The following is a 66,788-nucleotide window of genomic DNA, read 5'->3' on the forward strand; positions in this document are numbered from 1 at the left end:
GCAATGGCGGAATTCTTTAATTTATAGTATGATTTATTAAAAATGACTCCATATTTTTTTAAAATGACCCATAAGCTTTGAATTTTTTAAAAATAGCCTCATAGTCCTTACATTTTAGTACAATTACATAAATGACTCCATTATCTTTCGAGTCTCGGCTCCACCCTGTGTAGTACAATCATATTTTTTTTTAATAATTTACATTTACATATTCCACTTTATTTTTTATGATCGGAACAACGTACGAAATGTCATTCATGTAAATAATATTCTTTTGAAAGTGGTATATAAAATAACATAGTACATAACTTAAAAAAAAATAGCATAATACATTAAGGCATTATTAGATCGACACATAACAAATCATTTCTATTAAATAAAAATTAGCACCTATCATACACTTCTCTTAGTTTTTCACTTTCTCTCCAAGACCCACTGCCAATGAGATACGGAATTTTTTTCAAAGATTATAGAATACTTCATTTTATTATGGTAAAGAGTACAGACTTTAGCAAACAAATATTTACGTCTTTTTGATCGTGACTTGCAATCAAAGAGAATGAGAGCATGTCAGTCTCGACTCTCTATGTAATTGCAAAACAAAGACAAATTTCAAGGATCTTCTCACATAACATTTTACAAATCGTATTTACATTACCTCTTTGTGATCACGACAGAAACCCCTCCTGTAGTTTCCAAATTGGCCCTCCCTAGCTTGTATCTTTTAGATTTTGCCATTTCCGTCCTCATCTTCCATCTCAATTCCCTGCACTCCTCATTTCAGAAACGTTTTTCTGCAATGCTGCTGCCTTTAGAATCCAGCTCTCTTCTCTTTATTTCTGAAGCAGGTCTCTAATGTAATGTCTTCACAATATATATTTTTTATTATTTTTTAATACAAGTTAAACTTTTATTTCATTAATAAAAGAAGAATAAAACAGATGATCTTCGACAAGTTTACATGAAGTTATGAGGAGGAATCCTCATTGTTGTAGATTAAAGGATGATCAACATACAAAAATCATGGACTATAACTTTTTTGTCCTCATTCGAAGACAAAAAACCATGGCTATACTCAACATCCACAAATTTATCGCAGATAATTATTATCCACATAGTTATATTGTCAGAGAAGACAATTCTTTAAACAAATAAGAGTCAGCACAAGAATAATTATAAACCAAAATTCAGGAAAAAATGAATTAATGAGAAAAACTAATATCAATCTTGATACTGTCACAGACGATCTCTAATGTCTTCATAATATAATTGAAACCACACTTCAATAGCACTTGATGATTTAATTAGCTTTGACTAGCTTTTGGAGTGCAGCTGCTTCTCGGCTGAATTCGATAACTCCCAGGATCAACTGAACAAGCTTTTTTTTTTTTTTTTTTGAAGTAACGAGAAATTTCATTTCAAATCTTTTTATATTTCTTTTGCTTTCAATAGTTGTGATTAGGCTTGCTGTTTTGAAATCAAAATCCCATATTTTTTTTTTCTTTTTAAAAATATAATTTTTGCCTTCTCAAAAAAATTAGGGTGTCGGTCTTACTAAGTCGAGCTCTCAACTTGAAACGTCATCAGATTGGCTACACATCACCCTTCCCAAAGAGTCTCTGATGGTTCTTTAAACTTTTTTTTAAGGATTAATTTTTTTAATCAACAAGAGACTAAAAGCAACAACGCCATTTAATGGCTCAAACACTTTAGAAAAAACCGTACACCACTAACACATTGTCCTCTACCATCCGCTGCTGCTGCATAGTCCAGCAAACGAAACGTTATATTAATATATACTCTCTCAGTATTACAAATACAAGAAATGATGTTTTACATTTTAATTTATTCATCTGAACATAATATTTAGTCATAATCTCACTAGATATATGTTCATTTAAGTGAACCTAAAAATACTTTTTATGATACATACAAAAGATAGTATAGTTATCCTTTACACTTTGCAAATAAAAATAAACACTATTTATTCAATTGATAAATAAATAAACAATATCCATCAAAACACGATAATGATAGAAACAATCTTATTCTATGCCATCCCTGTTATTTCCTTGGCATTAATGAATTAAAGAAATACTTCACTTGAATATTGGCTTAACAGTACTTGTTATATATAGTTCAAGGAGAAGCATAATCCATTGGACCATAGGCTTCAAACAGCTCCTTGAAAAATCCCTTCTTTCTCTTAGGATTCCAACCCATATCTTTGCACAACAAATCATTGTAGTAAATATGCAGCAGCATAAAGCAGGATCTTCGATAAAATTCACCAAATTGTCGTGTCATGAAATCCTCCAAGTTCGACATATTTTCGTTCATTTCTCCAATGCTAGGCAGCTTGAATGTTCCGTCAAGAAGTTCAGCGACCCACCGGCTTCTCAACTCTGTGGTGTATAGATTTCCTACACTCTCCGAGTATCCAACCAGGGCTAGTTGTGGGATTCGTGGATGGATGCATTCCTCTGTATAGGGGTGCTAAAGTTCTAGAAGTGCCACTCATGTAATTTCCAAAAGTTTCCGAAGAAAAGATGCCTTTAAGTTTTAGGTCCACCCTGAAACCTGTAGCCAATATCACCAAATCTGTTTCTACAGGTTTAGGATCAGATTCAAGGATTACACCTTCCGTGCCAAACCCGAAGCTTTTAGCTTTCTTCAATATTATGCTACCTTCTTCAACTCGGTCATAAAAGGTCTTTGGCATGGTTGCAATGGAGCAAGTAGCTAGCTCTTGAAGGAAAACTGTGTTTTGGTACCATTCCATACTTAGCCATGGGAAGTTTTCTCTTTATGTCACTTTCAAATCCATCTGGAAAAAGCCATTCTCTGTTGAATCATTTCCTATCGTTAGAAATATATATATATATATATATGTATGTATATTGAAACACTGGGGGTTAATTTTCTAACAACTAATTCTTGAAACAAGAAGGATAAAAAAGTTACCAAAGGAATGCAGAGAGTCGTAAAAAGACTTTTTAGATATCCTTCATCAGGCGTGTGGTAGAAAAGCTCCGCAAAGCGATTCAAAGTCAGGTTTGGAAGAGAAAATCCCCAGGCTTGGTGATCTGGGATATTCCAATGCTCGGTCTTATACAATAATGTACATGGATGTTCAGGTCCTACCAAAATCGCAAAGAATAATATCAATTGGTACCCACAATCTTAGAAAAATAGAGAAGGTCATGATATGACATAGTTAAAGAAAAGGAAGATTTTTTTTTTTACCATTTGCCGTAGAGCACTCCATTGCAATGTCAATTGCAGATTTATGGAATCCGACAACGACGGTCTTCTTTCCTTTAACAAATTTAGCGGCTGTTTCATTCTCCATGACGGAGTAATCTTTAGAGTGCAAACCTTACCTTGAAACTTAGAAGGATCTTTATCAGCTGGATATTCAGGGATGTTCGGCACATCGCTGAACATCCCCGTGCATAGGATCAAGAAGTCAACTTCATAACTCTGAGCTGAGAGAGTTATGGTGTCTTCAACTTCTATCCTCCATTTCCCTCTACCGCTAAAAGCCTCGCCGTTGCCTCCCCAATGGCTCCAAGCTAACATCTCTTCATGGGAAGGACCTTCATAGTTAACACTCACAACTTTGGTATTGAACTTTATGTACCTTAGCAAGTCGAAATGCTCAGCGTAAGAGTTTAAATATTCCACCACTTGTTGTTGGTGAGGATAATCGGTTGTGATAGAATCAGGCCATGGAAATTCTGAGAATTGAAAATATGTTTTTGGTGATTGAAGCTTTGTGGACTTTATCGTTTTTGCCCAAACTCCTCCCAGTTCACTTCGAGACTCTAAAACAATGGGTATGAAACCCTTTGCTAGGATGTGTTTGCAGGCAAGCATGCCTGAAATACAGCTCCAATAATGGCAACTTTCTTCTCCATAATCATATCTATGATCTGATGATAAGCTTTTAATAATTAATGTTAATTCTAGTCGATGGTTATGGAGGTGCTATCCGTTGCTTTAATACTGTTATTTTGAGTGAGAATTGACGAAAGGTTAATGAATCCGTGTGTATTTTTATAATAAACGTGCTATATGAACATCATATTTTATATTCATAGTCAACAATCAGTTGCTTAGATTTTTATTTTTTTTCAGCCCAGCTAGGGCTCAATTATGTAATCTCAGCGTATTAGTTAAATTAATGTATGGATAGTCCATTACAATGCGCTAACATTATTATATTATTATACATGTAATAAAATGATAAACATTTGTTGCGCATGCTTAACGAGATTAGTATCAAAATGCATGATTTTTCAATTTTAAATTAATTCAAATTGACATGTATATAATCAATAAATTTTCACTATATAATATATATAAATTTAGATGAACAAAAAATTGAAAAATATGAGGAAATTTTTTTTATATGATATGACCTAACACTAATTTCTCCTAATACGAAGAGAGTAATAATTTAGGCCATGTTTAAAATAAAAATTTATACATGCATCCTTTGGAAAACTTTTTATTATTGTTGGACTTTGTGGAACTCCAACATGAATTCACAATCAAGTTATTGATATCAGATTTTCTTCAGCATAAACTGTTGGTTTGGATAAATTTGTTGGCATCTTTTTCCCACTTGGAATTAAAAAACCTTTCCAAATTTTATCCTCAAATTAGCATGATTTTGGGGTTGATCTCAAACCAAGTCAAACATTTATAGCTGGTGACAAGCTAGCCAGCAGAAGGTCTATAATTTGTAGTTTATAAAACCTCAGATGGCTAATATATATTGGTGATTAAAAAATTAGAGTTCGAATTGGGGATTGATCGTCAATATTATATAATGCAATTCTTGCTGGAGAGAAAATAGAAAAAGAAACGACAAAGCAGATAATATCAAAATACTGTAGATGATGTTTATATTCTTAAATTCACTCAAATAGATATCTATTTAATAAAAATTATTAATTAAATAAAAATTCATATAAATAAATATAAAAATATTATTTATTTTGATATTGAAGTTAACGATTCCGCCGACAAAATATAGTTAAGTCATTCCTCAAAATATAGTTAAGCCATTCCATAATTAACGACTTGTGCGACACTTAAACGTCTCCTTTGTTAATGATATATATCTCTGTTAATTTTTTCCTTTTTCTTGATAATGTGGTAAGGCTATATTATTGAGAGAACAAAAGAAAATAGGAGGAAATAATCCCATGAAATCACTCATTGGTATGAAACCCTTCGCAGAAATAATTAAAAAGATCAATTCAAACCGAGAAAATCATTAGATTATTGCAGAATTTCTTTTTTCTCCTAGGATCCTTCTTTATTTTTAACAGTTTGCGCATAGGAATTTATATACATATAATGCAAATACTCATTTACTAAAAAAAAATACAAATAGCCAGGCTTAAAGTTCCAAGCCAAGCATCTTAATCACTCATATGTACTGTACATGATTTTTGACAGACTGTGATGAACTGATCTCCACAGTATAATAGAGACAATACAAACACAATTCAAGAACAGTTAGACTAGTTCTAATGTATTGCAGCTAAAGAAAACTCTATCAATAGAAAAGAAATTTGATGATCTTTGCTTCTAATGACTTAGATTTGATGATGAAATACTAAAATAGGGTTTCCTCACACGGTTCGAGGGTTGGAAATCCTAAAAAAACTAAGGTTGGGTTGATTTTGGTTGTTCCTAATAGTACCAATGCATAAAATAAACTTTAAAACTGTAAAAATGGTGATGAACTTAAATGTTTCTTCTCTGATTTTTCATTCACAGCTCATGAAGAGTAAAGTTTACAATTTAAAGACTTTATATATGAGTCCAACATAAACCTAGACGTCATAAAAATGGAATTATAATTTTCTGCAAAATGCAAAATTGAAAAAAGCAGAATTACTTTTGGGACCACAAGCTGATCTGCTGCCACATAGTTCAGGTTCGCTCGGTTTTACTTGACCACTACTCATCCTAAAGGCTTTTTAATCTTTCAGTAGAGTAGAATGGTAACTTGCAGCTGTAAAAGTTCTTCTTCTTCAAAATTTGCAGATCAATCTGCAAAATGTATAACTGAAAAAAGCAGAATTGCTTTTGGGACCACAAACTGATCTGCTGCCACATAGTTCAGGTTCACTCTATTTTACTTGATCACTACTCATCCTCAAGGCTTTTTAATCTTTCAGTAGAGTAGAACGGTAACTTGCAGCTGTAAAAGTTCTTCTTCTTCAAAATCTGCAGATCAATCTTCAAAATGCCTTAAAATGTTGACTTTGGAGTTGATTTCAGTCTCAAACATGATCGGTGATATCCACCATTGCAGAAAGCTTCTAAATACTCTAACAAACGATTTTATATCTTCACTTCTTCAATAACTTGACTGGATATAAAAACGACTATTGGACTTGTTGAACTATAAACAGAAATAGACTAAGGCAATGATCGATCTCTTCTTCTCATGCTGAAAACTTGCAGAAATCTCCTCTACAACTTCTAAATGCATAATGTAGCTTCACTGAATTGAAAGGAACAAGAAATCTATGCAGCATATAAAATTCCTAATTTCTAGCAGTAAACTCAAGAACACAGCTGCTCGAGCTTGCAGATTATTCATTACTAAGTAATTGATGAAATTGACTTAACCATTCGATTTGCAACATCTATTATAATGAATCTAGAGCTTTGAATCGATCGCTTTGATCAACTAAAGCAAGAGAACTACTAAAACCTAGTTTTTATTCTACGACAGACGAAAGGGAAAGTTCTAAGTTACTGTAGCATTGCCATAAACGGAAACCCTAACCTTCAACTTTGGGCGTTTCAATTTTGGAGAATTGCATATGAATAGCTCTTAGAGGTGTTGTAGCCGACGTCTTCATGAGCATTTTGGTATATCGCCTAAGCTCCGACTAGTCGTCAGTCGCTCTGCAGATCGTTAATTGTCTTCTCAGTCGACAAACTTTCACTAAAGCCGGCAAGGTCCCTGACTTTTGGTGCAGCTACACCAAGGTCCTCAGCTTTTTCACGATGTGCAAATGGGTCTAAACCTGCAATAGTGTTCTTCTTCTTCACTGCAATGCCTGAATCGATCCTGAGCCCATATCCGGCGGCCAATTTTCAGGCCGGTCTACCTGAACTTCATTTTAAACACCTCTAAGAATGTTTTTACAGCAATTCTTCGTAAGACGGCTCATTGATTCTCATTCTTTCTCCTTCCAAGCTTTACTTTCACTGCATTGTTTTTCTTCTTTTGCTCGATCTTAGCATTCACTAAGCTTTCTACCACATCTTGGATTGTTGGCCTCACGAAATAAGCCAACTCAACTGCTCCTCCTTTGTTGAGAGGGGGCAGCATTCCAATCATCTTCTTCAATGCTTCAAATCTCCACTTTGGCAAGGCTTTGGTGAATATGTCTGCAAGCTGAAAATCTATTCTGCAAAAACCATTTTAACTTCTCCCTTTTCCACAAGATCCCTGATGTAGTGGTATTTCACAAACATGTGTTTTGTTCTCAAGTGATCACCAAGATTTTCTACCATGGAAATTGCTGCACTAGAATCACAATAAATAGTGACTCTCTTCTGCTTTAGCTCAACAATGTCTATAAGTATTTTCTTAATCCACTCGGCTTGCTTTGCTGCCAAGTTGACTGCAACATATTCAGCCTCTACAGATGATTGAGCCACCACTATTTGATTCTTTGAACTCCAAAAAAAATGTCACTCCCAAAACTGCAGTAGTAACCACTCCTACTCCTGTATTTCTCTCCATTTGCATAACTAGTATCACTGAAGGTCATCAATTCATTGCTTTCTCCCCTTTCAAACAAAAATCCAAGCTCCAAACTGTACTTCACATATTTGAGAATTCTTCTTACATACACAACATGTTGCTCGGATGGATTGGCATTGTAACAGACATTATATTGACTGTACAAGCTAAGTCTGGTCTAGAAGTACAAAAGTACATTATGGAACCTATCATACTTCTGTAAGTAGTGCAATCAAATTCCTCACTTGCCTTAGTCTGTTCTAGCTTCAGCTGAGTCTCCATGGGTATTAAGATCTCTCTACAATCCTCCATTTTGAACTTCTTGATCATCTCTTCAGCATATTTCTTCTGATGAATGAACACTCCATCATCTGTCTGCTCTATCTCCAGGCCAAGAAAATACTTCATTTCATTAAGATCAGTCATTTTGAATTCTACCATCATCAATCTTGATTCATCTACAAGCTTTTTTGTGGTTCTAATGATCAAAATATCATTGACATATAGAGAATAGATCAACTTGTCATTTCCCTGAAGCTTGGTGTATAAGGTAGCTTCACTAGGACTTCTCTCAAAACTATTTTCCCCCAGATAGTTGTTGAACCTTGAATACCATGCCTTTGGAGCCTGTTTCAGTCCATACAAAGTATTGATTAACTTGTAAACCTTGTGCTCTTGTCCTGGAATAATAAACCCTTCGAGTTGTTTGATGTAAACTTCTTCTTCAAGCTTCCCATTCAAAAATGCTGATTTTACATCCATCTTGTGAATCTTCCATCTTTGTTAGCAACCAATGCAATCAGCAATCTTACAGTGTCAAGCCTAGCAATTGGGGCATAAGTTTCTTCATAGTCAATGCCATATTCCTGTTTGTATCCTCTCACCACCAATCTTGCTTTATATCTATTCACAGAACCATCTATATTAACTTGGTTCTGAAAACCCACTTAATGTCTATTACCTTGGATTTTTCAGTTGGTTTTTCACACAAAATCTAGGTGCCATTTTCTTCTATAGCCTGTATCTCCTCCTTCATTGCATTCTGCCATTCTGTATTTTTCTCTGCTTGCTTGAATGTCCTTGGTTCAGTGTAAACTATCATTACTTCCTCCATCTCTTTATCAGGGAAATCTTCTACAATACATATGAACTCAAGTGTATCTGGATCTGGTGCTGGCTGTGACTTCTCATAGATTGACTTCAGGCTCTTTCTACTCTTTGGCTGCATATCTTTTGCAGTAGTGGTGTCTATGTCAGTTGCTTGTGTTGTAGGTTCATCTATACTGCTTTCATTGCTCACAGGTGCTCCTCCTGAATTTGGAGATTCAGGAACTTCATCATTATTGATGTGATCTTCTTTTTCTCTTGGTACATTCAACATTGGTGTTGAAAATTCAATTTCTCCTCCTAAGAATGGTTCAGGACTAGATTGAGCACCTGTATCATCAAACAAGTTGTCAGAAGCATTTTGCCTAAGTGAGTTTCCATCATAAGATGAAAGCTCACTCAGGACTTCATCAATAATAATATCATACATTGGTATATCTATAAACACTCTTTTAGGTTCTCTCACAGTAGGTTCACTCCAAGGCCACTCAGTATTTTCATCAAATCTTGCACTTACAGCAATTATCATCTCATTCTTAACTGGATCAAATATCCTATAACCACTAGCATTAGAAATGTAGCCCATCATAACACCTTTTATTGTTTTTTCAAACATTTTCTTCCTCAACTTATCTAGTATGTGAGTGTATGCAACACAACCAAACACTTTAAGGTGACTGACTTTAGGCTTAACTCCAAACAACATCTCAAATGGAGTTTTTCCCTTCAAGGCTTTTGTTTGTAGTCTATTTTTGATGTAGGAAGCTGTATTACAAACTTCTGGCCAAAACTTTCTAGAGACATTCATGGCAAACATCATGGATTTTCCCATATCCACCAATATTCTATTCTTTCCTTTCAAAAACACCATTTTGTTAAGGTGTGTATGTAACTGAGAATTGTTGGAAGATCCATTCTCTTTCAAAGTATTCTTGAATGATCTTTCAAGTGTATTCTCCATCTTTATCACTTTTGAGACATCTTATCTTTGTTCCACACTTTGATTCAGCATCAACTCTCAATATTTTAAACATTTCAAACACCTGATCTTTAGTTTTGATGAAATACACCCAAGAGTATCTTGTGTAATCATCTATGAACTCTATATAGTATCTATTTCCACTGACTGAAGGGATCTCTATTAGTCCATGAACTATTTGTTTTTTGTTGATCTCTAGGAACTCAAAGGAAAGCTTCCAACATGGCTTTTAGCTTTCTCATAAGGCTCACAATTCTTCTGCTTCAGTCTGTTGCATGGTTTTGGAATTCCTCTAACCACTTCATTCTTCTACATTGAGACAATATTGTCCAGGTTTGCATGTCCTAACCTCTTGTGCCATAGCTGAGTTAACTCTGTCAATGTTCCAACAAAAAAGAAACCTTCTACCTCTTACATTTGTATCTTGAACATTCTGTTGACTTGAGAAACTCTATGCACCAGTTCTCTTTCAACATTGAATATTAGACATTCTTCATCTTTAAAGTATATAGCATACTTCTTTTCTAGCAATTGACCTACACTTATCAAGTTTTGGTTCGATTCTGGAATGAAATTCACATCATCTAGGACAGATTTCCCATTCTTGGTCTCTAGTTCAACATTTCATTTCCCTTCAACATGAGCCATTGCACCATTTCCAAACTTTACAGCTACATTCATTCCACCTATTTTCTCCATAAAAGCATCTTTCCTCCTAGACATGTGATTAGAACAACCACTGTCGATGATCCAGCTACTCCCTTTCTCATTTCTTCAAAATAGAACAAACCTCCACTATAAATGCACTTTCTTCATGTTCTGAACCTTCTCCACCACACCTTTGGACATTCTGAGAACTTCCAGGGCTTTGGTTTACAGTGTTTAAGACTTTTGGCGCTCCTACTGGTGTTTGTAGCATTTCAATGTTTGGTTGGGGGCTATTTTGTTGAGTATAACCTATCTAAGGATAATTTGGGGCTGGCAGACTGGTTTGAGGGTCTAGAAATGCTATATGGGGAGTTGCAAGTTGCCAATAAGTCATCTCAGGGCTGTTTGTGCCTATATCATAGTTTATAAAATACTGGTTAGGATTGTTTTGCACTGAGGATTAGCCTAATGACATAAAGTTTGGGTTGGTATTGGGATTTTGATACTGGTGACTCTGTCTTTGCATAGGATGAACTAGTGGATTCCTTCTATAGAACCTGCTATTGGGATCTTGTTGCTCATTTGCCCATTTATCATAGCAAACCTGTTATGCATGTTCCTTCTTCCTATAGTAGTTGCAGATAGCTAAACTATGCCAAAAACAAGTATTTTCAGAGTGATTTATACCTTTGCAATGCTTATATTCAGGAAATTGTTCCCAGGTTGATTGTCTAGGACCATTTTGACCAAACTGGCTTCTTCCAAAGCCTCTACCACCATTTGGCCTCCAGGAGTTGTAGTTCTGCTGCTGAAATGATTGATTCTGATAGTCTTGGTACCTTTGCTGGTAAGGTTGTTGGTTTTGATACTGTTGAAACTGCATTTGTTGTGGCTGGAATGATTGTTGTTGATTCTGATAGGCTGGCATTGGCTGAGGTTGACTTTGGTAGGTCTCTTTAACTTCATCAATAAGCAAACCATAGCTCGCAGAGCTCCTTCCCTGCTGCTTGAAGTCATTTATCAAGCTCAGATAGTCCCCTTCAAGAATTACACGCTCCACATTCATGCTTACAGCCCACAAGACTGCTTGATGTACAACAACAGTCTCTGCCTGCAGAGCATCTTCGGCAGGTCCCGATTTTGCAGAAACAGCATGTATAACCTTTCCGTTCGAATCCCTTGCAATGAATCCAAGCCTATTACTGGATGCACCATAGGCATAGGAAGCGTCGAAGTTGATTTTAATAACCCCATTCACAGGCGCCCGCCATTTCTCTGGCATTGTAGATACATTGGCAGGCCTGTTTTCACTGCAAATCATAGACAATAATCTATTCTCATTAAGCCAGAACCTGACAGCATTAGCAGTTAACACAACCCTTTCACACACTGCCTCAAAAATTGCTTTATTTCGATTACACCAGATCTTCCAGCATACCCCCACAAAGAGACATAGTTGCTCAGATGACAACTTTGAATACGTCATTTAACCAACAAAAAAGATTAGCAGCAACATTATTACAGACCAGTGCAAGGTTTAAATGAGTCTAAATCGATGCAGTCCAACAACAATCTCTAACAATATGCAAAATTGACTCCTCCATGTCAAGATGAATCTCACAGTGAGAAGGTAAAGTCATACCTCGATGATTCAAGTTGTCTCGAGTCCCCAGCAAACCGTTACACATCTTCCAAGCGAAAACCTAGGTGGCAGTTTCAAATTCCACAGTCTCCCAGTGCTTGAATCCTGAACTAGCTCTCTGCTGTCCACATTTTCTTGCATATCCCTAGCAATGTAATACCCCGATTTGACATAATACCGACCATCCTTTGTAGCACACCAAGTTAAACTATCTACATGCCCAATCTTGCCAACTGGAGTATTAGATATCGCCCTCACCACTGCATCAGGAAAACAACACACGAAGCTTCATCTGGTTCCACTTCCTAGTATGATAATCAAACAGACTATGCACCCTTAAATTCATATCTACCGGCTCACCATACGGAATCCAAAAGTCAGCAAGGTTCCTAACCCACCTGTCCTGGTAAACAAGCACATCTGCACCATTCCCGATCCTCCACCATCCACCAGCTAGCAGCACTTCCCTGGACTCAACTAAACCTCTCCAAATATCAGACGGTGCCGACCCAAGAGAGGCTTTCAAAAAATAATATCTCTTATGATATTTATCCTTTAGCACTTGTGCCACCAAGGAGTCTGGATTCTCCATTATTTGCCAGCCCTGTTTTGCTAACAGCGCCATGTTATATGCTTGAAGAGATCGAAATCCAATCCCTCCATCTTTTTGCTTCTCGCACAATTTCCCCCACGTAGCCCAGTGAATTTTCCTCTACCCATCATTTGTCCCCCAGAAAAACTTAGCACAATACATTTCTATGCTTTCATAGAACCCAACTGGCAACTTGAAGAGGCTCATGGAAAACGTAAGCACCGATTGGATTACTGATTTAATAAGGGTAGCTTTCCCTGCTTTTGTCAGCAGCTTCCCCTTCCAATTAGCTACCTTGTTCTTCACTCTGTCCCTCAAGTACTCAAAACTGATCTGCTTCTTTCTCCCGATGATGATTGGCAATCCTAAATAAGTACTCTCTCCCAATAATTTTGTGATTCCGAGTTTTGTTTTGAGGACCCCTTGCACTTCCTCTGAGACGTTCTTATTGAAAAACACACTTTACTTGTTGAAATTCACCGCCTGCCCAGCTGCCTTCTTATACATCTCCAAAACATCCAAAAAATTTCCATAGTTTGTGTCAGACACCTTCATAAAAGTAAGACTATCGTCAGCAAATAAAAGGTGCGAAACCTTTTCCCCAGTCTTTGAAGCAGCCATACCACTGATCATCCCATGCTCCACTTTATGATTCATCATAGCTGATAACCCTTCTATACACAGGACATACAATATTAGTGACAGTGGATCTCCTTGTCTGATTCCTCGTTCAGGTATGAAACCTTCAGAGCGAACCCCATTGATAAGGATCGAAAAGGACTGTAACGACCCAAAAATTCGAACTTAGATAATCGTGTATCGATAGCGACGTGCTAATATTTTAGTAATAAAATTTAATCGAGTGATATCGACGCGCGACTTTTTTCATTTAATCGATTTGATTTTTCTTCGCGTAGAAAATGAAATTTGATATTTTTCGAAAAATCGATTAGCGTTGTAATGTGAGTAAATTGTCAGGTAATGTTTTGACCTAATGCTACAATATCGCGACTGGAGATCGAATTGCGGAACAAATGATTAATTATTAAAGGACCCACCATTAACTTTTAATAATAAATTCTAATTAATGTGGTGGGACCCACAAGTATAATTATGTCTCCCACCACCGACACTCTTCTTCTATAACATTCTTCTTCTTCTTCATTTCTCTGTATATCACATTCTCTGCAGTCTCTATGTTTCTCTGCAAATAGTATACAACAATACCTCCGTCTCGCCATTTTTCTTACACAGACAAACAACACAGCAAGCACAGCAAAACAAATTTTCATTCAAACAAACCAATTCAATACAGTAAGTATGCAATCCGATTACAACCAAAACACAGTCCAAGTTATTATGTAACAAGCCTATGGAAGATTAACTGTCGAAAATATTACAACCGTCTAATTAAACCTGCTGCCAAATTCCGACAATTCCAGAATTTCACCAAATTGACATATGTTAAACTAGAGACGGAGAGAAACCTTTTTCGTAAAAGGAGTACGCTGATCGGACGAACAAAAGTCACCGAGTCACGACCCGAGTTGAGTGACGACCGTGACTGAGTCAACCGAGTCTTGACCTGGTTCGTGCTCAGAAAGCTTCCAGGGAACCCGACGACCTCAACCAAGCAAGAGCCGCCGTGAAACATGGTGGCCGGAATTGAGGTACAAAATTAAAAGCTTTCATACACAATATTTCGAATCCTTTTTAGCATAAAAACAATACCCATTAACAGTAGAACAACATAGTAGAAGATTATAGCTTAATTCGACGTTTAAAGATTTGAACCCGAAACCTAATTTTTCGAAATTAGGGACGGACGGAGTAAAATTAGAAGAAACTAACCTTGTATTCGCGATCCTTGTATCGAGACGAGTTGATTGGTATGTGGGTCGGGCTCTGACGTCGCCAGAATCGGCAAAGACGACGTCGGGCAGAGAGATGACGATAGAGAGAAAGTCGTCGTTCTCGATGAAGAAGAAGAGAGAAAAATGAATGAACCGGTTTGGTTCAATCATATTTAAAACAGAGAAGTAAAAATCGATTTTGTTGTTAAAAGACTATTCTGCCTTTCAATTTTAAAGTATTTACAAAACTGCTAAGGTAATTCTTTCGGTCAACTAAAAAGTCAAAGGTTAAAATTGTCTTTTCGCATAATTAAAATCGATTGTTTCGGTTTATTTCGGTTCAATTTGGTTTATTTCAATCTGATCAGATCGGTTTTGATTTTAATTATCCGCACCTGTACTAAAGGACGTTTATACCCTTCCTTGTTTTACAAAATTACAAAATTACCAACGCGTCAGTTTTAAGTCAAAGGTTATTTTGGTTATTTTACAAAACCCGAACCTATTTTATATTCCGAACCAAATAAAATTATTTTTACTGGTCCCGAACCTACCAAATTTTTACAGTAAGTTGAATATATTATTTTGAACATAATATCAAAGAGTTAGAATTTTTGGAGAACATATCTAGTTTATTTTGATTTCTGAGTTAATTAAGGTTATAAGAAATGATTTAAATATAATTAAATGATTTTCAAAATTATTTTAAGTAATGTCTCAGTTTATAAAATTATGTAAAATGACAGAATATTATTTAAACCATTTGGAGTATTATGTGAATTTTTAAATATTTTTTTTACTATATAATTATTTAATTAAATGAATTAAAGGAGTGATTTTAAAATAAATACTAAAATAGAATAAATTGGATTAATATTTAACTTTAGAATAAGAATTCATACGACGAGAGTGACGAGTAGGATTAATTCGAGTAATTTTACTTTAAGCGTTAGTACTTACAAAGCTAATAAATGATATTTCGATAGGTGGGTAAATAGCGACGTCAAAGTTAAGCGAAAGGAACGATTCGAGAAGCAAAGATACGGTGAGTGTTACTTTCTTTTTAATTACGAAGAATATGTTGATGCTTTATGAAATATATATATTACTATGCCATAGTTTCCATTTATCTCGCTGCTTTAAATTTTATTTAAATATATGGCATAGATACGTATTATACTTTTGATAACTGGAGAGAACTTTCAAAGACCCTAAAAGCAAAGTTTTATTTGCTTCTTAAACGACGAATTTAAAAGCAAGTTTTGCTTTATTATACATAATATATATAAATGTGAACCCAATATAAATGTTTTATTCGAGGGGATTCGGTCGACTTTGTGGCGACCAATCCAAAGAGAGTACTTGGTCCTTACGTGACCCCATGTTTACGGTCTGATCAGAGTGTACGGCTCCCTAGTTTATCTAGCTGGAGTTTTTTATTTGCGCCCATGTTTACGGGTGTGCCGAGGTTTAGGATGCTACAGTGGGTACCCCATAGTAGTTATCCTAATGTTTTTCACTGACGGGGTTCAAAGATTCCTAAAGATTTTTTATGATGAGTTCTAAAGACAAAGTAATTCAAATGTTTATCATTGAAAATGTTTCATAAAATATTGTCAATATAAAACCTCACTAAGCATTATAGCTTACAGTTTTCTACAAATAAAATATTTTCTCCAGATACAGGTTATGAGGCATGGCTAGGGCCCAGATTCCGCAGACGATAGAAGGTACCAACGGGTCCCATACTAGACCCACAGGAGGGGTCGAAATGCGGGCGCCACAAGGACACCGAATGAATACCCCGTATAATAAGGCCCACAAACTTTAGGATAAGCACAATCATCGTGTTATTAATGCCTCCTAGATCATCACCATGATTCAGCACTCCCAGTACCAGCTTGCAGACGCCATCGCCAACAATATCCTAGTGCTTTTGATAGAAACCCGATCCATACCCATCCGATCTTGGTGACCTGTTAGGATGGATGTCCTTCAAAGCCTTCCACACGTCATCCCTCGTGTAAGTCTTCAAAAGCTCCTGTTCACTTCAGCTGTAACCCGACTCTGAATCAGTGACGTAATAGGCTCCATATCATCTTCCTTCGGCCTGGCAGATACATATACATCATGAAAATGACTTTCAATGACAATCGCTATCTCCCCAGCAGCAGTAAGCCACTGGCCAACCTGCCCCATAATCCTGCTCACCAAATTATTTCACCGTCTCTGACTTGCAAAAGCATGGAAGTAGGCCGAATTCCTATCCCCATTTGCATGCCACTCAACTTTTGATCTCTGCCTCCATCTTGTCGCCTCAGCATCTAGAAGAAGGTTCAATCTGGCTTCCACCTCTCATATGGCCATACTGACCTGGCCCATATTCGGTGACCTCCACAATTGATTCAATTTTCTCTGAAGCATCACAATCTCCCCCTATAAGTCCCCAAACTCTTTGCTGCTCCATTCAATTAGTGCATCCTCAATATTTCCAGCATTGGCATGCCACGACGCTCCTGGATCCCAATTAGCCCGTATCGTCTCCATACACCCACCGTGAGATGCCTAAAATTTTTCAAATCTGAAGCTTTTCGATGCCCTTGGCCGAATAAATTCCTTTTTCCCACCACAACATAATAGGCATATGATCCGAAACAGGCGATACTAGCAACCACTCTGTCCAGCCTTTCATAGATAAGGACGTCATCATATGGCTTATTACACCAGGTAAAATCCGATCCAGCATACCGAATTTCCCTTAAATCATAAAGCTCCAAACAATCTCTAAAATTATCCATCTGTATACGTCGTCTAGGATTCCCTCCCCATTTCTCACAAGCATTCAGCAGTTCATTAAAATCTCCCCCAACAACCCATGGTAGATTAGAGACATACCTGTTAAGTCAAACTGCCGTGAGTGTACACAGGTTCCAGATTCACACCTGTTTTCATGCTTGTTTTAAAAGAGTTGGCTATTTTCGTGAAAACCAGTATACTGAAGATTTGATTCTTTCTTGCAGTACAAGTCTTCTTTGGAAAACTAGTAATTGAGAATCTCTTGTTATTAACCAGCCTTATTTGATTCTATATGGATTTCCTATTGTGAAAAAGATTCCTAAATTAATTCCTAAAAGAGAGGAAGTCAAGGATTCTCTTAGGATACAATTCCTATTCTAAAAGGGATTGTTTTTCCTATTCGGTGAAGAAGTCTTATTCTCCAAGGTTGTAGGTTTCTATATAAAAGGTTGAAGACTCTATAAACCCGACAGGTCTTACAAGTCTTCTGCGTGCTCTGCGATAAATTTTGCAGACTTGCTGTTGCATTCTTTGCTGTCGACATTGCCGAATTGTTTGGAGGAGAAGATATTCTTATCTACACCTTTGTTCACAATCGTTTGACCTTGTGTGTCCGTGAACGTTTTAGGGTGAGTATACTTAATCGAGCACTATTTCAACTACTTACAGAGTTATGTGTTAAAGTGCAAAACTTGGTAGCGCTTGTAATCTGTTAGGAGATTGCAAGAAAGTCCTTGTCCGTTTGATAAGGCAATCGGTCCTTGTAGTCTAGTTGAGAGATTGCAAGAGAGTCCTTGTCTGTTTTGATAAGGCAATTAGTATAGACGAAGAATCCACTTAGTGAGTTAGGAAGTAGATTATAGATTTGCGAATTATAATCCGTGTACTGTCCTATCGTTGCAAGAATAGTGGAATGTCGTTTATCGTTGGGCTAGGCCCCGCAGAGTAGGATCATCCACGTTGGGTGTTCCGAACTGCGTTATCATATTGTGTGTTATTTTCTTTCTGTGCTGTTTTTATTATACTGTGTTAACTTGCTACCGTTAGTACTGCTACGATAATCTATCGATAAGTGTCAGAATACAATCTCAATTGGTATCAGAGCGGGCTCAAGAAATCTTCTTGAGAAAAGATCTTACGTATTTTGACAATGGATGACAAGATCGAAGAAGGCGGTTCAACCACTCGTCCTCCTTTACTTACCGAGTCCAATTATGATTATTGGAAAACCGAATGAAGTGGTACCTGAAGATTCATGATGAAGCTATCTGGCGTGCTACACAGGTTATGTGGACACCTCCTACTACAACTGTTGATGGAGTTGAAGCCGTTAAGAGTGAAAATCAATGGACAGCAGCTGAAACAGCTACCTGCACAGCAAACAGCAAAGCAGTTAGCATCATTCAATGTGTCGTGCGTCCGAGTGTATTCAAGATTATTCAGAACTTTGAGACAGCCAAAGAATCTTGGGATGCTCTTCAACTCACATACGAAGGTACAAAATCAGTCAGACAATCAAAGCTGCACCTCATCTCCATCAGGTTTGAAACTCTAACCATGATAGATGATAAGACTATTGCTGATTTTGAAAAGAACCTTCGTTACATTGCTAATGAATCTGCTGCTCTTGGCGAGGTAATTCCGGAATCCAAATTGGTGAGGAAAGTGCCGATATCGCTGCCTGAGAAGTTTAGCTAAAAAATGGATGCTATTAGTGAACCTACTGTCTCGAGATCTTGCAGTTTGATGATCTAATGAGAAAGCTTAGAACCCATGAGATGACTTTGGCTATGAGAAACAGAGATAAGTCTAAATCCAAGTCCGTTGCCTTTAAAACTGGAATGGAAGATGTACCTACTAGCACAAGTGAGCAACTCTCAATCCATGAGCAGTTGGCACTGTTGACGAAAAACATGGGAAAGATGTATAAGAAGTTCAACAAGGCCAAGTATACTGATTATTCTGCAGCCAATCCTCAGAGGAATAATCGAAATTCCCAAAAGAAGAATGAGTCAGGTGGAGGTAGTCAAAGATTTAAAAAGGGAGAATCAAGTGAAGGAAGGACCAGGTTTAAAAAGGAAAAGATACAATGCCATGAATGTGAAGGTTTTGGTCACATTGTTGCAAGATGTGCCAATACTCTGGAAAAGCAGAAGAAATCCTTTATATCCACATGGAGTGATGAGGAGACATCCAAAGACCAATCTGAAACCAGTGATAGTGGAAGTGAAATTGAGTTTCCTGCTTATAATGCATTTGTTGCCCGTGTTTCTGTGCCCACAAGATCTACTAGCATAGGTTAAACAGAGGAGAACTCAAGTTCTGATGAGAGCTCAGAAAGTGATTTTGAAGACAAAGACATACACAGTGCTTTCGATGATCTAACTGGGAAAATGGCTGAATCTCTCAAAATCAATCACATACTCTCCGACGAAGTAAAGCAACTAATAGCTGAAAGGGAGGTTTTCGACAAGGTGATTGAAAAATATAAAACTGAAATTGCTCAGTTGAAATCTGAATTGTCAAAGACTGAGATGAAATTAGCTCAAGCCAACCGTGCAATGGAGAAGTTCAACAAAGGAAAGGGAAATCTCTATGAAATCCTAGAATAATTAGCTCCTAAGAACAATCTGTTTGGTATAGGCCACAAATCATCAAGAGGAACCAGTTCAAGAACTCAAAACAAAGTGACTAAAACCAAAATCCTATGTCACTATTATAATAAACATGGACATATAAGACCTAGATGTTTCATTAGACAGTATGACATTCGTAGATTTATTTCTTCAATTCCAAGAAAGCACCCAAAGAAGAAACTCGACATTGTTAATCACTCTCAGCAACGAATTTGGGTGAAGAAAGGAGAATTGAAGGGTCTGATGTGCAGATTCTCATCTAAAAGGGTAGCCGATTGGTACTTTGATAGTGGCTGCTCTCAGCATATGACAGGTGAAGAAGGAAATTTGAAGAACATTGTCTACAAGAACCATGGAACTGTAACTTACGGTGATGGTAATTCAAATGCTATAATTAGAGAAGGAAGCCTACCAGTTTCATCAAAATAAAAAATAAAGCATGTTCTATTGGTGAAAGGTCTTAAGCACAATCTGATCAGCATAGCACAAATGTGAGATGAAGATTGTGAAATCAGGTTCAACAAGCATGGTTGCAATGTGCTCAATATCGATGGAGCAATTGTCATGACAGGAACGAGACAAGCGGATAACACATACACTCTTGATGGAGATATAAAGTGTTTGAAGACTAGCACGGAAAATCTAAAATTATGGCACAAGAAACTTGGACATATTGGTTTTAAGAATCTAGCTGATCATTCAAAAACAGGGTCTGTAAAGGGTTTACCTCTTCTCAAATATGATCCTGATATCACTAATGGAGATTGTCAAATGGGGAAGCAAACAAAGGAAAAGCACTCTAAAGTACCCTATATCACTACTGAGAGACCTCTGCAACTCCTGCACATTGACTTAATGGGGCCAATGCAAACTCCAAGTCTGGGAGGTAAATCTTATGTATTTGTGTGTGTTGATGATTTTTCAAGGTACACGTGGGTAGATTTTCTTAAAGAAAATCTGAAGCTCCAGACGTCATTATAAAGCTGTGTACCAGACTGAACAATGAAAGAAGAAACACGACTGGAAAAATCATGAGAATCAGAAGTGATCATGGAAAAGAGTTTGAGAATTCTGTAGTCACAGAATTCTGTGAGCACAACGGAATTATGCTTGAATTTTCTGCACCCATTACTCCTCAACAAAATGGAGTGGTGGAAAGGAAAACAGAACCATTACAGAGATGGCACGTACCATGATCCATGCTAGGAAGCTAAGCTACAAGTTATGGGGTGAAGCTATGTCAACTGCATGCTACATCATAAATAGGGTGTATCTCAGACCACACACAAAGGAAACTCCTTATGAAATCTGGAAAAATAAGAAACCATCTGTGAAGTACTTTCATGAATTTGGGAGCCCCTGCTACATGTTGAAGGATAAATAACAGAGAAGAAAACTCAACTCCAAAAGTGAAAGGGGAGTATTTGTTGGCTATTCAGCTAATAGTGGAGCTTATAGGATATTTATCAAAAAATCTAAAACCGTTACTGAATCAATCAACGTTGTGTTTGATGACATGCAGGTGGAAGTGGACAATCAAGAGGACGGTGAACCTGAAATTGGTCAACTTCTAACTAATGACAACACACCTAGTGTGGGGGCATTAGGAGCAGAAAATGTTAGCAATAATGAAAACACACCTAGTGTGGAGGCATTTCCTATTAAATAGATTCTGGGAACACTCAAGAATCCACACCTGCGGTCACAAACTGGAATCTGTATCCATCAACACGAATTCAGAAGAACCATCCAACCGAGGATATTATTGGAGACATCGATGAAAGAAGAACAAGAGGGGTGCCTAGAAAGAACTACAGAGATATGATGAATTATGTTGCCTATACATCGAAAATTGAACCAAAGAAAGTTAATGAGGCTTTGACCGATGAATTTTGGATACGTGCTATGCATGAGGAACTACATCAATTTGAGAGAAACAGAGTATGGGAGTTGGTTCCTAGACCGTAGCATTGAAATATCATTGGTACAAAGTGGATATTCAAGAACAAAACTGATGAACAGGGAAATATCACGAGGAACAAAGCGAGACTTGTTGCACAAGGCTACACACAGGTTGAAGGAGTAGATTTCAATGAGACTTTTGCTCTTGTTGCTAGGCTTGAATCAATTAGATTATTGATAGCCGTGGCTGCATATGGAAACATTACCTTGTATCAAATGGATGTCAAGAGTGCCTTTCTCAATGGGTACTTAAATGAAGATGTATGTTGAGCAGCCAAAAGGATTATGTGATCCAGCATTTCCAAATCATGTATACAAGCTCACAAAAGCTCTATACGGTCTCAAGCAAGCTCCAAGGGCGTGGTATGAAAGACTATCGGTTTATCTGTGTCAACAGGGCTATAGAAGAGGTGGCGTTGATAAAACCTTGTTTCTCAAATCCACAGGGGGAGAATTAACCATAGCCCATATCTATGTTGACGACATCATATTTGGTTCAACAAGCGAAAAGGAAAGACAGAGATTTGTTGACAGCATGGCCAGTGAATTCGAAATGAGCATGGTAGGAGAATTAAGCTACTTCTTAGGCTTCCAGATCAAGAAGTACAAGGATGGGACATCTATCTCACAGGAAAAGTATGCCAAAAATCTAGTGAAGAAATTTGGGTTAGAAACTGCCAAACCCATGAGGACTCCGATGGGCACTAATGATCATTTATCCAAAGACATTGAAGGGAAGATGCTGATCCTACACTATATAGAAGCATGATTGGGAGTCTGTTATATCTATGTGCCAGTAGACCGGACTTAAGCTATAGTGTAAGAGTTTGTGCAAGATACCAAGCTGATCCAAAACAGTCACATATCAAGGCTGTGAAAAGAATTGTGCGCTATGTTTCTGGAACAACAAGTTTGGGACTTTGGTATACAAAAGACACAAATGGAGTACTAGCCGGATACAGTAATGCTGATATGGCAGGATGTGTAGATGACAGGAGAAGCACCTCTGGAGGCTGTTTCTATCTTGGAAGTAATCTTGTGTCATGGTTTAGTAAGAAGAAGAATTCAGTGTCATTATCCACTGCTGAAGCAGAATATATCTCAGCCAGCAGTTGTTGTGCCCAGTTACTTTGGATGAAACAAATGATGGAAGAATATGGCTTGGAACAAGGTGTGTTGACAATATACTGTGACAACACTAGTACTATAAGCATATCGAAAAATCCTATACAACACTCCAAAACGAAGCACATTCAAGTTCGTCACCACTTTATTAGAGAACTTGTTGAAGAGAAGAAGGCGGCCTTGGAATATATCTCAACCGAGAAGCAGTTAGCGGATATTCTTACGAAAAGTCTAGATGCAAGTCGTTTTAAGTTCTTGAGAGGAGCTCTTGGACTTTGCTCTACCACTTGAAGCTTGAGATAAGTGTCTTCATCATTGTATATACCATTTATTTTTATGTCTGTTTTATTTAAAAAATAAAATAAAATAAAAAAATGAATGAAAAAAAAAGAAGGCTGTCGTGTTCAAGAAGCAATGAGGATGGGCTGTGACAAGTTGAAGCCCAAGTAAGCAGGCCGAATATGCTGAGTGTTAGAGAATGGGCTTTGCAATCCAAATTGGCCCACTAAGAGGAGAAGCCTGTTTGATGGCTCAGCCTAATAAAAGTGAAGAAGAACTTCAATTTCCCACGAATTTTTAAATCAAACAAGAATTTGCAGAGTTGAAGCTTACACGAAGACGAAGAGAGCTACATTGTCTCCGTACAACACATTCTACAAACCCTAAATTGTCTCCGTACAACACATTATCTCTGACGGTCATCTAGAATAGCTTCACATGCTCGCACAATACCCTCATCTCCCTCATCTCCGATAACCATATCTTCTCCAGAATCGTCGTCGTCTCGTTCTACACAACCCAGACGACAGCCACGAAGACCTAGGGCCGTGGCAGAAGCTGAAACGACTAGGGTTGAGACAGCGGCCGAGCCAGAGCTCATAGTGGAGAATCCTGAAAGTGCGATATTTGTACACCGACTCTTTCCAGTAAGTAATTTCCCCTTGTTCTCAACTCTAGAGTCTGATTCGGTTGAAATCAGTAGAGGGAATTTTGTTGATTCTGCGGGAAGAAGTCAGAATGTCGAGTCCGACAACTGCCTTAGAAGTCAGAATGTCGAGTCCGACAACTGCCTTAGAAGTCAGGGAACAACTAGTTGTTTAGGAAAAGAAGCTGTTGATAGAACAGGTGTGAGTTCGCCTGTTGTTGCTATAGAACCTGCTAACACAGAGGAGCAGGCTACTTCTGTTAGCCCTCACACTGAGGGGGAGGCTTCAGTCGAGGGGGAGTCTTTAGATAGTGGTGCTCAAGCTGAGGGGGAGCATCAAAGTGTTTCTGAGTCAAAAGATGATACTGAAGGTGATGTGGTGCCAAGTGAGGAAAATGTGGCTGACGTGCCTGTTAGCACACCCATCTAGTATACTATTGGTCAATGTTCTAAGCAGAAGAGTGTAAAGAAAAAGAGAGTCGCTTCTGAGTCTGAGTCTGCTTCTGATTCACAGCCGAAAAGAAAAACAAAGCAGCCAGCTGTGATGGGTGCATTTGTGAATGTTGTTGCCAGGGTTTTTTGTCCATACGCCTCTAAGAAGATGATCATAGCTGAGAAAGTTCTTGAGAGAGATCAGGCAGAAGAATTCAATCTCAAAGATCTGCCGATTGAAGAACATCTCTGGGTAAGTGCAACTCGTAACACCCAGTATGTTGAGAAAATCGTGAGAGAATTCTACTGCAACATGCCTGCTGGTTTTGATGATCTTGAGTCGGAAAATTATCAACAAGTGTATGTACGAGGCAACTATTATGCAATCTCTCCTGAGCTGCTCTCTGAGGCCTTTGAGTGGTGGAATCTCGAAGAAAAGTGTGAAGCCAATTGCAATGATGTTGCGTCTGAGCTAACTGGTGTTGGAAAGACAACCTGGTATGGGGGTGGTTCAGCACTGAAACCAGCAAAGATGACTACGACCTATTCTGCACTTCACAAGATCGCTGTGTCGAACTGGATGCCATGCTGGCATACAAATAGCGTTAGTCAAAAGCTGAGAATTCTGCTCTTCAAGATAGGAACTATGATTGGTTTCAATCTCAGGGAGTTGGCCTATGATAAGATAGTTTCTTTTGCTGGTCAGTCAAGAAAATATGAGAGCTATGCATATCCAGCAACTATCTTCACTCTTTTGCTCAATCAAGGACTCACTGTTGATGAAAGTGATGATTTCACTCAGCCAGACCGAATTGCACTCACTTCTCGTCTTACTCATGGGGAACATCTCATGGACATCACTGAGGATGAAGATGACGAGCGGGCTGCTGATCCTGCCGAAGATGAAGATGATGTTCTAACCCCAGAAGCACTTGAACTGGCAAAGGAGATGGTGCAATTTCTAAAGAAGCAAGAGTACATGTTGAGGAAGAAAAGATTGCATCTGGAGGCTCGCATTGCCAGAAGTTAAACTCGCAGGGAGAGTTTTTGTCTTGTTGCTAAACATTCGATTTGTGCTTGCACATTCTGAATTTTTATTGGCTGTGTAATAACTTTTATTTGACCAGCTATGCATTTCTGACAAATTTGCTAGTTTATTTCTCTCCTACATGGTGCTTTGGCGTTTTATTGACAAAAAGGGGGAGATCATAACGTAAGGGGGAGATACCCTTTCTGAATGAAAGAGAATCATTCAAATCTAGCGGTCAGACTTGTGCAAATTTCAACTGTGTTAACTTGAGTCTGTTTTCACAGTTCTGGAAATGTTTGCACTTTACTAGTTTCCATTAACAATATTTTGAAGACTTGGTGTTTCAAAAGTTTTAACGTCGATTTGAAGATTTTTCTGAAGGTTTTGTCAAAAAAATCAAAGGGGGGGATTGTTAAGTCAAATTGCCGTGAGTGTACACAGATTCCAGATTCACACCTGTTTTCATGCTTGTTTTAAAAGAGTTGGCTATTTTCGTCAAAACCAGTATACTGAAGATTTGATTCTTTCTTGCGGTACAAGTCTTTTTTGGAAAACTAGTAATTGAGAATCTCTTGTTATTAACCGGCCTTATTTGATTCTATATGGATTTCCTATTGTGAAAAGGATTCCTAAATTAATTCCTAAAAGAGAGGAAGTCAAGGATTCTCTTAGGATACAATTCCTATTCTAAAAGGGATTGTTTTTCCTATTCGGTGAAGAAGTCTTATTCTCCAAGGTTGTAAGTTTCTATATAAAAGGTTGACGACTCTATAAACCCGACAGGTCTTACAAGTCTTCTACGTGCTCTGCGATAAATTCTGCCGACTTGCTGTTGCATTCTTTGCTGTCGACATTGCCGACTTGTTTGGAGGAGAAGACATTCTTATCTACACCGTTGTTCACGATCGTTTGACCTTGTGTGTCCGTGAACGTTTTAGGGTGAGTATACTTAATCGAGCACTATTTCAACTACTTACAGAGTTATGTGTTAAAGTGCAAAACTTGGTAGCGCTTGTAATCTGTTAGGAGATTGCAAGAAAGTCCTTGTCCGTTTGATAAGGCAATCGGTCCTTGTAGTCTAGTTGAGAGATTGCAAGAGAGTCCTTGTCCGTTTTGATAAGGCAATTAGTATAGACGAAGAATCCACTTAGTGAGTTAGGAAGTAGATTATAGATTTGCGAATTATAATCCGTGTACTGTCCTATCGTTGCAAGAATAGTGGAATGTCGTTTATCGTTGGGCTAGGCCCCGCAGAGTAGGATCATCCACGTTGGGTGTTCCGAACTGCGTTATCATATTGTGTGTTATTTGCTTTCTGTGCTGTTTTTATTATACTGTGTTAACTTGCTACCGTTAGCACTGCTACGATAATCTATCGATAAGTGTCAGAATACAATCTCAATACCTGAGGGAGCAAAGCAGATCCCAGGTCTCATGCCTCAATTCGGCTTTCGGATGCCCATAGATACCCGTCCAATGCCACTTCCCATCAATAACGGCGTCAATATGCCAAATTAACGACGATAAAATCGACACCTTAGTTTCATCATCATTCCACAAGAGCGCTAAACCACCGTTTCTACCAACACTACCAACCGCATAGCATTGCCGATAGCCCAATCTACTCTTCATTCTACACATATCACTACTCGATTTCTTTGTTTCCGATAAAAACACTACAAAGGGCTTTTCCCGGCGCAAAACATACTTCTAAAAACATAGAAGTCATTATTTTGATAATTAAACATTTCCTTAATATTCACAACGCGTGATTAAGATCGAAGAGAGTAAATAGTAGGATAAGCTATGACTTACAAGTCAACTTAATTTAATGCCAAGATGCATGATTAAGTGTATAAGTTGATCAGTAGGACCACGCAAATAATTCATCATATTTATAAGGCACCGAGACTTTGACTCCGAATATCAAAGAAAAAGTCTTTTGTTGCCATTTAGAAGATGTCAAACACTTAATTACTTGTAGTTAGTAGTTGGATAGATTATTATTACCCATATTTTTATAAAGTGAATGTTAGTCGATTAAATGGCAAAGCAACAGAATTAAATAGGATATACCAAATTGGGCTCGCCCTCGTAATGGTAAGATCTTTCGTTCCATATATCATCCGTTCCTAGGAACTAAAACGTGTATTACGAATCATAAAGATTTAAAGAAGAAAAGAAAAACAGAATTCTTGGAAAATAAGAACCATTTTGATGATGAAATTATCTGTACATGGAAACTATAAGTACAAAAAGAATGCAAAAGGAAGCAATATGCCCTAGAAGAAAAACCATGTTATTGTCATATTAATTATTTCCACTTTGATTGGCACGTACCACCCCCAATATATATATAAACATGAGTTTTTAAAAAGGACGAGCTTCCTCTAGTTCGATGCCGATAACGACGACGACAATGGGCTCTCCCGTTCCAACCTAGCAGTTATTTGACCTATGAACAATCTCCAAAGCCTATGGTTATTCACATTCCGTGTACTTCAAGAAAGATGGAATGAGCGTTGTCCTTCAGTTATGCCGTACAAGAGCTTCTCTTTCATCACCTCCTGCAAAGCATTCATTTGTCAATACATAAATTTTGCACAAAGGTCGTCAATGATGGGTAAATAGTCGATTTACCCAAACCTCAGATAGTTTTTATCGTGGAAATAGAGTTCAAACCTTAATATGGAAGAGTAAGGAGGCAACTTCAGATAGTTAGCACAAGTCATTACAATTGGCAAGTCTAAATCTAAAACAGCTACATTGATTTCCGAGTTGCCGAGTTGTAGGCTTGTTGATCTCGTTCCGAGTTGTAGACTCGTGGAGAGCATACTAGCCCGAGTTGGTCCCTAGCTGAGAGTTTAAATTCCGAGTTGCAGGTTTGTTGAGACTGGTCCGAGTTGTAGGCATGTTGAGACTTTACTATTCCGAGTTGTAGAGTTGTTGATATTTTTCCGAGTTGTAGGCTTGTTAAGAGTCTTCATTCCGAGTTGTAGGATTGTTAAGAGTTTTTATTCAGAGTTAAGAGGCTTGTTAAGAATTTTCCGAGCTGTAGGCTTGTTAAAGATTAGCATTCCGAAATGTAAGCTTGTTGACTGTTCTGAGTTGTAGGCTTGTTGAGAATTTTCTGAGTTGTAGACTTGTTGACAGTTTATCGTTAAGAGTTCTAGGCTTGTTGAGACTGATCCTAGTTTTAGGGTTCTTAAGAGGTTACAATTCTGAGTTGTAGGCTTGTTGATACTTTTCTGAGTTGTAGGCTTGATCAAAATTTTCCAAGCTGTAGGCTTGTTGAGAGCTTACTTTTCCAAGTTGTAGTCTTGTTGATATCGTTCCTAGTTGTAAGCTTGCTGGACCCATTCCAAATTGTAGAAGAGTTGGACTTGAAGAGCTTTATTTATTTATTTTTTTCTCGTGCCAAGAAAATTCAAATTTATGTGATATTAAATAAATATTGTCACTTATTAAATACAACATTTATAAATCGGAATGGTAAACTCTCAAAAAACCTCACTATAGCTAGCATTTGGGGTGTGATTAAGCAATTCGCTATCCTCGCTCATCATGTGGTCGTCATTATGGATACTTGTTTATGGAAATATATGCACACCGTATTTTTTTCTTTTAGTTCAGTTCTACTCCAACAACCCCTAATTAAACCTGCTCTATGATATATATGAGGTAATTTCATTGTATGTTTCCGATGAAATTCGAACATTCCATCTCTTACGCGGTGCTTTAACCATGCATTACACTACTGTCATAGTTGACTATATGAGATAATTTTTGTCATTAGGATAATGACAAATTAAATGAAATTTCCATTTCACACAGTAATGAAACAACTTTTTGACATCAGGAGAGCAGATTCTGGCTAACATTCACTAATCACACACATTTTGAATCAATTTAAACCAAATGGAAAAATAGCTTTATCATCTTCAAGGGGAAAAAAAAAACTCTTCAATGATGTCAAACTTTTATGTCATCTTTCAGCTTCTCCTCCGCATTATCCTTGATGGTCTTGAAACTTCAACATCTCTCAAATACTTGGCTCTCATTTTCTTCAACCTGTTAACAACAACTCCCATGTTCTTCCTCTCCTCAGGATGCTTTGAGCACATTCCAAGGCTAATTCAAAAATAAATAAAATACAATCCGTCTTTGACATTAAATTTTCTTCTTCGTTTGCTTCAAAAAATATTTTCCTGTCAACAACTTTAGAAACTTCATTAGGTAATGAGTGAGTCACCCATGATTTCAAGCTTATTTCTTCATTGAACATGTTGTCGGTTGGCATTTTTCCTGTAAAAACTTCGAGGAGCAAAATTCCATAACTGTACACATCAGTTCTTGTAGACACAGTCCCTTGTAATCCACACTCTACAAAAACAAAAAAAACAAAAAGTTAGAAAAAGAAAAAATGTTTTAATAAAACTGGCACATACTATTATAACTCTAAACTCGTCAAAGTGTCAAGTACTTTGGAAGAAGAACAATATTTATATTTACAAGTAAAATGAGGGGACCGAGTGTAGAATTACCTGGTGCCATGTATCCAATAGTAGCTAATGTAATTGTTTGTGTGACATAATCATGATCACTTCCACTTAAGAGTTTTGCTATCCCAAAAGCTGCCACGTGGGCAACCATATCTTCGTCTAATAATACATTATTAGGTTTCAAGTCGCAATGTACCACTGGCTGTGGAGAATCATTGTGAAGATAGTCCAAACCTGAGGCGACATCTATCATTATATCAATCCTTTGTTTCATATCAAGAAACTGATCTTCAGAATACAACCATTTTTCCAGACTTCCATTGGGCATAAACTGTAAAACTAGGGCGTTGAAGTCCATCCCATAGCAAGCAGTCAAGATTTGAACGAGATTTCGATGTCGGATATTCCTCATAACTTCGCACTCAACTTGGAAGCTTGTAAATGCCCTGTCTTGCAAGTGGAAAACTTTTATGGCAACGATCGTTCCGTCGGAAAGATTTCCTCTATACACCGATCCAAAGCTCCCAACTCCGAGTAACATGTCATTGTTGAATCCATTTGTTGCATTGAATAGTTCATGATATGAAACTATTCTCCATGTTACCGCTGACAATGAAATTTGACCGTTGTTCTCCAACGAGCTTCTTCTTTTCCATTTGAAATATCTTCTAATTATTATAATAATAACTAGAATTATCAAGATTGTTGCTGCTAATAATGGGAGAACAAGTTTTAGAACTTCTTTCTTGCTACGTACACCGACGGAACGGCAAGGCAGGAATTCCTTGTATATTGAACAACATAGTTCATGATTTCCCATATAGGATCGAACCGAGAAGTTTCCAAAAGGCCCCTTAGATGGAATTTTGCCTTCCAGAATATTGAAAGACACATTAAAACTCTTGAGGCTAGAGAGTTTCACAAAAGATTCTGGAATAACTCCTGAGAGGCTATTATTTGATAAATCTAAAGAGACAAGGCTTATCGAGCTACCAATTGAATCTGGTATAGTGCCTTGTAAGTTATTGTTACTGAGGTTGAGATCTTGTAGACTTTGGAGACCTCTTATCGTGGTAGGAATATTACCAGAGAATTGATTCTTAGATAAATCCAAAAAAGTCAAAGCTCGCAAACTCTGTATCTCTTCAGGAATTGACCCATTTAATGCATTTAATGACAAGCTCACTACCAAAATATATTTGAGGCTCTAAAGAGACGAGGGTAAAGTTGAAATAAATTTGTTGGAGTCCAACCAAAGATTTCTCAAGGAAGTAAGATTGGAAATGCAGGAGGGAATTGATCCAGAGAGCTGGTTTCCATATAAGTCCAATTCAAACAAGCTTTGTAAATTACAAAGGGCACATGGAATGGACCCTTGCAATTTATTGTCAGAAAGAAACAAACCTTGGAGTCTTTGAAGTCTTCCGATAGTACTAGGGACTGATCCGACAAGTTCATTTCTTGAAAGAGAGAACAATATCATGTAGCTGAAGTTGCTATTAAACAAGTCTGCTGGAATCTTTCCTTTAAGTTGGCAATCAGTTGCATGGAATTGCTCTAAAGAAGAAGAAAGGTTACTTCCTAGAGCAGTTTCAGGAAGGAAGCTATTCAGTGGATTGGATGATAGCACTAATATTTTCAAATTAGGCAATTTAAACAAAAAGCCCCGATGATCATCATCAATAGTCAACTTGTTATCCTCAAGATTTAGCCACTTGAGTTGTCTTAAATTACCGATTGTATTGGGAATATGCCCAGAGAAAGAGTTCCTATGAAGGTCGAGTTTCATAAGAGCAGAAGCATTGGAGATGGAACTAGAAATTCTCAATAAATTATAAATGTATAACTAAACTCTAAAACATAGACGAAATAATACATTTTTGAATGTCGGTAAACGGATATACTACTCCCGTATTCAACAAACACGGAGACAAGGTCATTAATTAAGAAAATATCATTAATTAAAAATGTTGTTTCATCTATTTATAAAAGTACTTTCAAGTTTTAACAAAATAATCCTTTTATTATGAATACTGTTTTACGTGACCAACTAATCGATTTAAGACAGAAAATACTAATAACCAAAGGCATGATAGAAATTTATGAAGACAATATACAACATTTTCAAGAATTAATAAGAGCACATCATAAAATGAAAATAATACATTACGCTAGTTATCTTATACATCAATATGAACATACTAGACAAAAATTAAAAAAGGAGAAAAAATATTTGAGAATTTTAGACACTTTAAAAGTACAATTAGAAACTACATGATGGCAATAACATCTAATATAGTAAAAATAAAAGAAGATTTAAAAGATATTAAAAATGAATTAAATGAAAAACTAAATAATCTAGAAAATATGATTATAGAAAATAAGAAAACTATTGAAGAATCGTTTTCTATAATAAATGAACATATAAATCAACATAAATCAAAAGACATATATCAGAAATTAATGATTCAAAAAATTGTCTTAAAAATATTAAAGATCTATTAGAAAATCAGAATGAAAATATTTTTCAGGAAGAGGGAGATATTATAGAAAAATTAAACGAAGAGTTATACAAATTTGAAAAACTAAATTCAGAAAAAGGAAAATCTATAATTCAATACCCAAATATTCAACAAGAAATTATTATTACAAAACCAAAAAGAATAATTACTTTAGAATTACCTCGTAGAATTGTATAATGGAACAAGAAAATATATCCGATCAAATATCAGAAGTTAGGCAACTTCTATCTCAACTAAAAATTATTGAAGAAGAAAAAGAAACTTATGAGCATAAAAATTATACCATAGATGATAATAAAAAAGAAGTAGTATATGGATATGAATCAGAAGATGATTTACCATTTAGAATGAAACTAGAAGAAATTCCAGAATCAACTTCAGGTCATAAAAGAAGAAGAGAGTTTTATCATAATGATTACATGAATGAAAAAGGTTATACTAGACAAAATGACAAATGGAAAAAATTTCCTGATGAATATACACCATCAATTAAAACTAATATAGATATCCTAAATCTAGATTGTGTTCAGAATAAAAAAGAAGTTTTAACTCTTTGGATGAATAATACAGGATTAATAATTCAACTAGAAAACATATTTCAAGATTTCAATCCTAATCTAGTTTGGACTTTTGTTACTTACAAAGTAACAGGATCCGTGAAAAAACTATTTACAAACTTTATCACAAGCACAAATAGATATTTTACTAGAGAAAAAACAACAAACTCAGAAGTTTTCTTCACATTAGTAGATACCATAAATAGAGAATTCCTAGAAAAAGATGATGTAGATAAGAAAAAAGCGACTGAAGCCGCTGAAGCAGAAAAAGCTTTATGGCATCTTAATAATATACAAATTTACAATATGTGTGATCTAGAATCTTATACATGTGAATTTCAAAAATACTATTATAAATTACCTGCAGAATCTAGAGAAGCACATAAAGAAACATATCTAAATAAATTACCATGGCCATTAAGTAAAACTATAAAAGATATATATATGGTAGAAGTATCAAACAATAGAATAGCTCATACATTAGGAGGAGCTATAGAAATAACTCAAAATTATATAGCTGAACAATGTTTACAACGATCTATAAAAAACCAACTTAAACATCCTATCGGACAATTATGTTGTAAAAATAATCCTAGAGTACCGGTAATTATGGATGTAGCAAAGAAAAAAGAAAAATCATAAAGAAATATAGATGGAGGAAATTCATGAGAAATAAATATAGGAAATACAACTATAAGAAAAATAACTTTAGAAAAAGAAAGTTTTTCAAAAGAAGATTACCATATAAAAAAGAAAAATATTGCCCTGAAAATAAGAAAACATGTAGATGCTGGCTATGTAATGAAGAAGGTCATTATGCAAATAAATGTCCTAATAAAAAGAAAACTAAAAAATAAAGAAAAATTAAAATATTAAATATAGCAATAGAAAATCATCTAGAACCAATAGAAGATTCAGATTCTGAAATAGAAGAAATATATGAACTAGTATCTAATAGTAGTCAATCTTATGATTCAGAAGAAGATTATTCATCTTCAAATGAATAAACCTAATCCTAATTGTACATTCATAGAAATAAAATATAAAGAAAAGTCTTATGATGCATATATAGATACAGGAGCAACTTTATGTTTTGCTTCAGCAAAATTTCCATTTCAGTGGAAAAAACTACAAAAACCGTTAGTAATATCAATAGCAGATGGTAGTAAACATCTTATATGGAAAGCATCATTTTTTTAATAAAATAAAAATAAGAAATTATATATTTATAGTACCATCGATATATCAACAAGAATCAGGATTATCCATAATAATAGGAAATAATTTTCTAAAATTATATCAACCATTTTGTCAATACTTGCATCATATAGAGCTAACTGTACCATCTTACAAAAATCAGAATAGTACAGTTATAAAAATACCAATATTAGTAAGGTTAAATAAATTACAATTACTCAAAAACTTAATGTTATAAATGAAAGATTAGGTATACCTATAGAATTACAAAAAGAAGTCGAAAATCTATTAGAAAATGTATGTAGTGATAATCCACTAAATCAAAATAAAAATAAAAATCAAGAACTAATAGAAATAAAATTAAGAGATCCTAATCAAGAAGTAAATATAGAAAATAAAATCCCATATTCAAAAATTGATGTAGAAGAATTTACAAAAAAATGTGCTGAACTTCTAGAAAAATGAATATTAGAAGAATCAACTAGTAGGCATGCTGCACCCGCATTTTATGTAGAAAATCATAATGAAATAAAACGAGGAAAAAGAAGAATGGTGATTAATTACACAAAAATGAATGAAGCAACAATAGGAGATGCTTACAAACTATCTAGAAAAGATTATATACTTCAGAAAATTAAAGGAAGTCATTGGTTTAGTACTTTAGATGCTAAATCAGGTTTTTGGCAGTTAAGATTGCATGATAATACTAAGCCATTAACAGCCTTTACTTGTCCTCCCCATAAACATTATCAATGGACAATATTGCCATTCGGGTTAAAACAAGCACCAGGAATTTATCAAAGATTTATGGATAAAAACTTAAAGGGATTAGAAGAATTTTGTCTAGTATATATAGATGATATACTAATCTATACAAATAATACGTTAGAAGATCATTACCGGAAATTAAAAATAGTCTTAGAAAGAGTCAAAGAAAGAGGATTAGTTCTAAGTAAAAAGAAAGCAGTAGTTGCCAAAAAGAAAATAAACTATTTAGGACTAACTATATCCGGAAATGGAGAATTAAAGTTACAAGATAATATAATAGAAAAATTAAATAGTTTTCCTTCAAAAATAGAAGATAGAAAACAATTACAAAGGTTTCTAGGATCCCTGAACTACATTTCAGATCAAGGATTTTTCAGATCCTTAGCTAAAGAAAGAAGGCTACTACAAAAGAAATTAAGTACAAAAGTCCTATGGACATGGAATATCAATGATTCAATACTTATCGACAAGCTGAGAAATGCTTGTAAGAATCTTCCAAAGTTATACAATCCACAAAGTGATGACTATCTGATTGTGGAAACAGACGCCTCTCAAGAAACTTGGGCTGGCTGTATGAAAGCAAAAATCAATATACAGACTGAAAAGTCAAATAATAATAAAGAAGTCGAAAGACTGTGCAAATATATATCGGGGACTTTCTCAGAAACTGAGCAAAGATATCCAATACATGAAAAGGAGACACTTGCTTGTCTCAAAATATTAAGAAAATGGAGAATCGAACTTCTTACTAAAGAATTCGAACTCCGTACTGACAGTAAATATCTTACAGGTTTTATCCATTACAAAATAAAGAGCAACTTTAATCAAGGAAGACTAATCAGGTGGCAGCTCGAATTGAGACAATTCCCAGCCATCACAAAATACATAAAATCAGAACAAAACGTCATTACCGATACATTAACAAGAGAATGGAAGCAATCATCAAAGGAATGATGGACCAGATCGAAATCAAAAGAAAAGAAATAGTTCAGAAGTAGACTGAAATACAACAACTTGAAGCAGCAATCACTCAGTTAGGAGGCCATATTCAAATATCAGAATCACTCAGCACAAGCGTGGTGGATCCATCCTTTTCCTCACCATCATCAAAAACAAAAAATACTGATTCATCACCATCAGCAATTACAACTACTTCATTAACAGTACACTATGATACTACCAAATCATCCCAAAAAAATTTCTATGCTATATTCAATGGACCAATGAAAGGAGTATATGATCACTGGCACAAGGTCTCTCCTTTTGTTACTGGTCAGTCTAACATCCAACACCAATCATTCACAACCAGAGAAGAAACCCAAAAGGCCTATGAAGAATACCAAATCCAACAAATTCAAACAGAAACTCCCTATTATAAATCCAAATTACTTTCTTCACCATCATCCTCATCCAGGCATTCAGGAAAAATGACCTCAATAGGTAAAATTCCCAACTCTAGCATCTTCAATATTCCTACTAGAGAAGAAAAGCACAAAGCCAAACAACCATCACTTTCATCATTTAATGAGTGTTATTCAATGCTCAGTTATTATTCAGAAAAAGAAATGAGCCAACATTTTTACCCAACTGTCAAAATAGATTCTAGCCCAAAAGCAGTATTTCTCCTTGATACAAATCCTTTAACACTATATAAATTCTTTATTCATGGCCTAATAGACACTATCTACCTAAAAGGCACCAATTTGCTCTCAAAGTTTCCTTTAGGACCAGCCAGTGCCATAAGAAACTAGATGATCCGTATTGGAAAAGATAGAGAAGGAAAGGATAGGGAAATATTTATAAAAATATATAGTTCTCTTCCGGTTTTCAACAAGGATAAAATACTAGTTCCAAGTTATGCGGTCATGGCTCTAGGAATATCAAACAAGAACTACCCACCAAGAGATGGACCAACTAGTCGATTACTAACAGAAGATGAGATTGAAGAACTTAATGCCAAATACTTTGCTGGAATATTAAGAAACACTGGAAAAATCGATACCTATGGAAAATATTTCATAAACTATAGAAGTGAAAATATTCTAATCCATTCAAGGTACAGTCAAGAAATAAGTGATGAAGGATTAAGAGCAGTTCAGATATTCGAAGGACCATTTTCAGATTTCTCTGGACCATTAGCACATCTTCCTCAAAGGACAAAAGAAATGATATGCATTCTCTTACATAGCAATAGAGATAGTAATTCTTCAGACTCTATCTCTATAATAATGGAAGAAGACAAAAAAGAAAAAAGAAGATAAGGAAGAAAAACCATCCACCCAAAAGGAATCCAAAGATGAAATAATGACAACCACTATCTGAAGCAGAAAAAAAGATGTCCATCCACTCAGCCCAAAGAATTCAAAGAAAAATAGTAACATTCACTAGTTAAAGTAAGATGTAGACATTTGTGTCTTCTTGTAAAAAACGTAAGCCCTGATGTAAATTTCTAAGGGCATCAATAATACAGCAATAATGTAATATCTAGGGGTGTTAAGTGGAATATAGTCCACTCAGTTTATGTATAAATATGTATTCTCTGGTTCATTCAGAACTCAGAGTTTATTGAGTGAAATAAAATTCTCCTTTGTTTGTTTGATAACAAACCAACGCTTTGATTTCCCGTTTATAGGAAATCTGTTTTACTATCAAATACTCAAACATCATATAAAAATACTACAATCAGACACCCAAGCATTAAAGCAATCTATCATCAAGGAATCCAAAGATCTTCAGCAAAAATATTAGCAAAGCAGAAGGATTCAGGTATGGATTCACCAACGAATACACTTGATTTACATTTAAAAGATTCACCAACTGATACACTTGATTTATCTTTAATTGAAAGTTCTAATACTGCACAACTATTTGCTTTACAAAATGAAACTAATCAAAAAATAACTCAACTAGAAGAAATAATTTCCGATTGCAAACAGAAAGTAGATATAGAAAAAATTAAAGAAATAGAAATATCATTCAGAAGAATATTACCTTCTGACCTAGCAAAAGAAATAGCAACTAGATATAAGACATATCTATTTTCATTAATCGATAACTCATATAAGAAGATAGAAGAAAATATGGATATATTAACTCATATTGAAATACAATTAGAATATCTATACGAAACTAATATGTATTACGATACTAGAGAATTAGAAGCAAATTGGTCAGACCAATCTATTTAGATTATATTAAACGTCTGTATTCCTATCTTATTAATAATAATCTATTTATTTTCTTTCAATTAGTCAATTATTCAATTTTTAATCCGCGTTCTAGAATTTGGTATCAGAGCTAGCAAAGAAAATTATGGATTATATTGGAAATATAACACAAGAAATATATCTTATGCGCTTAAGAAAAAATAGCACAGATCTAATTAGTCTAATAAATCATTGCGAAGATAAAAATAGCCGAATGTCATAATGATCTCATAATCATCAGAAATTTAGATCCAAGAAATATCGGAATCCTAGATGATATGCGTCGAGAGATATCAAATAAAATTGATCTTTACTGCATCATTCTAGAACAACTTAGATTTTACAATAGATAAAAATGGAAAAAGAAATAGCTTCGACATCATCATCAATTAATACTATAGACTATTTAGATCTACAAGAAGAGAAATGAACCTTCAAAAGAGATATCTTAGTTAGCAAAAATATAATCAAAAAAATTAAAAAAGAATAATTAAATCTAAAAGAAGGACAAGATATAAAAAATTCATTAAGAAATCTTCTAAGTAAGAAAAATATTCTTTACTTTGGAAAAATTACTGCAGAATATCCAATAGAAATTTCAACTACGACTGGAGAAACTAGTATACCTATTATAAGTGGTAGTGAAATTAAAGAAAAAATTAATAAGTTAAAAATAAAACAAGCAGAAAAAGATAAAATAGGTTATATTCACATATCAACTATTTAGATCTTAATAAAATCAACATTCATGGAAGGAATAGATTCGCCAATAAGATTAGCAATCCGTGATGATAGAATTCAAGATCCACGAGATAGAATAATAGAAATAGTAAATGGTAATTTAGCATATACGAAATTAAAATTTAATGTATCACTTCAACTAGGAATATCTTTGTGTACAGAAAATCTAGATAGGTCTTTAATAATAGCATATAAATTTATAGAGATAATTTAATGGCAAAAGAAAACTATCCATTTACAATAACTTATGAAATAGGATATGCACTATCTAATAGTCACCATAGTATACAATTCAAAGATAAAGATAAAATATTTTTAGAAGATCTATTTGGCATAACAGCCAAAGTAGGAACAATAAAAACAACACCGATTAGTTCAGTACCTAGAATAGATAATACGATAATAAAAGAACAAATATTTCGAAGGCCAAGCATGAAATTAATTAGAGATAATATTAATTACATAAGAGAAGAAGAACCCTCGTCTTCTAAAAATAATAACATACAAAATAAATTATCAAAATTAAATAATCATCTACTAACAATAGAATCTAAATTAGAAAAAAATTTGTAAGGACCAAACTTTAATTTTATAAACTCTAGAAGGACTAAGTTATATTTTCAGATAAAAACAAAATAGAAAAAATAAAAGTAGGTCCCACGTATAAGAAAATTAATTAAGCAATTAGCATTCCCGATTTCTTCAAATACGGGAATAACTTTCCGTGTTCACTTTTTAGGGTTAAGACATACAATAGTAGTACACCCTAGAAATTCTTCCGTTGAGGTTATTTCCCCGTAGGTTCAGCTCTTGCAAATTTGGAAGCCCAAAACCTAAATATGACGGGATGCTTCCCGAGAAGTGGTTGTCATTAAGATATAGATAATTTAATTTTGAGGAATTGAAGATGGCTAGTGGGATTTCACCAAACAAATTGTTTGAGCCCAGATCTAGAAGCTCCAAATCATCTAGGTCGCCAATTTCACGCAGTACCTTCCCTACAATTTAAATTCCTTTAATCTTTTATACCAATTCAAATCTTAATTATTATCACATCTTTACCTCTTGCTATTTCTAACAAAATAAATCAAAATTGCAAACGAATAAATATATCAAACTAATTAATACAGTACCTGTCAAGTGATTGTACGGAAGATCTATCTCAACGAAGCTGCAATTATTGAAATCTTTTGGAATAGATTCTGTAAGGTTATTATTACGAATTGAAAGATATTTAAGCATTGAAAGCTTATGACAAATATCTGATGGGAGAAATCCAGATATACTATTGGAGTAGATGGAGATGAGTTCTAGAGGTGAAATGTTAAAAATCTTTGATAGTGCGGGACCTACAAAAAAAATACAATCGTATATTAAAAAATAAAAGAAATATAAAATATATATATATATGTCACGATCGTGGATGGATCATGACTGAGTAGAAGAGTGATAAAAAAAGAATTAGACTATTAAGAGAAAAGAATGTAATGTTTGTATATTATATGATATTGGGCTAAGCCCATATAGAAATCTACTAAAAGTCTACGCCATTCTAGAGCAAATAAGATTATAGGGACTCAAATGAAAAAAACATATAACTATAGTTATTATTGTGACAATATTTATATATATACACTTGCATAGAAAATGTAAATAATATTACGTAAAATTGAAGAAATTTACCATGCAAGTTATTAGTGGCGAGATGAATTTCCCTCAGATAAATAAGGCTTCCAATGCTAGTTGGTACCTCCCCGCTAAAATCATTATCATCAAAAGCTAACTCTTGAAGCTTTGTGCAGTTTCCTATACTTGACAGAAGTTGACCATATAACTTGTTAGAGCGAACATGGAGCACTTCAACATTTGGAAGATTTTCGCACATGTTGCTGGGGAGATTTCCTGACAAGTTATTTTGTGATAACTCCAAAATATCCAAGGATGAAAGGTTGAATATGGTAGAAGGAATGGTTCTAGAAAGTTGGTTTGCACCTAAAACCAAGACCTTTAATTTATGACAATCACCGATTTCATCTGGTGTAGATCTTGTAAAGCTATTATAAGAAAGAGACAACTTTTCAAGCCTCGAAAAGTGCCGATCCATGATGGAATAACTCCACTAAAACTGTTTGAATATAAACTTAAGATTTTCAAACGATGCAAGTTCCTCAAGTTTTGAGATAGAGATCTGTAGAAATGGTTGTTTCCAAGATCGAGAGAGGAAAGAAATGATAAGTTTTCAATATTCGGAGGGATAGTGCCTTGAAGACTCATGCTGGAAAGATTTAAAGATATAACTCTACGATGGAGTGGACCACAAGTGACCCCAACCCAATTGCAAATGGAAGTAGCAGTCGACCAATTTGTGGCTAAAATACTATTATTTGGAGTATTGATCATAATATGATCTTTAATATCTAAAAGAGCTGACTGATCAGTAGTGACGTTGGTTTTGGTACTCATTCCTAAACAAAGAAGTGATGATGAGAAAATGATTACTAAAATTTGAAGGAAAAACTTTGCCATGATGTTGAAAATAAAAGACACTTTTGGCTTAAAATGCAAGTGCTCAGGACTCGTGTATTTATAAACAACTAGGTATGCAAGGATCATATAAATAAAATCTTAATTACACTTTGAACCACACTAGTTAATTATTTTCCACACTCAAAACAGAAAATGCAATCTTAATACAGTTTGAAAAACTAGTTATTTTCCACACTAAAAACAGATTAGTTTACTTGTCAGTCGAACGTATCTCGCAAGTAAAATAATTCATCGTATTTTGTAAGGCACCGAGACTTTCGACTCTGAAGATCAAAGAAGGGGAATTTTGCAAAAGGGAGAGGAAAATAAGAACCATTTTGATGATGAAATTATCTGTACATTGGAAACCATATGTACAAAAAGAATGCAAAAGGAAGCAATCTATCCTAGAAGAAAAACCATCATGTTATTAGAAGGACGAGCTTCCTCTTGTTCGTTGTTGACGGCGACAATCAGCTCTTCCTTTCCAACCTAGCAGTTATTTGACCTATACTTATTCACATTCCGTGTACTTCAAGAAAGATGGAATGAGCCTTGTCCTTCTGTTATGGCGTACAAGAGCTTTTCTTTCATCATCTTCTGCAAAGCATTTGAAAGTGTATTCCGACTGAAACAATAGGTTAGTGCAGCTGTGCTAACGGTGGCAGGTCAGCACAGAAAAATCAAAACACAATGCAGAAAAATAACAACGATATGTTCACGCAGTTCGGTTTCCCTACTCTGCGGGGCCTAGCCCAGAGGTAAACGGCATTCCACTATTCTTGCAACAATAGGACAGAACAATGATTATAATTCGCAAATCTATAATCTACTTCCTATCTCACTAAGTGTATTTGTCGTTCTACCTAAAGGAGCCTAATCTAATGGACCAGGACTTACAACGATTTGCCTCACCAAATGGGTAAGGACTTCTCGCAACCCTCTTTCAGATTACAAGTGTCGGTTGCCTCACCAAACGGGTAAGGACTTTCTCGAGACCTCTGCACGGATCACGAGCGCCAATGCCTTGTCAAACGGACAAGGACTTCCTTGCAATCCCCTAACGAACTACAAGTGCCACAAGACGATGCACTGCATATAATCAACTCTGAATAGTTGGATAAGTGCTCTGATAAGTACCAACACCAGTTTAAGAGTTCACGAACAATACGTCAATAAAACGTGAACAATATGGTGTATGAAGGTATATGTGCGTTTAAGCTATGTTCCTCTGTGTGTGTCTATGTGTTCTTCTGTCGAGTCTTAAACTTCTTAAATAGAGAACTCACTACCTTCATCAATTCGGAAATCAATTCTCTTACAGAATAGGAATTGTATTCCTAAAGAATCCATACTTCCTTTTTGGTTTAGGAATCAAACTAGGAATCCTTTTTACAATAGGATTTCCATATTTAAACCAAATCAAATAAGATCTTTGATCATTCAAATCGAATCAATTAAGGATTCTTCAATTACTAGTTTCCCAATAAGACTTGTGCTGCAAGAATAAGCAAATCTTCTGTAGAATCAGTTTTGACGAAAATAGCCAACTTACTGTAACTGTTGTGTGATCAGAATCAAACAGACACAGATTTGCGACACAGGCAGTTTGCCTCAACAATCTCCCCCTTTGGCATTTTTGACAAAACTCTCTATTATAATCTTCAAATCTTCATGTAGCAACGGAAGCTTCAACAACGGAAACAACAAGTCTTCACATCAATGGTAACAGCTGGAAACTAGTAGAGTGCAAACAAAATTGGACTGTGTTAACACATTTTGATAACACGCCAGATAACACTGTGTTCACGGATGTATGATGACACAGGTGTGATTTGCACATATCTGACCGCTAGGATTTTGAACTTGAGCTATTCATCCAAGTTTTTCGCTCATCCAAAATTAATCTCCCCTTATCGTAATGATCTCCGTTTTCCAAGAGCCGAGATTTTATCACCCCCTTTATATATCTCCCCTTTTTTGTCAATAAATTGCCAAAGACTCCATGTAGGAGGGATAAACTAGCAAATTGGTCAGATGATTAGACAAATATGCAAAAGTTATTACAGACCAAATAAAATATCCAAGTATGTCTGTAAAAATTGCACATAAAAAGGGTCCATAAACTCCCTCTGAGTTTTAACTTTTGGCAATACGAGCTTCTAGCAGCAGCCTTTCAGTCCTTAGCCGGTATTCTTGCTTCCTTAGAAATTTCACCATGTCAGTTGCTACAGCGAGAGCTTCTAGTGTCAGGACATCCACTTCTTCTTCCTTTACTTCCACATTGTTATCACTGATGTCCACCATATGTATTCCATGAATCAGTCTGGAAGTAAGCTTAAGTTTCTCCGATTGAGTGAAGTCTTCATTAACACCGATAGTCAAACCTTGATTGATCAATATTGCAAAGATAGTTGTTGGATATACATAACTTTCAATTTTCTCAAAACGACCACCAAAGGAAACTATCTTGTCATATGCCATCTCACCTAGATCAAAACCAACCTTGGTTCCAATTTTAAACAATAAAAGCCCCAATTTTTGACTTACAATGTTGGTGTGACGACAAGGCATCCAGTTAGCCATAACAATCTTGTGCAACGCTGAGTAGAAAGATGTTAACTCAGCTGGTTTCAAGGCAGATTCTCTAACTGACCATGTACGCTTGCATCCTCCACTCAACTCAGTCACAATGACATTAAAGTTTTCTTTGTATTTTTCTTCTGGGTTCCAGCATTCGAATGCATCAGCTAGCAATTTTGGTGAGATGTTGTAATGTCTGCCACGAACGAAGACTCGTTGATAGTTGGGTGACTCAACATTATCAATCCCAACTGGCATATTGCAATAGAATTCCCTGACGACCCTCTCAGCATACTGAATGTTTCGTGTTACACTGGCCCACAAATTCTCTTCAATCAGGAGTTCTTTTAGATTAAACTCCTCAGCTTCAGCTCTCACCGGCACCTTTTCTGCAATTATCTTCTTTCCAGATGCATACAACCAAAATTCTTTTACAGCAGAATTCACAAAGGTTCTTGTCTCAGGGGATTGTTCATCCAGAGAATCTGGAGCGGCAGCTGGACCATATTCAGATTTGTTCAGAACAGTCCGCTTTCTTTTTAACCTTCGCTTCTCTCCTGTGCTTACAGGAATCCCAACACCATTGTCTTCCACAGGCTTCTTAGTACCGTCAGCATCCTCCTGTTCTGCCATAGTAGCAGTAGGAATCTCCCCCTCAAGATGAGCATTCTTCTCAGCATGATGCTCCCCCTCTGCTTGAGAGTTTTTGCTAGTCTCAGCTCCGGCACAATCCTTTGTGTAAGCATGATCTGCAGCAACCCTTGGTATACTAGTGCCTATTTTCTCTCTTCCAGCATTTTCAACAGGACTCTTAGTCTGTTTTTGGCTAATTGACTTCTCAGTACTCAGTTGTTCACTATTTTCCTTAGCAATATCGATAATTACAGTTCTCCTACCCATTCTACCAGAGGGGAAAGGAGTATTACTTACCGGAGAAAGTGGATGAACCACCATTGCTGTTTTTGGGTTCTTTACTGCCCTGTCCTCATCTTCTGAGTAATTTTGCGAGATTTCTTCAGATTCGTACTGTACAAAGCTTCTTCTTGGTGGAGACCGCGAGGAATCTGAGGACGAGATAGAAATTGGCGATACTGAGGGATTTGTTCTCATGTTCGATGCAAGTCTAGCCAAACGACGAGCTCCATTTCTTGTAGAACTACTGCCTTTGGTTCTTGCCATTTCTGAATCTTTGGAGCTTTTTAGAGGTAGGAAGTAAATGCTTAGGGTTTGGGAAAGCTTTTCGAAGGTTTGCTGTGAGAAAGTGTGTTCGTACAAGAAGCTATGTAGGTATTAAATTTGATCTTGTGCTTCAACTCTATAACTTCCCCCTTTTGGCATGTTTTGAATTTTCGTGGGAAACTCAACTGCTACGCGGGCCAAATGCATATGCTAAGCCCATCTCTTTCTTTCTTCTTCTCTATGCCCGGCTGATTCTGTTCTGGGCCAAGGAATTCGTTTCGGCCCATCTTCTTTTCTGCTGCTTCTAGTCATCTCTTTTGGGCCTCAGTTCATTAAGCCCAATGTTTCTTCCTCTTGTAGAGTAAAACCACACTCTACCCCTCTTTTTGTATTTTTTTTTCCCGAAACTAAAATGACATAAAATAAGATGGTATTATACAAGGGAAGGAAGCACTTATCTTAAGTCTCAAGTAATGGAGCAAAGTCCGAGAGCTCCTCTCAAGAACTCAAAGCGACTTGCGTCTAGACTCTTCGTAAAGATGTCCGCCAATTGTTTTTCGGTTGAGACATATTCCAAGATCACCTTTTTTTCTTCTACAAGTTCTTGAATAAAGTGGTGACGAACTTGGATGTGCTTCGTTTTGGAGTGTTGCACAGGATTCTTAGAAATACTTATTGCACTGGTGTTGTCACAGTAAATGGTTAACACCCCTTGCTCTAAGCCATACTCTTCCATCATCTGTTTCATTCAGAGTAACTGTGCACAACAGCTGCTGGCCGAAATATACTTTGCTTCAGCCGTGGATAATGACACCGAGTTTTGCTTCTTGCTGAACCAAGATACTAGATTGCTTCCAAGATAGAAACAACCCCCTGATGTACTTCTCTTGTCATCAACACAGCCTGCCATATCAGCATCACTATAGCCAGCTAGCACTCCATTCGTATCTTTTGTGTACCAAAGCCCCAACTTTGTGGTTCCAGAAACATAGCGTACGATTTGTTTTACAGCTTTAACATGTGTTTGTTTTGGATTGGATTGGCTTGGTATCTTGCACACACTCCTACACTGTAGCTTCAGTCAGGTCTGCTGGTGCAGAGATATAGCAGACTCCCAATCATACTTCGATAGAGTGTAGGATCGGCACTTTCTCCTCAATGTCCTTTGACAAATGCTCATTCGTCCCCATTAGCGTCCTCATCGGTTTGGCAGTCTCTAATCCAAACTTCTTTACCAGATTCTTGGCATATTTTTCCTGAGTGATCGACGTTCCGTCCTTGCACTGTTTGATCTGATATCCTAAGAGGTAGCTAATTCACCCACCATGCTCATTTCAAACTCGCTGGCCATGCTGTGGATGAATTCTTTCGTTCCTTCTCACTAGTTGAACCAAAAATAATATCGTCAACATAAATCTGGGCTATGGTCAATTCTCCCCCTGTGGTATTGAGAAACAGAGTTTTATCAACACCACCTCTTCGATAGCTCTGTTGACATAGATATACTAACAACCTTTCATTCCAAGCTCGTGGAGCTTGCTTAAACCATATAGTGCTTTTGTCAGTCTGTACACATGATCGGGATAGGCTGGATCAGAAAATCCTTTAGGCTGCTCAACATACACTTCTTCATTCAAGTACCCGTTGAGAAAGGCACTCTTGACATCCATTTGATACAGTGTGATGTTCCCATATGCAGCTCAGCTATCAACAGCCTGATTGATTCAAGTCAAGCAACAGGAGCAAACGTCTCATCAAAGTCTACTCCTTCAACCTGTGTATATCCCTGTGCAACCAGACGTGCCTTGTTTCTTGTGATATTCCCCTGTTCATCAGTTTTATTCTTGAATATCCACTTTGTACCAATGATATTGCAATGCTCAGGTAGTGGAACCAACTCCCACACTTTGTTTCTTTCAAACTGATGTAATTCTTCCTGCATCGCAATTATCCAGTGTTCATCGGTCAAGGCCTTGTTGACTTTCTTTGGTTCAATCTTGGAAGTATAAGCCACGTAATTTACCATATCTCTATAGTTCTTCCTGGGTATGCCTCTTGTTCTTCTCTCGAAGATGTCACCAATGATATCTTCAGTGGAATGATTCTTCTAAACTCGTATGAAAGGATATACATTCTGGTTTGTGACAGCAGGTATAGATTCCTGGGTGTTCCTGGCATCTGTGCTAACAGGCAACGCCTCTACACTAGGTGTGTTTTCATTGCTGCTCACACCTTCCAATCCTAATGCCCCACACTAGGTGTGTTATCATTAGGGCCGAAGTTGACTGACTCCAGGTTCACCATCCTCTTGTTTTTCCATTCCAACCTGCTTGTCATCAAACACAACATTGATTGATTCAGTGATAGTATTAGATTTTTCTATAAGAATTCTATAAGCTCTACTATTAACTGAATAACCAACAAATACTCCCCTTTCACTTTTGGAGTCGAGTTTTCTTCTAGGTTCTCTGTCCTTCAACATGTAGCAGGGGCTGCCGAATTCATGGAAATATTGCACTGATGGCTTCTTCTTTCTCCAGATCTCATAAGGGGTTTACTTGGTGTGTGGCCGAAGATACACCCTATTTATAATGTAGCATGTCGTTGATATGGCTTCTCCCCATAGCTTGTAGCTAAGCTGTCGAGCATGGATCATGGTACGGGTCATCTCTGTATGGATCTATTTTTCCTTTCCACCACTCTATTTTGTTGAGGAGTAATGGGTGCAGAGAATTCATGTGCAATTCCACTATGCTCACAGAATGCAGTCACGACTGAATTTTCAAATTCTTTTCCATGATCACTCCTGATTCTTGTGATAGCACCAGTTGTGTTCCGTCGATCATTGTTTAGTTTGGTGCACAACTTTATGATGTCATCAGGAGCTTCAGACTTTTTCTTAAGAAAATCCACCCATGTGTACCTGGAAAAATCATCAACACAAACAAATACATAGGATTTACCTCCCAAGCTTGGAGTTTGGCATTGGCCCCATCAAGTCAATATGCAGGAGTTGTAGGGGCCTCTCCTGGGGAGTAGGGAACTTTAGAATGCTTCTGCTTTGTCTGCTTCCCTAGTTGGCAATCTCCACACGTGATGTCAGGATCATAGGTTAAGAGCTGGTAAGCCTTTCACAGATCCTGTCTTCGATAAATCTGCTAGATTTCTGAAGCCAAAGTGCCCAAGTTTCTTGTGCCACAATTTTAAATTTTCTGTGCTAGTCTTAGGGATTTTATATCACCATCCAGAGTGTATGTGTTGTCGGTTTGTCTTGTCCCTGTCATGATCACTGCTTCTTTACTGTTGATCACCTTGCACCCGTACTTGTTGAATCGGACTTCACAATCTTCGTCGCACATTTGAGCTATGCTGATCAGATTGTGTTTGAGACCTTCCACTAAGAGGACATTCTTTATCTTTGAGCTTGACGAGACTGGCAAACTTCCTTCTCCAATTATGGTATTTGAATTTCCATCGCCATATGTGACAGTCCTCTGTTTCTTATAGACAATGTTCTTCAAGTTTTCTCCTTTTCCTGTCATGTGCTGGGAACAACCACTATCAAAATACCAATCAGCTACCTTCTCGGATGAGAATCTACACATGAGACTCTTCAATTCTCTCTTCTTTACCCAGATTTTCCATTGGGTGTGTTTGACAATATCAACCTTTTTCTTAGGATGCCTTTTTGGAAGTGAAGAGATAAGTCTTCGAATATCAATATGTCGTGCAAAACACCACGGTCTTATATGTCCAGGCTTGTTGCAATAGTGACATACGATTCTATTTTTAGTCACTCTGTTTTTGTACCTTGAACTGCTTCCTTTTTCCGTTCTTGATGGTGTGTGTCCAACCCCAAATAGATTATTCTTTGGAGAAACTTTATTCAGGATTTCGTCAAGATTTCCCTTTCCTTTGTTGAACTTCTCCATAGCAAGGTTGGCTTGTTCTAGCTTCTTCTCCGATTTCTGACAATTCAGACTTCAATTTATCGATCTCAGTCTCGTATTTTTCAATTATTCTGTCAAATCCTTCCTTTCGGCTGTGAGTTGCTTCAATTCATCAGAAAGTATATGGTTGATTCTGAGAGATTCCGTCATTTTTCCAAGAAGGTCTTTGAAGGCAGCATGTATGTCTTTTTCATCATCGCTATCTGAGTCCCCATCTGTATTTGAGTTCTCCTCTGATTTATCTGTGCTAACTGTTTTTGAGTTCACAGTTTCATGGGCTGTGCTTACAGATACATGAGCTATGAGCGCAGTATGGGCAGGAAACTCGATCTCACTTCCACTATCACCGGATTCAGACTTGTCTTCGGACGTCTCCTCATCACTCCAAGTAGATATGAAAGATTTCTTCTGTTTTTCAAGAGTGTTGGCACACTTCGCAGCAATGTGACCAAAACCTTGACATTCATGGCATTGTATCTTCTCTTTCTTGAATCTGGTTTTCCCTTCGCTGGATTCACCCTGTTTATACCGTTGACTACCTCCTCCTGACTCTTTCTTCTGGGAGCTTCGATTATTCTTCTGGTTTGTTGAAGAGTAATCATTGAATTTTGCTTTGTTGAACTTCCTATACATCTTTCCCATATTCTTCGTTAACAGAGCCAGCTGCTCGTAAATTGGCTGTTGATTACCTGTGTTAACAGGTACATCTTCTACTTCAGATTTAAAGGCAACAGATTTTGATTTGGACTTTGTCTCTGTTCCTCATCGGCAATGTCATCTCATGAGTTCTGTGCTTTCCCATAAGATCATCAAACCGTAAGTTCTCAAAATTAGTAGATTCACTGATTGCATCCATCTTCGAGCTAAACTTTTCCGATAGCGAGATTAGCACCTTCCTCACCAGTTTGGATTAAGAAATTTCCTCGCCAAGAGCAATAGATTCATTAGCAATGTAACGAAGATTCTTTTCAAAATCAGCAATAGTTTCATCATCTTTCATGGTTAGAGTTTCAAACCTGGTAGAGATGAGATGTAACTTTGATTGCCTGACTGATTTTGTTCCTTCGTACGTGAGTTGAAGTGCATCCCAAGATTTCTTAGCAGTTTCGAAATTTTGAATGATCTTGAACACACTAGGACGTACGGCACATTGGATAATGCTAACAGCTTTGATGTTTGCAGTAGAAGTAGTTGATTCAGCTGCAGTCCATTGGTCTTCACTCTTGACTACTTCAGCACCATTAACAGTGGCAGTAGGAGGTGTCTACAGAACCTGTGTAGCGCGCCAGATATTTTCTCCTTGGCTTTTCAGGTACCACTTCTTCTGGTCTTCCAATAATCGTAATTGGATTCCGTCAATAGGGGAGGACGAATGGTTGAACCGCCTTCTTCAATTCTATCTTCCATGGTCAGAATACTCAAGATCTTTTCTCAAGAGAATTCTTGAGCCGCTCTGATACCACTTGAAAGTATATTCCGACTGAAACGATAGGTTAGTGCAGCTGTGCTAACGGTAGCAGGTCAGCACAGAATAATAAAAAATACAGTGCAGTTAAAATAACAACGATATGTTCACACAGTTCGGTTTCCCTACTCTGCGGGGCCTAGCCCAGAGGTAAACGACATTCCACTATTCTTGCAACAATAGGACAGTACAATGATTATAATTCGTAAATCTATAACCTACTTCCTATCTCACTAAGTGTATTCGTCGTTCTACCTAAAGCAGCCTAATCTAACGGACCAGGGCTTACAACGATTTGCCTCACCAAACGGGTAAGGACTTCTCGCAACCCCTCCTTTCAGATTACAAGTGTCGGTTGCCTCACCAAACGGGTAAGGACTTTCTCGAGACCTCTGCACGGATCACGAGCGCCAATGCCTTGTCAAACGGACAAGGACTTCCTTGCAATCCCCTAACGAACTACAAGTGCGAAAGGACGATGCACTGCATATAATCAACTCTGAATAGTTGGATAAGTGCTTTGATAAGTACCAACACCAGTTTAAGAGTTCACTAACAATACGTCAATAAACGTGAACAATATTGTGTATGAAGGCATGAAGGTATATGTGCGTTTAAGCTCTGTTCCTCTGTGTGTGTCTGTGTGTTCTTCTGTCGAGTCTTCAACTTCTTAAATAGAGAATAAGCAAATCTTCTGTAGAATCAGTTTTGACGAAATAGCCAACTTACTGTAACTGCCGAGTGATCAGAATCAAACAGACACAGGTTTGCGACACAGGCAGTTTGCCTCAAATAGCATTCATTCGTCAATACGATTTTGCAAAAAGGGTCTCATTAAATAACAATTCTTGACATGAGTATTAGACCTATCTGACAATAGTCCAATTTTGGATTCAAAGATGCCAATCCTCCCAAGAGGAAGCCAAGGTGCTCCAGTCACAAACTGTAGAATGCTCGTCTTGGTTCATAGTTTATTCTATTATAAGTTCCATCAACTGGATTCCACAAAGTAAATGGCTAGGTCAAAATTTGGACTTTGAAAAAAAGAAAGAAAGTAGAAATTTCCTGAAGAAAGAAAAGAATATCGATACTGACGTTAAGTACAGGAGGACTACTGGCTGTATATCCATGATCAAACTTTATATGATCCAATAGCTCATTGGACTGGAAAAATTGGCAAAATTATTAGTAAGCATGTGTTACAGATTCATATTTATTAACAAAGGAAAGGATATACACGTACTGCCCAAAAATCACGTTTCTCCACATAATAATCGTTCTAGTTCCTCTTCATTGAAAACCTGAAGATGTCGAATTGTCTGGAAATTCCATTATATAAAAATTCGTCCTGAAGAAGGAACCGACATCGGTCCTTCGAAAAATAACTTAAGTTCGGGTAATGGTTTTAGTAAAACATCAACTATTCATTCCCACAATAAGGATGGTTTTAGCGACTACCTTAAACTACTAATCCTTCATAGACTCACACTATTATTAATTGTGTTCATTTGTTTTATTTTATTGAATTCTAGCATGAATTTCATTGTGTATCAACTATGAAATCGAGCTAGATTACTAAGACGATACGACAATGCTTACAGGGTGTTAGAATTTCCTAATCCCTAGAACTCTCGGATAAAGCAAACTTGAATGTGGATCCGGCAAATGAAGAAAATGGACATCAAAATGGATGCAATGAAGAACATGTCTGCTTCTTAATGATTATGCCAAAATACCTTGTTGGATGGATGCTTAGATATTGAGAGACCGATGTCCTTCGAAAAATTCAAATCACTGGTTGAATCCTCTTCTAAAGGCCTCCACTTGTCTGGAAATTCCAGAATGTATAGTAGCATCCACAACAAGCGACACATAATTTTCCAAGTTGGTCAAATTAACCTACAAAGTTGAGTACATAAAATATGAATAGGAAGCATTCAACTTAAATTCATAAAATACTGAATAGGAAGTGCCTTACCATTGTTTGATCAGTGATCGGCACACCAAAACACGGGCTCCGCCGCAGATCTTCAGCCACAAAAGCGTCTAGCCGCCGAATTCATCCTAAAGTGTCTTCTTTCGTGTCTCTTTGCACAAAACGCACCAGCCGCACTGCGAAAAAAATAAAAACAAGATAACCACCTCCTCCGCCAACCACGTTAACGAATTCGGCGGCCAAAGAATCTGTTCATAAGCATGAGCAATAAAGCGATGACGCTCGTCCATAAAAAGCACCACAAAAAGGTGGAAGTGGAAGTGGAGGAGGAATTTGGCGACGGCAGAGTGTGGTAGAGGGATATCTTTTATGGGGGATAAATGTCAGCCGTTGGAATTTTCGGGTGTGATCTACTCCCTCCGTCTCAAGATAGATGCAAATTTTTCAATGCAAATTGCATGTAAAAATTTGCATCTATTTTGAGACGGAGGTAGTATTATGATGGCATGGGAAGCAGCTTCATGAATTGCCTCTCCGATCGCCACGTGCCAGTTCCTTGCCAGGTTATCTTTTGAAAAATAATTATGATTTATTAGTATTAAAAATACTATGTAATTTTGATTAATCATAATTTGTATATTAAGATTTAAGACACTTTTTGTCTTTTTAGGTTCAGTCGTGAAATGAATTTCCTGTTCGAATTTTATTTGTCAAAGAACGTTTGTAATATTTGCCTTTTTTTCTTTTTAATGGTGATTTTTGGTTTAGTTTGATATGAAATTGGATAAGATTTAAATTTTATTTTGATAAAAATTAAAAAAAATTGAAATTTTAAATTGTCACCAAACAATCGTGAAACTATAATTTTAATTACACAACCATAGTTGTAAGTATCGCACGATACGCGATACAAATCTTACGATACGATTATTTTTTACGTTAAAACGATACGTATTAGAGGTTGTATCTTTTTTGGCTTTGTATCCCATATGAATCCTTGAATCCCGCGATTCAATGGTGCGATTCGGTATTTTTTATCATACAAACGATATACCGACAAATTACTTTTAAATAAATTCGTGACAAGTTTACACTATTTTCATTAAAATCGAATGGGTTCAAGATCCTTATACTAAATGTCAAAGAAATATGTCAAAAAATATCAATGATATTAATAATAAAGTTATTTGTGGCCTCATGGCCAGACATTTCCTCCATCGAGAGGTCATGAGTTCGACTCCAATAGAAGCGGACTGAGGGTGGGTAGTTTGTATTAGAAATTTATTAAAAAATACATTATGGTAGATGGCAAAGAGATCGAAGATGTAGCTCATGCATCTAATAAAGATGTTGAAGGCTTCATGATTTTGAATGATGTAATAAAGATGTGGGTTGAGGGTTTAGCAATATTTTTTAGTAATATTTGATGTTTTGCTTTTTTTTAAATGAATTTGGATATGATATATTGATACAATACTTACAAATTGATTACATTATAGTATTATATCATGATAGATGATTAATGTTAATTATTTTCTCACTTATTTCGTAATTAATATGTAATATATCTTTTATATTATATATTTTAAGCTTTTAAAAAATGTGTCCCATATCCTACGATAAATCCCGATTCATAAATCTCGATACAAAAATCGGAACAAAACGATACGCGAAACGTGTCCTGATTTAACAACTATGTACACAACACTTAAAGAGGCCGACAATACTTTTATTTGTTTCGTGTTATTTTTGTTTGCAAAGTAAGATGGTGATAAAATGGTCGATGTTTTGACTAAACTAAACTCGATTTCCTCATCTTATTTTATGTGTTTTTCTTTTATGAGTTATTGGATAATTTAGTTGAACTGGTCGTCTCCCACTTGACTGAATGATTTAAGTTTTTTGCCAGATTTAAAAAAAAAAAAATCAGCCTCGGGTGACACTAGGCCTCTTTTGGATACACGGATTAGGAATTGGACTGAGTTTCGTCAATCCAATTCATTTTAATCCGATGTTTGGATCACATGATAGTTATGTGACACCCCCCTCGTGATTTTCCTCTATGAATTGGAGATCACTCGAGGGGCGTCAGGGGTTTTGTTTTTAATACTTATCGATTTAGAAAATATATCTTTATTCGAGTTTTATATCCTCCATAAAATATTAAAACATAATTAAATATTTTAGTTACATATAAGTCTATAACAATAATAAAGTCAGGTTAAGTCTAAGACACACTTCGGCACAAATGCCGCCCATATGAGTTATTTAATGAAGATAATTATTATGCTATGCTCGAGGCTGTGGAGTAATCTACCTCGGTCTCCGAATGAGATCTTATGCTACTAGTCCTCACTGCTACTTCCTAACTATTCGTTACCTGTAAAAATTTTATTCAACGTTTATGAGATATAAAATCCGTGAGTAGGCCGTTAATTATAGGAGGGTTTTTTCCCTCCCTTATATATGTATTCTAGATTCTACCCACAGTAATATTTGAAAATATTATCATGTAATGCATTTACCAAAATCTTACCTGGTCGACTAGGCGAATCGATGATTTTAATATTAAATAATTTTATGATTTAAAATCAAAATCAACTTTCATCAATTCAGGCAATCATAAATAAGTTATTTATTTCATTATATGGTAACCACTTTATCCCACTTATCGAACCTTTATCGGTAAACCGATAAAGTCTAGTGTCCTTCGCTAGAACAACTACCAACCTACTCCTCAACTAGGCTCTGGTTGAGCTTCTGAACTACGGCCCCGTAGACCCTCCGTAGCCCAGTGCCGTGTCATGACAACCCTTCTAGGCATTCCGTAGAACCAGCGTGGATTCCTATCATGAGTTCCGTCGAACTCAGGAATCGATTTATGTATTTATCCGAATTTCCCACATGTGGTACATGTAATAGTGATTTATTATAATCTTAACGAACATTAATCTACTTAATTTATTTCAGAATTTATGTTCAGATATTTTCTCCCAAATTATATATTACGATTATTTATGATATAATTCATAATATTTTCCCCAAAATATATACATATATATATCAATTTATTTCCCAAATACGTATATATATTTATATGTATAATACAACCAATCCTAGGTATCTATTATATATATACAAACAATATGCATGAAGTACATAGTAAAAAGATATAAGCGTCTTCTATAATTAAAAGTCTACTCATAGTAATGAAGACCGATAATTGCTAATTGATATTAGCTACTTCTCCAATGTCGCCCGTTAGTTTCGTTACCTACTAGACGATATATAAAAATCATTACTTTCTAATTTTAGGATAAGTGAAATGTCTTGTTGTTCTACTTTATTTGACTTGATCTTTAACTCATATTAGTGTTTACTACGAATTAAACCGTACACGTCACACTCGTCGCAATAACTCTAAGTTACTTTTAAAACATTTCTTTAATTATGTTATAAAATCAATTTTTCCTTAATCCAATATTGAATTAAATACTTTTATACCATAAAAATATTTAAGAAAATTTCACAATATTCCTAATCATTTAAAGTAATATACTTTAAATTTTTCATATTTTTTAAACAGATTTACTACTCCAAATAATTTTTAAAACAATTAATTACATTAATAATATATTTTTTAACTCTAATTTAACAAAAATCGAAATAAATTAAATCTTTTAATTTTAAATATCAATTTTCACATATTATGTTCAAAACAATATTTTTAACCTACTGTAAAAATTTGGTAGGTTTGGAACCAGTAAAAATGATTTTATTAGGTTTGGAAGATAAAACTAGGTTCGGACTGTCTTTAAACAGGTTTGGTATATGGAAAAGACAGTCTTACCCTTTGACTATTTCAGAGATAGAAGGTATTTTTGTAATTATTTAAAGACTTGAGAGCAAAATGGTCATTTGATATTTAAAACCATTACTACTTCTTCATTTCACGATAACATCCTCTCTCTCTCTGCGACGGTGGTCGCCGGTGACGATGACGCCAAACTCGACAATCCAGTATGCAAATCAAAGCTCTTGATGTGGGGATTCCAAAAATCAGGTTAGTTTTGTCTAATTCGTAACGGTTGTCTTTAATTTCGATTTTAAGTTTCGGTCAAAAAAATCAAAGTCGTTATTTCTCCTCCATCTTTTAGTATGTTATTCTACTCCTCCTAAGGATCATTTTGATATGAAAATCCCTATGATTTAATAGGTTTAAAGGGTCAAATTTACCTCGAAAGTTTTCGATCACCGATTCTCACGGCGGCTTATGCTTAGCTGTATTCTCCGTTGAACAAGGAAGCTCCTGGGAGTTCAACTCGGCCAAGAATCGGTCGACTGAGTCACGGGTCGACGGTGACTCGGTCGTGACTCAGTGGGTTATCGTCGTTGGATTTGAAAAATTGAACCGTTTTCGAGCTCCTCGTCACTCCTTCTACGACATATCTCGATTTGGGTTTATTCTGGGAACTCGAATTTTTGACAGTAAGTTGCTTACGATTTTGTAAATTTTAACGGTTATAATCTTCCCTAAACTTATTACGGAAGAATTTTGGACTGAAATTTATTGTAATTGGGACTGTATATTGGACTTGTAATCTGTATTTGTGTTTTGCGTTAGAACTGCGATTGATGTATATAACGAGCCTCTTGTCTCTTGAATTATTGGGTTTCATTTATAAACCTAGGGGAGGCTTCAACGTACGGTAGGCTTTTGACAATTGCATAGTGATTGTCAGTATTTCTTTTTTTTCGTTTGAAATTTGAGGTTGTGCATGAGAGGTTGTCGAGAGAAATTGGCTGACAAGTTAGAAAGTGTACAAAGTGAATTGTCAACAAGATAATAGTATAGTTGAAATGGGGATGTCGGTGGAGTTGAAAGAGATGTTAAGTTGCCAAAAAGTTATTGTATACATACTACAGTAGTGGTCAAGAGGATAGATAGATATTTAAATATTTATTTGTATATGTTAAAATTTATACTATTCTACTATTAATTTATTAAATTAATAGCGTCTAAATCGTTAAGCGAAAAAAAAATAACTAAGGCTAATCGCAATATCTAATTATAATGCGTCTAAATTAGAGTACGGGTGTAACAAGTTAATTGAATCTGGGCTCGAATCTGGTAGTAATAGGATTAGTTAGTAAGGAGTGGATAGCTCTTGCTCGCGAATCCAATTATCTCCGAATTCGCTGACTTTGCAACTCAACATAGAAATCTCGATTTTACCCCACTCATTTCATTAAAAAACTACAAATACTCTTGACTTCTCTTAACATTTATAAACACAATTTCACTTCACGAAAAGACTCTTCATTTCCTGGTAATGAAGAAAGATGCTTTTATAAAGTGATTTTTTCAATTAATATTTGTCAATCTTTGGCATTCTAAAACAGACATTGTAATGCAATGATTGTGTTTTGCAGTGATATTCCCATGACACAATTCATCATGTATGCTTAATTTCTTATTCAATTTGAAGCTGCAATTGAATGTGACTTCCCTAATTCCAGGTCTGCATCTTTATGTATGCTTATGCATTTCTGTGAGTTATTATTCAGAGGATAATAAATTCATTCATGATTCATCCAAATGTTTTATCATTTTCCAGTCTAGGAGAAGTGACAAATTTTTGTGAATGGCATCGAATGAAGGCCCTTGTATTATGTATTCTATAGACTAGTATGTCTAGTCAGTTCGCTATGGTAGAGTTTATAAAGCTGATTGTCCGATCTCTGCTCCATATATTATGAATGAACGTTTCATTAATGCACACACGATGATTTGTTCTAAAAATAGGAATTACAGAGAGTGATGATGCAGAGACAGTTCCATACTTCCATTCATGATCACTACCAGAAGCTAGGTGAAGTAATTTCTCATGTTGTGGAATTGTGTTGAGTGAGACTGAGAGCATCAGTGTTGTCTTCACTGATTGGTTGTAGTGGATTGCAAAAGTGATTTAACATTACTTCTGATCTAAATCTTATAAAAGCTTTGACATTTGTCACCAAAATATCCAATAATCTCTTTTTTCATGACTGGGCCCTTTTCTTTCAATTCATTCTTGTAATTTTATTCAATAATCGTTGGAGATCGATGCTTGTTATCATTTTTATTCAATAATGTGTGCATGTATAAGCATCAAATTCATTTCAATATATGGCAGTTATATTCATATTATTTTAAAAAAATGAAATAGTATAAAAATGATTTTAAAAATCTTCATTTATTTTAAAAAGATAATTACGTAAAATGCAGCTTCAATCCATATTCAATCTATATATTAAGTCAATATATCAGTACAAGGTAGATTAATATAGCTCATTGACAGATTTCATGTTTTGGATGGTCAACTAAACTAAACATAATTTATTTAGCATGGTAGATTATTCTATTAGCATTTCGACGCAGTCCTCATCCACCGTGTGGTCAACTAAACTAAAAATAATTTTATTTAGCATGAGTTAATTTATTCTATTATATGATGATGTTCCTTGAATAAGTTATTAAGTCATTGAGTTGTAATTAAACTTTATTATTTATTTTAAGCTTGAACTTGTGTTATATATTTTATATACACATATATAGTATTTTTTTTGAGATAGCAACATTTTTTGTACTTGAAAATGAACTTAGCTAATAATTTTATATTTCACGAATATTTTCCTAACAAACTCATACAATTCTGTTAAATTTAGGTATGAAGTTGTTAGCTAAGTTCATTTTCAGGTACCAAAAATATTACAATATATCTCTATTTTTATGTCCCCGATAGAATCAAAACTTTCAATCTGTCTTAGGCGGTTCATTAACATTATGACTTGCGAGATGAAATGAAATTTCCATTGAACACAATATATATTATAGGTGGAGAAAAGGAAACAACCTTTTGTAATTAGGAAAGCATTCTGTCTCCCCGAAATTGTTGAGAAAGAGTGGTTTCATACCAATTACATTCACTAATCACACACATTAATCAAATCAATTTAAACCAAATGTAAAACTCGTTGATTTGAAATATTATCTTCAAGTAAAGAAAAAAGAAAACTCTTCAAAGATGTCAAACTTTTATTGGAAAATAATTCATCATATTTTGTTGGCATCAAGACTTCCAACTCCAAAGATCAAAGAAGAGGTATTTTGCTGACATTTAGAAGAAGATGTGAAACGTATTTCGCAAGTAAAGTACTTAATTAGGATGAGTTAGATCGATTATTTAATATGGAATATCCAATATATCTATCTAGAACCTCTGTATTTTTCTACTATTATGTTAACAACGTCTAGGTATAGTGATGAATTCTTGTCTTAAGGCTGAGTTTTTCCCATTTTTCCTTACCCTAGAATTCAGAATGTTTGACAAAGTACCAAAAGCTGATCGGGAACCTGTAGTTAATAATTGTGATGGGGTTTTTTATAATAGCCAGCTCGCTAATAACAACAAGTGGAAGAATTCAGAAGTCAATTTTGGAAATGGCAGGAAGAGCCGATGTTCTAAATTGGATCGATATTCAAAGTTAAAGTAAATTCAATTCTCGTGGAAGCTTAATTCCATGGAAGGAGAATATTAAAGGGCTCAATTGTAGCTGAAGTTGAATGTAAGAAGATGAAAATGTTGAAGAAGACTACGGCTCAACTCGGAGAAGTTGTTTCTAAACAACGTTACAACTCGGAAAGCTTTTATTTTACCCTGAAATTCAATAAGCCTGCCAAATCGGAATGTTCTAAACAAGTCTACCACCAGGAGGATCGAACAAGCCTACAACTCGCTGAACTATCAACAAGCTTACAACTCGGAATTTAGGACTCTCGAACTCGGTAAAATAATTGCTACTCGGGAGTCGTATCACCTTTCCTCGACGCGCGTCTCCAAATATTTCTTTCCCTTATAGCCAATAAGTATACTTTGGTCCCTTATCTTTTACATAAAGTTTATTTAAGCTCCTCATATTCATATTCACTAATAATTTGTGATGTAATTTAGGCTTACGACCTTATGATTTTGGAAGGTATTATGTTCAGTTTATACTTGATTCCCGAACCAGTTATTTCCTCATCACCAACAGTGTGCATGGTCTTAATTTTTATTGGAAACTAGAACCGTTTCGTGGAATGTCCGAAAGGGGCATTTTTGTTATAACTTGGATTGGATTAGAAACTCGTGAGTTATAACAGCTGGACATCGGCGGCCGGACGCCAACACTGTGATGTGCTGTTGTGATCTCCCCGCTCGTGATCTACGCCTTCTCTATCCTCTCTTCGTTTACCCTTCGACGATCCCTCGATAGAGAGAAAGCGATTATTTGGAGCAGATTCGGTGCATAATCACAGCGGATGAATTTTCAGCTCCGAAATTCCCTATAAAGCTATGTGAATCAGTAATGTATGAGGTGGAGTTACAACGCCGATTAATGAAACCTCCTCCTGCCGGAGAGGTTTGGCAATCAGACGGGCCTGAGTATATATAACCGGAGAAGAAGTAGGAACAACATGGACTATATATTTGGAGGGAGCAAATCCCTCATTATTACGTATTAGAGAAGTAGTAGTAATCACAATACTGCATCCTGATAGGGAATTAATTAATTTATTATTTGATTGATTATGCTTTTCCAAAGGCGGCTGAACAATAGAGACTGAAGCATATCCATTACTAGATGAAATGACTTCTATGATTAGCACATTAAAAGCTCTTGTATTGTTTCATCTTCTTGTTTTCTTTTAGTTCATAAACTTTGTGAAAAAAGTAATTAATGGAGTTTTGATTGAATAAATAATATAATCATCATTATAAATATTAATGACTAAAATACCTTTATAATTAATAATTACTCCTTGTTTTCATTTTGACTATGAGAGTCTAAATAGAAAAATTAAGAGAAAATATTGTCAAAATTGGAATGGGACAATTATTTATAGACAACCTAAAAGTAAATTTGTGTCAATAATTCATAAACGGTGGGAATATTGGCTATAACTTCATAAACAAGCAATCAAACAATCATTTGCGTATACACGTGAATAACCATTTTGATGATAAAATTATCTGTACAAGGAAACCATATGAACAAAAAGAATGCAATGAAGCAATCTGCCCTAGAAGAAACACCATGTTATTGTCATATTCCCACTTGCTTGACACATACCCCACCAATATATGAACATGAGTAATTAAAAAGACGAGCTTCCTCTTGCTCGATGCTGACGAGGACGACAATCGGCTCTTCCTTTCCAACCTAGCAGTTATTTGACCTATGAACAATATTCAAAGCCTATAATGCACATTCCGTGTACTTCAAGAAAGAAGGAATGAGCCTTGTCCTTCAGTTATATATGATGTACAAGAGCTTTTCTTTCACCATCTCCTGCAAAGCATTTCATTCATCAGTACGATTTGCAAAAAGGGTCTCATTAAACATACCATAATTTCGGTTCGCTTTGGAAGAGTAAGGAGGCAACTTCATATAATGTACTAGATACTGGTTTTATTAAAAAGGAATCAAATACGAAAGCATTTAGTGTGGCAGTATCCTAGACTCCCCCCGCCAACCTAGAATTAGAAAAGCAAAAAATGTGAAGAAAATTCTCCCTTCAGGGTCTATTGATACTATAAATTCTGATTCCTTGATTATAAAACCAATAGCTGCACATCTTCCTCTGATATCGCAAGATGTAGCAAGAACCTTCCTTCTCAAGTCATCCCTCCTGATCTCGACTCACAGGCTAAAAGTATCATTCTGAGAGCTTTTTCTTTTCTTTTTTTCATTAGGGAAGTATTAAATCTACCTGAAATTGTTGAGAAACAGTGGTTTCATAATACCAACATTTGAATCAATTGAATTACACCTGAAAAATCTAGTTTTCTATTCTCTCGTGGCGCATAATATGATAGCATATGCTAACGTACGCCACTTTCCAATCGGAAGATAATCGAAGGTCGGCGAAACTAATTTCAATCTGGTTTTGGTTTCTACTGTAACACTATGGCGGTTCAGGAGATTATGAGGCCGATGTACTGCTTGGCGACGGAATGGAGATGCGGCCCTGAGTTGGGCTGTTTAGGGATAATCGTTCAAAGAAGGTAGGCAGTGTTGAACTGAAGTTTGTTCCACCGATGGAGAAAGAGGGAAACGGATTGTGAAGCTCGATCCGGTTACGTGAGTCGTGACGAAGAGAGGTGGCAAAACGCCTTGATTGTCTCTGTGTTTGGCGAGAGCCCTCTTGTACACACCATGGAAGCTTTTGTGAAGAACAGATGGACTAAGTATGGATTTGTGTCCATACATCAGCTGAGACGAAGAGTCTTTCTGGTGAATTTTGATAGTGAAGATGTCAAGTATAAAGGGCTTTCGTCGGGTTCGGTGACGTTCAATAATAAACCAGTGATGCTGAAGGAGTGGAAGGTGCAGAAGGATTCTTCGCCTGAGGTAATTACTCATTTGCCAATTTGGGTTAAACTGCCAACTCTTCCGATTCAATTTGGTCGGAGGGAAGTTTGGGTATCATTGCTAGTAGTTGTGGTAGACCTATTATGTTGGATTAGTGCACTATCAATAAGTCTAAATTAGGATTTGCTAGGGTGTTGGTGGAAATGGATATCAGGGGTGTATTTCCTTCTAAGGTAACCATTGACGATGGCAAGGGAGGAGTGTTTACTTTAGGACATTGAATATGACTAGAAGCCAACTGTTGTGTGCTCATTGTAAGTTGTTGGGTCATGAAATTTCACAATGTCGATTTCTTAAAAGACAAGAGCAGATAGCTACTAAACAGAGTTTGACTGACTCATTGGTTTCAGAGGAGTTGGGGGTGGAGGCAGTGGTTTCCAATAAGCCAGTAACATCATCAGTTGAAGTAACTAAACTTCTTAAAGTAGAGAAAGTGAAAGCAGTGAAGGAGGTGATTGGAGGGATGAGCTCTTTAGGGTCGAATGCTCTGCAATAATGGAGAATATTCAGTAGGTGGATAATCAAACTGGTTGGCAACAACAATCGAGTAAGAAAACTAAAGAGCCGAGGGCTGGTCCAAAGGGGCAGTGAGGTGGATATGGTAATCAAGTGAAACAAAAGCAATGTAATTGGCTTGTCTTACAGAGGGAGGATGTGCCTGTGCGTTCTCGGGATGATGGAAAATAATGGGTTATGACCGAAAAGTCTACTTTAAAGCTACTGAAAAGGGATGAGGCTCAAAACTTGGAAAATATGGGGTCTCAATGAGGCCCACAAACAATCGGAGTGCAAGCATCTGGTTGTGCTGAAAGATTGAATGCTTGCGGTATTTTGGAAAACAAAGTGATGGAGAGTAATGTTGATGCAATATGGAGTGGACTGCATTTGCAGAGGTGGGAGTTGGTTCATAACTCTGGTTTGATTAGAGTAGGGAGGATTTGGGTAATGTATAATAAGGTGGCAATAGATTTGCGAGTGATGGACATGACGGACCAGTGGATACATTGTATAGTGAGGAGTGAGAGGCAACAGTTTGTATGGATTATTGTCTATGAACATAATTCTGTGGAGGATCGACGTCCATTATGGAGTTTTTTGATTAGAGAGGGGGAATATTATTACATTGCTTTGGCTTATCCAAGGAGATTTCAATGTAATTCTAAGGGATGAGGAGAAAAGAGGAGGTGCAAGTATGGATATGGTGGCTGCTACAAAGTTTGAGGAGGCGTTGGTTGCAGCAAATTTAGTAGAAATTCGTTTTCAGCAGGCCTGTTTTCACCTGAAATAATAGACATAAGGAGACGGCTAGAATCTGGTGTAAGTTGGACAAATGTCTCGGAAATTTGAGGTGTATGGAGACTTACTCGGGAGTATTCTATGATGTGTTAAGTGAGGGAGTATCCGATCATTCACCTATTTTAGTTACATTGGAGCAATTTCCATAATATGAAGCCTAAAGCCTTCCGCATTTACAATATGTGGATGCAGCATAATGGTTTTCATAGGATTCTATCTGAGACGTGGAGACAACCAATGGAGGGTATCCCATATTTAGGTTATGACTTAAGCGTAAAGCAGTAAAACAATAGATGAAGTTTTTTAATAAGGAGTTCTCAGATATTTCTCGAAGGGTATCGGAATTTCGAGCTTTAGTAACCAATTTACAGAAGCAGTTGCAACTAGATCCTTTTAATAGGGATCTACAAGATGAGAAAGAGCAATGGAAATTAAGTTCATAGAGTTGTTGAGCGTGAGTTTTACAAACAGAAAGCTCGAATTGATTGGATGAATGAGGGAGATGATAATACGAGGTTCTTCCATAACTCGTTGAAAAGAAGGCAAGCAAAGAATGCCATAACTCGGCTTACTTTGGTTTCTGGGGAGACTACAACTGATGCTACGAAAATTGGAGAAGCCATGGTGGAGTTCTATACCAATCTGCTTAGAACTAGGTTTGAGGACAGGCAACGTTTGGACCCTACTATTGTGCAGGCTGGCGTTTTATTGTCATAAAAGGATACTATGGGTCTCTGTCGGGAGATTACACATGACGAGATATGGGGAGCTTTGAGTGGCATAGGCAACGACAAGGCTCTAGGTATTGATGGTGTAACACCCGTACTCTATTAGACGCGTATTATATTTATTATTGCGAATAGTCGCATCGATTTTTTTTTCTCGCGTAGTATTTTATCGAGAGAGTTAACCATTAAATTTTTATTTTTCGATAGCTAACGTTTAGATATTTTTACCTACCTTGAATATCGGGTATAACATCCGAAATGCCGGTATTTATACATGTGTTCGTGACAAACGGAAGGATAGTTAATTAGAATTGAGGCTGCCGACACCGACACTTCATTTTCTTTCTTTTCTTTTCTTTCTTCTCTTCTCCTACGTTCACTACACTATACACAGTAAAAAGGAAAAAAATTCAAAGTCTATGCAGACAATCACCAAATCCCTATCTTAGACTTCTTAAATGTGATGCAATAATTCACGGAGGAGAGATTCATTATATACTTCTCCGTTTCATTCATTCCCAGTCACAGACAAGCATTTTCATTTTCCAAACAATCACAGCCAATTCTCAGTCCAATACAATATAAATACAGTCCAAGTATTTTCCGTAACTAGCCTACGGAAGAATTAACTGTCAAAATATCACAAATCATCTAATTAATTTCACTGCCAAAATCCGAAAATCCCAGAATCAATCCAAATCTAAATATGTTGTAGAATAGACATAAAGCAACGTTTTTCGTTAAGGAGTTACCGATCGGACCACCGGAGATCGGTGAGTCATGACCGAGTTGTTCCTGAGTCGTCACTGAGTTGACCGTTTCCATTCCGAGTTGAGCATCCAGAGGACTCCAGAGACACCGGCGAAGCTTTCCGAACGTATCCGTCGTGAAAATAGGTGGCCGGATTTTCGAAGGTAGAAATCCGACCCCTTCTTGCTTCCAATTCGATTCCTTTTCACCAATAAAACACTCCCCAGTAACCATAGAACAACATACTAGAAGATTAGAGCCTGATTCGAAGTTTTGAAAATTTTTACCCGAATTGAAAAATCCAAATTAAAGACAAACGGGATAAAATTAGACAAAACTAACCTTAGAATCGTGTTTCCCGAGTCGAGACGAGTCGAGCGGAACCGGTGACGGAGCCTGACGTCGCCGGAATCGCCATGGCTGCCGTCGGTGGCAGAGGGAGGAGAGGACGGGGGAGAGGAGAGAGAAAGCTGTCGTGGAGGAAGAAGAAGAATTGTGATTGAACCGTTCGGTTCAATCATTTTTATAGCAGAGGAGAGAAATCGGTTCAATTGAGTAAATTACTGTTTTACCCTTCCATTTTTAAAGTATTTACAAAACTGTCAACGTGTTTTTTATTCGGTCAAGTATTAGTCAAAGGTTAAATCGTCTTTTCATAGCTTTAAAATCGGTTCATTTCGATTTCTTTCTGTTCAATTCGAATTGATTCAATCTGATTGGATCGGTCTGATTTTAAATCATCCGCACCTGTGTTAATAGACGTAATATACCCTTCACTGTTTTACAAAATTACAATAATACCACCGTGTCAGTTTTAAGTCAAAGGCTGTATTTGTCATTTTACAAAATCCGACCTATTTTATATTCCGAACCTAATAAAATCATTTTTACTTGTCCCGAACCTACCAAAT

At 36.2% G+C, this 66,788-nt stretch overlaps 2 protein-coding genes and 2 pseudogenes across 2 annotated transcripts; 1 reads left to right on the forward strand and 3 right to left on the reverse strand.

Annotated features, from left to right (window-relative positions):
• Window positions 1-2,139: 2,139 nt before the first annotated feature.
• LOC139883850 (probable flavin-containing monooxygenase 1) lies at window positions 2,140-3,920 on the reverse strand (annotated as a pseudogene).
• Window positions 3,921-22,766: 18,846 nt separating this feature from the next.
• On the forward strand, window positions 22,767-23,417 carry LOC139883851 (secreted RxLR effector protein 161-like). The gene has a single exon (XM_071867968.1). It carries the CDS (start codon window positions 22,767-22,769, stop codon window positions 23,415-23,417), a length of 651 nt encoding a protein of 216 aa, XP_071724069.1.
• A 6,088-nt stretch (window positions 23,418-29,505) lies between these two features.
• Window positions 29,506-31,804, reverse strand: LOC139883853 (probable LRR receptor-like serine/threonine-protein kinase At3g47570; annotated as a pseudogene).
• Window positions 31,805-50,154: 18,350 nt separating this feature from the next.
• Window positions 50,155-50,651, reverse strand: LOC139883854 (uncharacterized). The gene is made up of 2 exons (XM_071867969.1): window positions 50,561-50,651; window positions 50,155-50,471 (listed from the first exon to the last, which is right to left on the reverse strand). Exons 1-2 carry the CDS (start codon window positions 50,649-50,651, stop codon window positions 50,155-50,157), a joined length of 408 nt encoding a protein of 135 aa, XP_071724070.1.
• Window positions 50,652-66,788: the final 16,137 nt, after the last annotated feature.

The sequence above is a fragment of the Rutidosis leptorrhynchoides genome, unplaced genomic scaffold (genome assembly GCF_046630445.1).
Source record: "Rutidosis leptorrhynchoides isolate AG116_Rl617_1_P2 unplaced genomic scaffold, CSIRO_AGI_Rlap_v1 contig460, whole genome shotgun sequence".
NCBI classification, from domain to species: Eukaryota; Viridiplantae; Streptophyta; class Magnoliopsida; order Asterales; family Asteraceae; genus Rutidosis; species Rutidosis leptorrhynchoides.

Coding starts and splice junctions, on each gene's coding strand:
- LOC139883851 (XM_071867968.1), top strand. CDS start 22,767: ATGATTGGGAGTCTGTTATATCTATGTGCCAGTAGACCGGACTTAAGC.
- LOC139883854 (XM_071867969.1), bottom strand. CDS start 50,651: ATGGAAGATAGAATTGAAGAAGGCGGTTCAACCATTCGTCCTCCCCTA. Junction 50,472..50,560: donor TTGGAAGACCAGAAGAAGTG/GTACCTGAAAAG, acceptor GTGCTGAAGTAG/TCAAGAGTGAAGACCAATGG.